Below are 71,309 nucleotides of genomic sequence, written 5' to 3'. Positions count from 1 at the left end.
TGCCAAACAGCCAATTGCTCACTCCTCCACTCTGCCCCCAGTGGGATATGGAGGAGAATCGGAAAAAAGAAAAACTTGTGGTTTGATATAACAACAGTTTAATAATTTTAAAAAATGATGACGATGATGAAGATAGCAGTGCTGAGAGATATACTACTGCTACTACTACTACTACTACTTCTGCTAGTACTACTAATACAATAATATTAATATAAATATAATACTTTAAATTATGATGATAGAAACAATAGTACTGAAAAGGAGAGAGGAATAAACCCCAAAATGCACAAGTGATGCACAATGCAATTGTTCATTGCTTGCTGACCAATGTCCAGCCCATTCCTAATCAGCTGTCAGCCCCTCCAACCCTCCCCCAGTTTATGTACTGGAAATGATGTTATGTGGAAGAAAAGTGCCTTTGGCCAGTTTGGGGTAGCTGTCCTGGCCATGGCCCCCCCACCCCTGCCAGCTTTTGGTGCACCTGCTCACTGGTGGAGCAGGAGACACTGAAAAGTCCTTGACTCGGGGTAAGTTGAGCAACAACTGAGACATCAGGGACTTATCGATGCTGTTCTCACACTGAATCAAACCACAGCATTGTACCAGCTAGTAACTAATAACTAGTGGCTAGTAACTCAATCCCAGCCAAAACCAGGACAATGGAGCAGATATTTTTTAAAAAGTGCTTAAAATTTAACTAAGGGTACATGGGTTGAGATAAGGACTGGGAGAGATAGCTCATCAAATACCATCACAGGCAAAATAGGCTCAACTTAGTGAATATATGAAGTGAATATATAACTAAAAAAAATCAGAGCAGGATAATGAGAAGTGAAATAAGCCCTTAAAAACACCTTTTCCCCGTGGTCAGTTCTGTCAGGATTGGGCTATTGTGGCACAGCAGAGATTTTTGCTCAGCTTTGTAAGGTGTGTATACATACAGCTGCTAGGAGGTGCAAATATTCTCTCCAATTAGAGGCAGAAATTCCCAGGAAGGCCCTGTTTCCCTCACAGGGCTGAAGCAGGTTATAGGGAAGAGTGAGCTGATGCGCACTGGGAAGAAGCATCAGCCTGGGAGTGCCATTCACTTGGCAACTTGGGTCACCTCCAGGGCCCCTGCATTAGGGCGGAGATGCACAGTGTGAGAAGACAAGGAACACTGAGTCACTTTTCCTATTATGAAGCTGTAAGAGAACTAAGAAATTACCTGCAAAGGATGTAAATATTGTGAGAATTAGGGAAATATTTAGGCACACTGGCAATTTTTTTGGCAACTAGAGAATTGCTCTCAATTTGAATGCTATTGTTCTAATCTAAAAATATGCAGAACTTGACAACAGAGGAAGATGGTTTGGCAGCATCTTCTCCTCCTCCCAGGCACACATGGAAGAAGATAAAACAGGAATCTTCAGCACATCCCTTCATTGTTATATATTTTTCCAATTGCCTGGCAACGAGGGAGAGAAATATGAAGAAGTAAAGCCAACACTATCTCCAGAAACATCAAAACAACTTTAGCTGCTCATAATTTGATTCACTCACACAGTGAAAATGACAGTTTCCAACTTCGAATGGATTTATATGTATTTCTAAGTTATGCATGGATTTATAACCTGTAAGGCATGAAAGAGAGAGGAAAATGATTAGGTGGGGAAGGAAAAAGATATATAAGGGTTGGGATGATGGCAATAATTTCAGGCACATGTTTCAAGGTTTAGCCAAAACTAATTGAATACTGGCAGTGTCACAGCATGATTGAAGTAGTGCCTATTATGGCCTGGACAAAGTCCCTCCCTGTTGAACAGCTGCATTTTATATTATACAAAAATTTAATTGCCAAAAAACTATTGTCTAATGTGATTTTATGTAATTCTGGAAAGAAATTCCAGATTAAAATGACTGCCAAGTTTTATGTTTTGATTATGGAACTTTGACCTTATACTCACTGGTAGACAAAGGAAGAACTTTTGAATCCTTTTGAGCAGACCTTTGCTGTCCTGAGTTCAGACTAAATGATGCCATACTTCACTGCATTTTCTTGTAAAGTTAAGGTAAGAAACCATTTGCATTTGAAGACGGCTCAGCTGTTTATTCAGTACTGAACTACTCAAAATGAACAATGAATCTGATCTGTAAGACTTCACAAAGCATTTCACCTAGTGAAAACAGCCTATTATTTTTAGTAAAGACATTGTGAAGTGAGCACTTATACAAAAATACTAGCTTGCTTAACACTGTGTTTGAGAAAAATGCCCCAATAAGCTGTCTTCAACAGAAAGTAAAACCAAGCATCAAAGAATCACAGCTCTGTTGTTAAAATGGGTAAACTGCTGATTATATTTAAGACAGTGATTTATAAAGGCATATATCCTGCTTACTAAATCAGGAAAATTTCTATCACTAATTGGGTCAGCTAACCACAAAGGTACATGCCTCACTTCCTTTTCAAGCATGTAGTTTGGTGGCTTCTCAGAAAGTTGCAGCTTTATGGCAATACTTTGAAACACTTCAGAAACGTCATCAATATTCCTTTTGCAGTTATCGCTTTCCTTCTCTTCTGCTTCTTTCCACTTTACCGTCCTCTTATTTTTATAATTGTAAAATAAAATTCCACTTTTTAATCTTTAATATGTCCAGCTATTTTTAATGAAATTTTGAATGTTTTTTTTTTTCTTATAATGATTCCTTTTGCTGTAACTTCTTTATACATTTTTTATTTCTGTCAATTCTTTCTTATTTCTCTGTGTTTTATAATGCTTCTCTGATAAAGCTATGCACACATGGTAATTTCTCCACTTATATCCTCAATTATTTACAAGTTCAAAATACTCCTTCTTCTCCTCTTCTTTTCTACCTCAGGTTTGCCTTCCCATTTTTCTCTGATTTGTTTAATCTTGATTTCATCCATATGAGAAATTAGGACCTTTGAACCTAAAAACCCACAAAATATCAGTGTTAGCTCAAGTATTAAATGTATTTGAAAAATAGGGTGAGATGATGTCAGATGTTAAATGCCAAATTGCTGCTTTTATACAAAATGGAAAGTTGCCCAATATGGTTTTCAAGAGAGTTTTGAGGTTTAGCAACCTACAGTTATGAAGATTTCAGCCTTACTGAACATGCTCCATTCTTTGTGACTCTTAGTGCTGAGAGACAGAACAAGTCTGCAGAGCAATAGGACTCTCCAGTCGAAGAAGAAAAGTGGACATCTCCTTGTATTTGCTACATGACAAGCTGAAAATTACTATGAAGAGAAGTAAACATGGTCTCTCCTCAGATGTTGGTGCTAATCCCACAGCTGGAAAGTGGGCAGCAGGAATTAATCTCCCTAAGCGCACAGGGACCTACACCTGGGCCAGAGGGAAAGGAGTGAAAGAAAGAAGTACATGGTGAATCTCAAAGAAGATGTTGAGGGGTGTGCCTGCACAGTAGGAGAACTGGGGCAGACTGAATATGGAGCCTAAGACTGAGAAGAGAACTAACTCCTGTTAAAATTGGATTAGGAGCGAGTGGTTTGTATCCTGGTGAGCAGTTTGAAGGGGGAAAAAAAGGTGGGTAGGAAAGAGAAGCTGATAAAGACGATGAATTTTTGAAACAGGTGAAGACTGTCTAGCTTGGGAGATTGGTATTTGCCACTTTTGTTGGTAGAGAGAAACAACATGGGGAGAATTTGACAGGAGACAGGTATACAGGGATTGGGAGACAAGTAAATGTGTGTAGGAACTAGAGAAGAGGAAACTGTGGACTGGTGAGAATACAGGGAGGGTGTGGTGAAGGTATTGTTTGAAGAAGGAGTTGAGTGAATATATTGGGAATGATAGTCACTGGGGAGGAAGGAGCTCATGGACAGCTGTACTGTGGGAGCATTCAGAAACAGGGAGACTGGAGACACCTGCTTTGGAGTAGGAGAGAATGAACCTGCACATGAAAGAAGACTATGATTTGGGTTAGAAATCAAAGAAAACAGAGACTATGATACGAAACTCCATCTCCCAAGACTGCGAAAGTAGGCAAAAGAAGGTCAGATAAATGTCATCTAGATAGATGTAACATAATGCATACAGATAAAAATAATCTAGCCCATATCTACACAATTCTGAGTGTAGAACTGGCACTTACAATTCAATAAAGAAATTGTGGTCTATTGTGCTGAATGCATCTTTATAGCTGCTGACAACACTGACTAAAGAAAGAAGAGCACACCATAAACCTGGCAGTAAAACTTACCTATCTCATATATCTTAACATCAAGAAACTTATTATCAACTAAACAATAAAAATTACACAAGGCCAAGCAAAGATGAGATACATGAAATTCACAGAGTACAAGTGGTTCCCATCTCTTCAGAATGGGGGAGGCTCGAGAAATATGACTTCAGGAATGAAAAGCAGCATCTGCCCATGGGTCCCAGCTGCTAGTCCACACATGGGTCACATTCATATTGCATATATGGGCCCAGAGTCAAGCATAGCTGTGAACTAACTTATATCTGTTGTAGACAACCAGGAATTTAGCATCCTGTTTGACTCAGATTGACAAATACTGCCAAATATCTGAAAATATTGAACTGAAAAAAAATGGAAAATATTAAAGCACTTCTTCAGCAAAAATCAAATTTGTAACATGTGCAAGGGCTGATGATACTTTTATTGTTTATGACCATGACAGTTCTTCCTTTATTGAGTATTACAGGGAGAGGCAGGAAGCCTGGCAAACCACAGAGGAGCAAGCACAGTGTGCTGAAACCTTTTGAGAAATGTTCCAGTTGCAGTTTAAACTGCCTTAGTGCTGCACTGCTTGCTATTGTGTCCTATATTTGATGTGACAGACATGATTGCATTTGTGTAACCCTCTGAAAGCTTCCCTAAACAGCAATTCCTTCACAGCAGCCTATCAATGCTGCCATACAACTCTGCCTTGCTTACACTATTTCTTTTCCCTTCTCTGCTGTGGCTTTCCTAATGATTAGATCTCTGAGGTTAACAGCTGGGATGGGTAGCAAAGGTCATGGGGAGGTCCAGGGAGGAATGTACCAGACATAGAATCTTCTGGAAGGCCAGGAGATCTCCTCTGACTGGGACACAGCCTGCTAATCACACTCCTTCCCTTCTCCACCGGATACAAGTGAATGTTGATAAACAACATCACCTGGTCGACACAAAAGTATGTCAGATTATAATGTTTTCAGCAAACTGAAACATGTCCTTGAAAAGCTGCTCTTGAACAGATCGAAAAAGCTTTGAGAAGCTTCTGCTAAGTAAACAAACACAGGGAAAACACAAGTTTTGTAACTTGTTGAACCTGTGCACTTAACTTTCTGAAAATGGAGATAAAGTCTGTTCTACAATAAGAGCTATGTTGGAGACAGCTTATCTAAAGTACAGATTTGGCTTCTTTCCTTTATCTCTGTTCTTTCCCTTGCAGTCCTTTCTTTCCTTTGCCTTGTTTGCTCCTCCACCCAAGTATACCATCATCCTACCACTGTTCCCTGCAATGCTTCTGAGCAATACAGCAACAACAATGCACAGATGAAGGCCGGGGACATAAAGAGAGCACTTACAGTTGAATTGTGTGAACAAAACTTACTGTTTCCAGTTTGTCAGAATGTAATGTGAAATTCCATCCTTGGTGTGTCCTTGTTTAAGAAAACAATGTGCTATGGTCGGACTCCTCTTCCTCCACTTCGGGCTGAAGCTCAGAAAACTGAAATCAGGAGGATGTGAAGTTCACTCATCACCTGCTGGCATAAGGGAGGCCATAAGGAGGCTGGGAGCATTCAAAGCTCAGAACTGCTGCTCCTGTTTGTTCCAAGGATGGAAGAGATGCTTCCTTGCACAGGTCTGGATGTGTGGATGGAACTGGTCATTGCACTAAGTCAAACCTTTTAATACATTTTAAAAAAGCCTTGAAAAAGCACAGCTGCTTTGTCCACTTGAATTAATTTCAAACTCCATGCTTAGTACTCATGAGAGGCTTATATTACCAATTTAATAGCTTACAGTACCATCACTTCAAACTACAAGTATGACTCCAGTTAAATGCTAGACCCTGGTCCAGGTTTATTGTCTCCTCTTACATCATACTCTGGTCAAGCTAACAGCCTCTCAGACAGTTTAGTACCAGTTTTAGGCAATGCCTCAAAGGAGGAATCTTTGATGTGACCATCATGTTCTCTTAAACTGATTATATTGCTCAATCTCACAGGCATCAATCTTTGTTATTTCAGTGTGCTTACTTTGAGCAGGACAAACATCAAGGCTGCTGTGAGCAGTGGTGAATGAGATGGGTCTGAATTCATTACACTGAATTCATTCAATTCAGTATTGCAAAAAACAAAATCAGCAAAAGTTGATTTAATAAAATCAGCAAAAGTGGATTTCATAAAAACAGTAAAAGACAGCAATTATGTGGCATGAAAGAAAGCAGCTAGTTGACTGGAGGTTATGAGGTTACTGTCACAAGCTTTCTTTGCAAAAGGATAGACAAGAAGCCCTACAAAAAATCCACATTAATGGTGACATCTTTTTGATTGCTTTGAATCCTGTAAATAAGGTCAGGACTCCTCAAACAGTATTTGCTCCCACTTGGTCCTCCTGATTATTTAACAACTTTTTGATACTTCATGTAGACAAATAATAAAAAATCCAGAGAGGTCAGTTGAAATGAACAAAAATGCAAAGAGTGACACATTTCTTTATCTCCAGCTACACTGGTAAAACAGTGGTTAACCTCTGAGTCAAAGCTGTGGCTGCTGTTCATGCTGCTCCACCCCCTCACCAGAGCAGCATGATGAACATTGAATGACGAATTTGAATAAGGATTCCAGTTCAAATGTTTGTCACAAACACGTTCTCTAAACTCTTGATTGCTCTTTCTCTACTTGCAAGTAAGCCTTGTCATAAGGCTTTGTAATAATATTTCACTTCACTTTTTTTAATCTTGCTTTTAGATGCAGTCTCAGAAATCTGACTCACTCTCCTTTCTTCCTACTAATGCAAACGCTCTTCTTTGCCATTCACTCAGCATGATAACACCAAATTTTTGAGAAGGCTGTCTCTGTCTGTCTGTGTAGGTCCTGTTCAATGCTCAACTTTTTCTCTTCTTTATGTAAGTCTGATTGGTCTGATAAGCTTTGAAGGTCTAAGACAAAGGCTGAGACAGTAATACTTCCTATAAAATTAAAATTATCAAAATATAAGGAGGTTTATCTCAGAACAGAGGATTTGGAACACACTGCATTGTCTCCCTTGGGAGACTATAGCAAGAGTCCTCATTTATTGTTATTACCAAGGCTGTCCTCCCATATAAATCTCTTGGTAATATCCTTTAAATTTACATGTATTCCATGCCCTTTAGGCCAAAAGTGTACATCACAGATGTTTCTGCCCTGCTTTGCACAATGGGACAAGACATAACTGGGATGCAATATTATACAAAGGACGATTATAAGTAATACATATAATGGTTAAGCTCAGTTAAAAAGGCAAGAGACACTAGAGTCAGTAAGGTGTATAATTAAGGTACTCCAGCACTTGAATTTCTGTTGCTTTCTACAGTATTAATTTAAGCTCTACACTTTGCAGCAGAAAGGTCTCAGTGCTTCAGAGGAAGCTGTTTTTTTCATAGGATGCTGGGAGGCAGGAAGATTTCAACCTTCCTATACTATTACCCTCTATTTTGCCTTGACATCTCAAGAAGGAAAGGCTTCAGCTCCTGTGGAGACAAGTCAAATTTTTAAAATTATTTTCACTTATTTTCACTATGAAATATTTGAATGCAGGCTGCATATGGGAGGTATGTTCACTTTTGTACAATATTGGAACCTGGTACTTTACTTGGGGTATGAAGTAACTTGATACACCAGGAAGAGGTGAAGAAAATAGTTGAATATAAAATATGTTGTTAAGTTTAATCTTAACTCTCTAAGTTCACCAGCATTAAAAATTACACTGGTTAGTTCTAGTTTCTTCTAGACCCAGCTCAGGCTGGTACTGTTAATTCCTGATAAGACACAGCCTAGACTCCTTAGTCTTTGAGAAGACTAAGGAGTTCTCCTAGCTTGCAGAGCAAGGCTGATTTCAGCCAGGCCCACCTGTTGGTGATGCCTGAATCACAGTACTTTTTGCCCAGTGAGAGTGGGGGATCCCTCACACTCCACATCTTGCACCTTTTGCCTTTGTGTGCTCCTCTCTCTTCTCCACTTCACTGCACAGCAGAATGGAAGTTCTGAACATTGAGGCACCTGAGTGCAGCTCCCACAAAGACAATCCAGCAAACATGCCAATAAAGAAAGGTTAGCAAGAGCTCCAAGACATCCCTGAGTTTGTCAGACCCTGACAAACTCAATCCAAACTTCCTTGATGGGGAGCAGTCAGCAGAACAAAGAATCCCTGATGGGTGCAGGACAAAGAAACTGACCATCCATGAAAACAGGAGTCAGTAACAGCTGTTGTAGGAACTGATGTCCTACACACAGATACTTATGCCATAAAGGAATAAAAAGTAACTTGCTGCCTACCCAAAATTAACTTCTCTTCAAGACTTATTCTGTAGACTGGGGATGCACATGGATGATCTTTGAAGTAAAACTTCTTCTCCATTGTCAATTAGACCCACTCTTCGGAGTGGTTTGGTGACTGTCATACTGGTAGCACCTTGCATAATATATTTACAGGCATGCACACAGGTAAAAGTTTGTGAGTATGTATTTGTTTCTCTCATTGGAATTCTGCAATAGTTTCTAATATAACTATATTTGCTTTACTCTTGTAGTATACTTGTAGTGACTTCTAGCATATATATCTATTTGTTTTTACTACTATTAGTAAAAGTTTTATTGTAATTTGTAAGAAAGAAATTCACAGAACCCCTGACCTTGAGTACTTGAGTACTGCTGAATCCTGAGAATGCCACAGTCACCATCTTTACACACCCATGAGTCAGGTAACCCCCACAGGCAGGAATTGCTGCAACACCCATCTCTATAGGTACTCACACCAAATCTAGAAAAAAGATAGAGGACAAAAAGAGCACATGGAAATCCAGAGAAGAAAACCATACAAATTCAAAGAATTTCAAAATGAACTTCAAGTATTTTGGAATGTAGCAGCTTAGTGTGCCATCTGCAGCTGTATTTACTGTGAGTGGAGACCTAACTTTGATTACCAAAATCCAGGCAAAATATCATCCATGCCAAATAACTCAATAAACAGAGCACTGGTATTTTACTGTAACTTTCATACCACAAGTCAGTTACTAACACAATTAATCAAGGATCACAGGTAAAAACGTGACTAGCTGGACAAAAGCATACACACAAGGTTCTTTACTCCCATAGCAAGATAGTCCCTGAGTGACTGCCAACAGGAAAAATGAAGAAATTTTAATGAAACTGAGCAGAAAAGCTCCTGAGGCTCTTGAAAATAACACTATTGGAGTTTGTTTGACTGTTCTTTAATTTTTTCTTTTTCTTGCCCCCCCCACCCCCTAATCTTCAAAAGCCAATTTATAGCTGTGGTCCAGTTGTGTTTTATAGCACTGAAAACACATATAGTGAATGTCTCCAAGAGAGAAAACTTAATATTAGTGAGAGCTGGGATTGCTTAACACCACTGTCAGCATTTGCCAACTCATTTTTAAAGGTTGCACTCACAGAAAACCAGCTCATGAATTGCTTCTGTATTCCACATTACTGTTTGCTTTTCTTTGGCTGAGGAGAATTGCCAGGTCTTCAGGCAATGGAAAGTTTCCTAGGAGAACAAAAAAAGCTCTCACAAGTTTTTCTGGAAGCAACAAGAAATTACTATCTCAAAACATAATGCAATACACAAGGGAAATTGTTTTTCTTCTCTTCTGTAACATGACCCAATAAAAGGAATTATCATAAAACAAATGTTTAAAATAAATCCATATAATTTATTAGAGATCCTGTAGACTGTTCAGGAAGGTCTGAGGACTGGGTTCATCTTCCCCAGCATACAGATTCAGAGTACAGATACATTTCTATGGCTGAAATAATTTTGAAGCAGACAGAGAGGAGCAGTTCAGAGAACTGCTCCCCACAATTCTTGCTGGCCACAGATGGATTGGCTGATGAGATGAACTCTAAGTGCTTAAGTCAGGCTTTGTGAAAGTCTGAGAGACCTGGGAGTTGAAAGGTCTGAAGAGCTTGCCCTGAAAGGAAGGTTATAAGGAGGAATGTGACACGTGCAGCTGGGGAATTGGAAGAAGGAAGATCTTAGGATAAGAGTGTGGCAGGGGGCACTCTTGACATAAGGAAAGCTGGAGACTGTTTTATTTCCTGCTGAGGGCTGTAGGACAAGAATAGGATCTAGGAGAAGGTGTTGTGCTGAAAGGAGTTGGTCTCCTTTGGGTAAGACAAGAGAATTGCAAATTACTCTTATAAAGTTTGAGCTAATATTAGTGTTTGAAGGACATGTAAGTAAAAGGAAAGAAGCAAAACCATCTGGTAGTGTTATGTGTTGTGAATGCTGCTGATCACTAAAAGCCTACTGAGAAACCTGTTGTTTCTGATCAGTGTCTTACAGTGAATTACAGGGATGCCACAGGTAAAGTTTTTTGGTTTAAATGCAGGGATGGAAATTAAAATCTGCCTCATAGGCCTTAAAGGTTTCCATTTTAAAGACTGATCAATCTTAATTAGGCCTAATATAGTGACACTGAGAAAAAGCTATGTCATGACACAGCCACAGCAGTTTTCTGTTTAAAGTGATTTGATTTTGCTGATCTTCTTCCACATGTACTGCTGATTAGGTAACTGCAAACCAATTTCTACTTCTTATTTCTGATCAGACTCTTTCTATTGTCCTTCCAGTTTGTCCATGGCTCCTATTTTTGCAGCCTAGGTTCATGGTAGGTTTGGTACAGAGTGGTTGCAAAGACAAATTGCTGTGCCGAGAAAAGTATTTTAGACTTTATAACATATAGTCAGAGAATCATAGAATGGTTTGAGTTGGAAGGAACCTTAAAGATTATGTACTAAAAAATGGTGAATTAATAGAGGCGTCATTAATAGAGAAATAAAAAACTAGGAAGCATAACTTATTATTGAGTGAATGAGTATGTTGTAGTTCCAGCTGTGTTCAGCACTCCAAATTACTTAGGCTTTTCCTAAGACTTCCTTGCAATTAGTTTAGCATCAGAGCCCTATTTAGCTTGTGCACACAGCTTCTGATGACTAATCAATTAAAAATGACTAACGATGACCATGCTATTTGTTTGTTACAACAGTTTAGCAAAAACAAGGCATCTGCAAGAGCACAGTGGCAATGCCAGCACAAGACTGTGAAACATGTATCCAGCAGACAAAAAAATTTACTTTCAAAAAAATATTAATCAAGCTATTATGCCCAGTCTCTGGAAACATTTGAGGCTGAACTTAGCACAGTGATTCATGTTCAGCTTTAGAAAGACAGCAGATTACTCCCCAGAGACAAAGGGTTTATGCTTCAGTCATGGAAAATCAATTGCTACAGATAATGAATTATTTTATCACAAGCATTATATCCCAAACAGCTGCTACTTTGATTTTCCTGCCTTTCAGCTGAAAGGAATGTGAAAGCTCAGGCAAAAGTAGCTTGGAATTTGGTTTCCTTTGTCTCATACAGTTCTGAGCTTTTATAGTGGTAGAAAAAATAGCAGTACGGTAATTTCTACATGCTTCTAAGGCAACTAACCCTTCCTAGAGTGAAATCACCAACACACCCTAGTGTCTGCTGAGATAAGAGTTTTATGTTTCAAAGCTCAATCCACTGCAAGCTACTGCTTTTAAAGATTCTTTCTGTTTCACCTACTATATTTCAGGGTCTGCTGTAATTGTGGATGTCCTTTTTGTGCTCTTCTAACAATTTAAGGATGAACAGTCTTGTTCAGACTTGCTCAGACCCAGGAACAGGCTTTCCTTGGGTCATATTGTTACTCCAGTCTACATGTTGCTTTTGTTCATGTAATGACAGGACAAGGGGAAATGGATTCAAACTGAAAGAAAGTAGGTTTAGATTAGATATTAGGAAAAATTCTTTACTGCTGCCCAGTGAAGCTGAGGATGTCCCATCCCTTGAAGTGTTCAAGGCCAGGCTGAATGGAGCTATGGGGAACCTGGTCTAGTGGAAAGTGTCCCTGCCCATGGCATTGATGTTGGAACTACATGATCTTTAAGATCCCTTTCAATCCAAACCATTCTATGATTCTGTGAATTTTAGTGGTATTCTGGGTAATCTGATGAGAGACATGCAGCCATTGTACAGTTTGTCCAGAGTTTATTGTGTGCTGCACCTTTCTGGCTGGGTGAGAAGGCTAAATCTTGAAGTCCTTTGCTCACAGCTTAGGGTTTCTTTTCTACACGTTGGCCCTTACTGTACAATATTTAAGAGTAATTTCTGAGCATACATTGTACAAACTAATGAGCAAATTGTGAAAGCAGAAGTTAGAAAGCTGCTCCATGATAACATCAGACAGACTTGGTTGTTAACAGTTGAGGACATTTTAAACTCACTATGTGTGTGTGTATTATGGACCTCATTGCAAATTAATTACAGCCTGTTTAGTTGCACTTCTGCTGACTCCAAGAGCTCTAACCCACAAAACAGGATAAGATCTCGAGGTGGATGTGTGTTCGGCAGAGATACAAAGTTGTGAAACTTGATTTTAATTTCAATTACTCACTTCACTGGCTAGTGAAGGCATTACTTGCTTTGGCTCTGATGAGTTTTGTTAGTGCCAACAAACTGTCTCCACCTCAAGGAAGTTTTCAGGAGAATCTTGAAGCCATTCCAGGATCTGCCTTAAGAACTGCTTTGGTTCAAACCAGAACTATTCAGGTAATGTCAGTAATACAAGGATGGCTGATTTACTGAATCAGTAGTGTGGTAAAACTTTGGGCCTATTTAGTCATAGTGGAAATGAACAAAGCTATAGAGCTTCTGTGTGCTGAAGGCAAAAAGGAAAATTTCCCCACAATTGTTCTCAGAAGTCATGGAAAAGAGTCACAGAATGGATAGAAGAGAAGCATTCTGCAAAGAAATCCACAGTGAGTTTGGGTGGCACAGGAGGAGAAAGAAGCTCCTACCATGCATTCCTGGTTAAGTGTGGCAGTGACAGTCAAGACCTCCTCTGCAACTGCTTAAGTAGCAGTTGCATTTGCAAAGATGTGAAGAAATGATTATGATGTGGAATGGGTGGAAGATTTTCTAGCTTTTTTAAAAAAGAAAAATTAAACATTGTTTTTTTTAATTTTAAACCAGACTCTAATGGCAAAAGCTGTGTCTTGAGAGAGCTGGTATGTTCATACTTTTCACTTACTTAAAATGTCAATTTGAGATCTATTGCTCTATCCAGTATGAATTTGCTGTAAGTGCAGATGGATGCACCTGATCAAATACGAACCCTCTCTCTCTTTTGTGTGGAAATGCCAAACAGCATGATTTAACAAATCTCAATACATGAAAATCTGTTTTAGGTTACTGCCATGTGTCCAAAAATAGGTCTGATGTGCCTTTGCAGGGGTAATGCTAAAAGCACTGTTATGAGTGTCTTTCCTTATGCTTCTGTTGCTACCTTGCCCTCTCTAAGAAGAGAGAGCTTTGTACAAGAGGGCATTAATGGATGGGATTTAGTGGGATATGTAACCAGTTTTGATTTGGACTTTAAACTTGGATAACAAGAAAATTAACCACCCCCAGATTTAAGATTTTCTGGAATAAGGAGCTTGGTGGCCACGACTTCTGTTGTTGTGCTAAAGTAGGTGTGTTCAGACTGTAGGAGACTCAGAACTGGTTTATGTTTCCAATGATTTGTAGCTTTTGGTGATGCAGCAAGTTGTAGCAAGATTTAACTAAGTATAAATAGTCTTTCTGACATAAATTTGTGTTTCTTGCTTGTTTTCCACATTAATTTATATTAAACTAGAAGTCAAAAGAGCCCCATGGAGAACTTTGGAGGAATTACCAAACAGTATTTGAATTAACTCCTGTGACACAGTCAATGCTTACAAGACCAGTGATTGATGTGCTGGGAGAGAAGCTGCACCTTTCAAGGCCAATTGGAACATCTTACTGTGTTGTTCTAAGTTCACCCTGGACAGTTTCTCCTGAATATTGAATGACACAAACCTCTGTCTGGCCTCTTGGTGCTGACTGATTTCTCAGCAGTGAAGTCTTGATAGAAGCACAGGCATTGGTCCAGAGGTCTGAGACCTCAGAGGCCTGCAGCTGGATGCAATGACACGTTTTTTCCCAATTATATGCGAACATGTACACATGTTCAGTACACAGTACACTCAGACAACTGATGGAGCAATTGCGGTAACAGATTGGGTTGTAAAAGTACTCAGGAAAACAGCTCTACAGTGGAAGAAGAGCAGAAATTTGCAAAATTACTGCTTTCTGACTGGAATCATAATGTTTCATGATTTATTCATTCACATCATTCTTAAAAAAGTCTAGGAAAGATCTTCTGCTCTGTGAAAAATGCATACTTTGCTCCTGAATCACAATTTGGCAGTACTGATTGTTACGTGTGTTCTTTCAGAAGTGTACTTTCAGTTCATAGTGATTAGTTTCTCTAAAATGAGTGCCAGAGAGTACTTTGGAAGTTACTTTAAAAGTGTGGTCATGACACATATCAGAATATGGATATAGTGATGTGTGTCACATTCTACAAATAACCATTTTATCTAGTATTTATCAAATATTCCAGACACCCACTATATAAGTTGTTACACTTCCTTGAGACTGATGGGTTTCTGGCATGCTCTTTATTCTCTTGCTACATGGTGGAGAGCTTTCCTGATCATTGCTGGCTACAGGGAGACTCTCTCTTACTCCCCTGGGTTGCCAACTTTCAAGCTTTGTGCAGCTTAATTTGAAGCACTGCTGTTATCCTATAGTTAGATATTGTGAAGAAACATATTGGGCAGATAAACACTTAGAAAAATCTTTGTTTTTAAATTTCTATGGCCTATGAAGTTTCCCCAATAGAGCTAGTCACCTTAACATCAAACTTGACTTAAAACCAGTCAGAGCAAAAGCAGATTAAAAACTATTCTGTGCAGCTAAAACAGAGTTTACAAAGGCTTACAAACACATAGTAATAGGAATAGAAGTTTACTCCTTTAGCTCATAAAGGGTTTTCTCCCCATTTACATTATCAGATAAGCTGGTAAACATTTCACAGCTTTCCTCCCTGAGAGCTCCATTGCTCAAGCAAGCCCTTCATCCTGATACTGAAAACATGGAAGAAGCAGTATGAGAATCCTTTCTTTCCTCAAATTAGTGTTGAAACCAAGAGGGAGGAAAACTAATCTTTCTAATACAAAAAAGTCCAAGCTTCCCACTTGGAAAAGAGTAATGGTTATGTGAGTCTGGATCACAGCTCTTATCTACCATTTAAGAAGTTAAAACATGCTTTCCCACATTTTTTTCAAACCCATAAACAAGTTAACAGTCCTTTCACACTCATTGGGAAATTGTTCAAACTTCGAGTTGAAGCATTACATTTTTATTATTCCTGTTAAAATGTATGTTTACTTCAACCAGAAGGTAAATAAAGTTAATGAATGTGGATCTTGAACAAAAGCAGGGATACAGGGATAAAGATACAGCAAGATACAGGGATAAACAATCACTGAATACCCTACAGTCATGTCTTTGAGGAGTGAATAAAAGTATGCTTATGTGAACCAAAATGAAGGAGACGAAGGCAAGCACAGGGGAAAAAGGTTCTGAAAACTATGGACAAGGATACAATTTCACGGAAACTTCACCCTGGAAAATTCAATTTCTGTTTGAATAAGTTTAGCTTTACCACCAGACTAAACAGTGAGAACTGTATAGAGTTTCTACACAAACCTGAAGGAAGAAACTATTGTTTGAACCAAAAAAGTGATATCCTGGCACAGTGGAAGGGATAGCTGAGCAAACCAGAAAAAAAGTAAACACTTAGAATCATAGAATCAAAGAATGGTTTGGCTTAGAAGGAATCTTAAAGATCATCTATTTCCAAGTCCAGCTTACATGGTGAAGATCAAATAGAGCTCTGCTCTAAAAAGAGAGGGTGAGCAACTTCAGGTGATGGAACACAGGAATGGTGGCAGCAGACACTCATATTGCCTGCTCTGGTGAGTACCAGACAGAAGTGACAGTGCCTGGACTCATTTTATGAGTGGGGTGATGAATTGCCAGGGACTAGTTTCTCTCGTGTGATAGTTTCCCAGAGCAGGCATAATTAAGCCTGGCATGCTCTGGTGCACTGGGGTGCACGGGTACAATCTGTTTCTTTGAATACATGAAATATCTCTGCTTCCACCGGGCTGCCGAATGGGCATCAGTTCTGCTCTGCAGCAAAGCCGGGCGCTGAGCTGGCCACAGGGCTCTCACGCTTTCTTTCCAAGGTCAGCCCAGCCAAGGCTTGCCACGAGCCCCGAGAGCAGCCTGAACGAAAACTGCGCTGAAGTCAGCTCGCCAGCCCAGCGGATCACAGCCTGAAGGGGAGCTAAACCCCGGAGTGCCGGCCAAAGGAAGTGGGCCGATGCCTGAGAAAACGGGCTTAGCCAAGCTGCGGGGAGATGCCTCGCAGGAGGTCACACAGGAGACCACCGTGAGGACCACCGTGAGGACCAGCCCGCCCTGTGCCAGGTGCTGCATGGCCTCGGTACTCGGCAGGGCTCCGCAGGGCTGGCCAGCTCCCAGCTGCCATTCACGGTCCCTGACCCTTTCCGCCGAGCCTGGCCGCGCTGGTCAGGGGCGGTGCGGGACCCGTCTGGGGCGGGCCGGGGCCGGTCCGGGGGCGGTGCGGGACCCGTCTGGGGCGGGCCGGGGCCGGTCCGGGGGCAGTGGCCGTGGCTCCTGGGCGAGGCGGTGAGTCCTGTCTGCCCCGCCCCCCCCGCTAGTGGAGTGACAGGGGCGGCCGGCGGAGAGCACGGGGAGGTGAGGAAGGGCAGTGGGTTCTGTGGGGACCGTGCCTCGCTCATTCTCTGGGCTGGGCTGGGCTGGGCTGGGCTGGGCTGGGCTCGGCTCGGCTCGGCTCGGCTTGGCTCAGCTCAGCTCAGCTTGGCTTCCAGTGCTGCCTGCGTGGCGGGGAGGAGAGGGGAGGGACGGTGGGCTGAGGAGTGTAGGTTGGGGCCGGCTGGGCTTTTCCTTCCCCGCGTGTCTCCTGCCGCGCCGGGGCCCGTTTGCCTTCCTTGGTTGCGTGGGGAGCGGGGCTGGCGGAGGTTCCCTGGGCCGGCGCCCCCAGGGCGGTCGGGCTGCCCTGGCCAGGTGAGGTGCAGTGCTGACGGCTTCCAGAAAACCAACCCCGAGCCCCTGGGTTTGCTGCTTCCAGCTGTGTTTTGAGGCCGTGTGTGTCTCTGCGGGGTGTGTTGGCGCAGTCTCCCAGTCTTTGTGGCTGCTGGTTTCTCAGCTTTTATGGCCCCGGATAGCTTTCGTGGAAGTAAGTTTTGATTTTGCTTTTGTGTCTGCTTCCTCGTTGTGTATCGCATTGTACAAGCTCAGGTAGGAAGCAGATGGACAAATGAAGTTTGTAGGAGTGCTAACGCTGCCACATTTTTTAAAGTACTTGTAACAGGAAGCGGCATAATGCTTGCCGTAAATCTTCTTGACCTGGTAAAACACTATAAAACTATTTCTGTATTTATTTATTGCATAACGATTATTAAACAGGGGCTCTTTATTAACTGCTTGTGTGACAAGAGCAAGATTTTGGGTGAAAGAGATGCCTGTGTCAAACCCAGGAGGGAGCTGCTGCTCTGACAGTCCCAGACCTGTGCTGGTCACAGCCTTGATGGTGCTTGGCAGCAGCCTGGGGAGCCACAGCTTGGTAGGAGAGATCCATTAAAAGTTACCGAGTTGAATCAAGGCTCTGCTGTGCTTCTAGCAGCAGCTCTTAGATTTATAGCATTTTCTTCAGGGACTCAGCAAGCTGCTATATATGTTTTGTTTTTCTTCTTCAGAAATTCAGCACCGTGCAATTATATGACTTGGGCCATTTGTACGTGTTTAGATCCTGAAAAAACAGGCTAAAAGGTCTTGCACAAAAGTATTTTAGAATGCAGAATCCTTAATTCACATTTAATTCACATTTTTAATGAGAAATGAGACACCTATTACTTATTTTTTTGTATTACTGGTTTCTTCTCTCCTCCTGAGATTAAGACATTGTTTTTTTAATACTTTACATCACTGTTTTTGATAAATATAATTTCGTCTGCATGAGCTATTCCAGTTCTTTTAAATGTCTCCTAACAGTACATTGAGAATGATACTGGAAACTTAATAACTTAATTTGGATTTAAATAAGAAATGTATCACATTAAAATTCTTATTACTTCATATTGACAGGTATCCGGAGTTAAAATTACATAGAAAAGTATTCAAAATATGGACGGTGAAATTAACTCCTTCCACTTGATACTGAAAGAAGGTACTGTTTTCAATTTATTTGAATATTGATAAGGCTCCCCTTTTCTCTGTGGTTTGGGTACACTCATTGTCTCCAGTTTGATATGGAACAGAATGAATAGGTAGCACTTCACTGTTGCAGAGTCAGCCAGATGTGACCAGTTATGTACAGCTACAGATATTGTTCTTGTTTCCTTCCTGCTGTTCTTTGGTAAAAGTTGGGGCAGTTATCTGAACTTGAAGAAAAGAACCTGAAGAAAACTTTCTTCAGGTTCAGATTTAGAACAGTTAATACTGTCTCAAAGTTGAACTGGAATTTAGCTTGCAAATACCTAACTATTGCAGGCTTTTTTGACTGCATTTTGATGTAGCTTCACCAGAATGCCCTGGATAATGGGTTTGTCTTAAAGATACAACTTTTCTGTAGTTCTGCAGTTTGCAAGATTGTCTGGAAAGGAGACACAAGGACTAAAGTTTGTGGTCATTGTGTCAATGTCAGCACACCCTTATATACCCCTATAATGCTAATTATTATCTTGCTCTAAATTTAAGTATTTGTTTCCTTTTAGTCGTTGAACCTGTCTTACAAGGTTGCTTTACAGATGTGTAACATTTTGTTGTTTTTGACAGAAACTTCTTTTCCCGAACATACTTGCTAGAATTCTTGGTCAGTCTCTACTGCAAATTTTGTTGCTCTTTTAAGTCATCACTCTAATGTACAGGGGGATGCTCTTGCTTTTACATTTAGGATGTCTGTAGAAAATTTAGTTTTGTATGTGTATGCTGCTGTCCAAATAATATGTTTTGTAAAATGTTTTTTTTCCCTTTTTATGCTTTTTACAGGTAAACTGAAACCCCAAAAATGATGACCTGCTCATTGGCAAGTTACAGGAAAAGCACATACAAGGCAACTAAATAAGCACTGTGGTATGAGGGTTTTGTCAGATAAACTGTCCAAAAGAGCTATTTACCTGGAGGCTGTTATATTAAATTATTGAGCTCTGCACTGTGTGACCCTCACTAATACCCCAGCACTTCTGCATATGAAATGCTTCAAAAGAAGAAACTGCTGTGGCTTGTTACTGAAGTGAATTACATTGGATATAAAAGTAAGTCACAGCTTACTTTTTCATGGAATAACTTATCTGCTTCCTGCCATTTGCAGCTGGGTAGAAGGCAAATATTAACTAGGACCCGTGCAATAAATGTTTTGCAATAGACTGCTAAATGTGAAACCAGCTTGCTTTAGAGTGAGAGGCAGCAGCATGCAAAACAATTAAAAGCTGAGGAAAGACAAGGCCACTGAATGCAGATCTTAGCTTACAATGACTGCCAGAAGGGGAAGGATTTAATTGTTTGCCACCTGGTTGACACTAGAAAGCTTGGGGAGATCTCTGACACCTTACCAAAAAAATGCCGGTGCATCTGAGAGGGAAGCAGGACTTGGGTAAGGTTTAGAGTTTAATAGAAGCCACTTGTGGGCTATGAGGGCAGTGAGTGTGTGTTCAGTCATGTCTTTGTTGGAGGAAACTGAAAAAAAGACCTGAGGTGTGAATTGAAATGACAATTCTTGGACACTTTTTTTTTGTGTCTGACCACAGAAATTCATATTAGCTGTGGTTTCCACAGACATTTCACTTTAGATGCCAATTTTAAGTGGCAGATGACAATGGAGTTACAGTATACTTGTCCTTCTGCAAAGAACAACAGATTACTGCTCTTAAAAGCTACCTCAGCTGTGTAAGAACAGTTCAAAGAAGGAAACCTTGTACATCTCTTGATTGTGACTCTTGTAAGCATTTGGAAAGAAGAGTAGCTTAATCAAACTTGGTTTTTAAATTATGCAGTATAGCTTAAATCACTATGCTAGCATAATTTGTCTTTGCTTGAGTGCTTCGCGTTTTTTTTTTTTTTATTTAACTATGCTGGTAAAAGAATATTACACTTATGCAAGAGTTATTCCATTGGGATAGTTCTGGTTCCAGGAAAAGTTCTGGTAGAAAGCTGAAAACTGAGCAGCTGTTTGTGAAGGCCAAGAGTTGCTGTAGTTGAAATTTTCAATGACTGTGGCTAAATTACCAAATCCATGTTTTCCCTCCCCAAGATGACTAATGCTTCTTCTGATTTTTTTTTTTTTTCCTTAAGGAGTAATGCAGGGTGCAGAGGGCAGTGCAGCTTGAACAGTCTTACCACACCAATGGAAAAATCTTCTGATTTGCAGCAAAATATGACATCAATATTTTTGTTCATTGGTCATTTCATTGTACTGATACCTCTCCTCAGTGCTGGTAGGTTAAATACTTTGTTGGAATTACCATTTTAAAAAAGAAAATCTGTATGAGATGAATTGTGTGTATTTAGTAGGAAAGAGTTACTGAGAACTAGTAGTGAGTTGGGGTTTGTTTTTGCTTTAGCATATTGACAATAGCTGACTGCCCCTGCTGGGTTCAAATTGCACTGAGGATGTCATGGACAAATGGAGATAATTTTTTAAAAATCTGGGCACATAAATTTAGGGCTCTGAGGCTTTGATTGGCCTCTCCATGTTTCTTATGAAGAAATCCCAAAGTGATTGGCTTCCTTGACTTAAGGTTAGCTATAGAGTGCCTTCTTCATTAGACATTATGTATGTTTAGTCCTGAAAGCAGTAAGGCTGAGTTTTCTTTACAATTAAATTAGTAATATTTTTAATGGTAGGTCTAGTATTTCAGTAAAGTTTAGAATTACATAAGTTAATGATGCTTGTCTTGTTACTCTTGACATAAGTAGTCTAATACTAATGTGTCTGAATTAGATTGAACTATATGGAGACCTACTTGGAAGTCTTTTAATGGGAAAGGAGTGATATTAGAAAGATTAGTGAAGATTTTATTATTTTGAAATTGTATTTGTACAGCCATTCAGCAAGGTTTGTAAAATCAGTTCAACCAGATCTTTTGCAGTTTTGTAAAAATTCAGTGTTAGACATAGAACCACAGAATGCTTTGGATTAGAAGGGTCCTTAAAGATGATCAGTCACCGGTCCAACCTCCCTGCCATGAGCAGGGACACCTTTCACTAGACTAGGTTGCTCAAAGTTCCATTCAGCCTGGCCTTGAACATTTCCAGGGATGGGGCATCCACAGCTTCTCTGGACAAATGTATGCAAAAGCTTGAAAGTTTTACAATCTGCTTTATAGCCAAATGGTCAGCTCTGTCTGTGCTACAGTGGTATTGTCTAGTAAGTTTTTGTTTACATATTTGAGCTCTTGATAACTTTTTGCAATATCTGTCATTTTTTCTCTGATTTTTTTTGGCTGATGTTGAAAGAAATGCTTCCTAAGCTGCATGATTGTGTCCTGTCAACTTGTTACACAGGCATAGTTTTAAAAACTATGTTTACATTGGCCTTTTCTGTGATATTCTGAATAATGGACCTTCTGGTTAAAGGTGAAAATGTTGAAAGGAAATAATACATTATAGTCAAGACTTCTTAATCTAAATACTTTTTCTCTCCAAATTTTTTTCCGTGATTTGTTTTTGGGCCCTCAGTCCTAGTGGCAGAATACTGTCAGGATCTCTGCACTGCTGCTGTTTGCACAGTGCTTTACATAGATAGTATTTACTTTAAGAATCTGGCAATTCTGCAAAAGTACTAGCTTGGTTAAATAACAAGGACATGGTAGATAAGTTGGGAAGCTTGGAGTTGCCTGATGAATCCCATGGATCTTCTTCCACCCTGGTTTGCAATGAGGATGTTTGACTTGCATGTGCTTGTTGCTGGCTACCTTAGCGGAGGGAAGTTGCCCCTTAAGCTTGTAAAATATGTGGTCATGTTCTCAACCAGAAGGTGGTAACAAACAAAAAATAATAGCCTTGTGATGTTTTAATGGTAAATTGTTACAGAAATTTTTTCTGATTCTGTATAACTTGGAATGGGTATTAATACTTCTTAAACATAAAAGTATAAAAATTAAAAACATTGGTATTTTTTCTTTTAATTTTTTTTCATTTTTTTAACAGAAGGGTGTGTTATTTGTGATTACTTTGTACTTGTTGGAGAGCCTATAGCTATTACTTGCCCAATAATTACATTGCCAGTGCTTCACTTTGATTACAATTTGACATGGTATAAAAATGGCAGTGCTGCAGCAGTGACCACAGAGAGAGATGCCAGGATCCACCAGCGAGAGGGCTTGCTTTGGTTTATTCCTGCTATGCTGGAAGATTCTGGACTTTATGAATGCAGCGTAAGGTAAGGAAGGAAACAAGTGGATTGCTAGTGCTTGCAAGTGTGATAATTAATTTGTGAAACTTGAGTGCACAAAACTTCTTGTTTTAGGTAAAATGCTTAGACCGGTTGAAAGCGCTGTTTTCACCATGCCTTTTGTTTCTGCATGATGCCTGTGTTTCTCTGCTGTTCCATGCATTTAGTACTGCAAAAGTGGTTCATACAGAAGACTCTCTTTATCTTAAACCATGACAATACTAAAAATGGTCTGTGGGGGTGGTTGGTTGCTTTGTTTGTTTTGGATGAAGTGTAAGGTCACAGGAAAATGCCTTAACCTCTTTGGCTTTTCCTGTGTTCAAATTGCCGTTTGATGCTGACAGATCAGAAGAACACTGGTTTCTTTGTAGGACAAGGCTAAATTTAAGAAAGTTCTAAGAGGAGCAAAGAGCGCATTTTATCACCACACAGACTTTCTGGAGAGCTTAGCAACTTCTTGGAAGTCTTACTAGAAATCCACAGGTTAAAAGACTGAAAACAGTTTTTATGGTTTATTTTAAAATATTGCCATTACTGGTCAAAAATTAGAATACATTAAAAGAGCAAAGCAGTGTGCTAGACAGCTTTAGAGACTGAAAATAATGTGTCTCTACTACTACTCAAATGATCTGCATGCACAGAGAACTAAAAAGGAATAGATTCTTTGAAAAGTATCTATGTCTAGCTTTTTTAGTACTTTAAAGCTTTGGCTAGATCAATCTAGCCAAGCACTGGACTTCACTACTTAGGTTGTCAAATCTTTTTTATAGTGGTTGCAATTCACTGTGTGCTGAACAGGAAATTAAGTTTGGGAAGACATACATAAAATGTTTCGTTCCTCATGGTGTTGCCACAACATACTGAGAATAGCCAATACAGACTTTTCAGGTGGCTCTAAATTTGATTTAGTAGTGTGTAGTTACGTGTACTGGTGTGCATAAAGTTGTGCTGGAGGGGTTTGGGTCGTGAATGTAGTAACAATGGTCAGCAAAAACTTTCAATGTCGCAGGCACATTCCTTCACTGGAGTTTACCATGAAACCAAAACTGGAAGTCAGAAGACATGTAATCCTTTCAAAGCTACGCAGCTGCATAATTTTAATTTAGCCTTTCCTGCTATGGTTTTAGTTACTTGAGGTATGAGATGTGTTCCTGTGGGCACCTCACATCCTTGGCTTACATAGTATCACCAGAACAAAAGACTTGCTAAGGTTCAGTTGTGTTAACTGTAAGCAACATTAGGTACTTAAGACACTTAAGCCTTAACTGCAGCTCTGAGAAGTCCTGACATCCCCTCTCATGTGTCCAGAGCAAATTCCATTTCTGCTCACAACACAAACTCAGAGCTTATTCCCATCTCTTCACCTGGAACAGGGGCTGAGAGGCTGAGGTTGGTGTTTACAAACTAAGGGAATATAGCAGGGATGTTATTGAAGCAAGGCTGGTGGAGATGCTGAAGTCTTTCTCCCTGACTTGCTGGAAATAATGCACTGTTAATTACCTGACTTGTCTGCTGTTCTAATTACAGGAGCCTTAACCACTCTAACAAAAAAACTATAAACTTAACAGTTTTTAAGAACGATAATGGTTTGTGTTTTAATGGAAAAATGAAGTTTGAACAAAAAGTGATGAGCACGAATACTGGAAAAATTATATGCCCTGATCTAGAACAATTTAAAAATGAAGACAATAATCAGCCTGAAGTACATTGGTATAAGGTACTGAGCATGTGTATTTCATATATACAAGATACAAAACATATTATTTAAAATGTCTTATGAAGTAACTGTGAAAAGCAGCTTTTGGAAGGGAAGGTTTTTTTCTCTACAGTTTGAGTACGGCATGAGTGTGAATAAGATTTGTGAAATTCTGGTTTATCCTTTGATTTTTTTATGTAGATAATAAGTTTTAAAACTTGTATGTTTCTGTAAATAGAAGGCTTTGCATAAATAGTTTCAGAATATTGTTGACCATGCTGTGGTATTTTTATGCTGCTTGCTTTTGGTTCTATGAAAATGCTCTGTAGACTGTGCAAGCTTGAAAACATGTATTTTATCTGTTTTAAGGTAAAAATCTAAACAGTTCAACTCCTAATTCTGATGCTGGTATTAAAGCAGCTACATGGGCCTGTACATGTTAAATAACCTTAGTGCAGCACCTATACATCTTTTGAGGTGAAGAGATTCTCCACTGCTTTTAGGTCAAGGAAGAGAAGGGAGCTTTTTTCCCAGAATTTGCATTGTCACAGAAATGGGAATACACCGAAACAGCACAAGGCACTGCTACAGCAGTTCTTTCATCACAGAGAAGTAGGGATGGAGGCATGTGTTCTCATAAACTCTGCTGCATGTGTAATAATTTCTACTACACCTGAGATAGAAAACTGTGAAGCTTTTAATGTAGGTTGTGAACTAAAGCATAGCATTTGAAAACTTAAAGGGTTGGCTGCAGTTATTTTTTTTAAAGTGCAAATAGAGCAAGATGTTATCAGACTTTGTTAGACTGTAGTAATGCTTGGAAAAGAATCCACATCATGGCTTTCAAAGAAGTCAGTGTTTGCCAAATATTTTAATCATTAGAGTACAGTAACTGATTTGTCAGATTTTTTTTAGTTCCCTTAAAGTCACAGGTACCTTTGATGTGTTTAGGAATGTAAACCTGGATTTCTTGAAGACAAACGACTTCTTTTGGCAGAAGGTGAAAATGCTGTCTTGATTCGTAATGTAACTGTGCAAGACAGAGGAAACTACACATGCCGTATGGTATACACATATATGGGAAAACAATTTAATATTTCAAGAACCATAAGTCTAGAGGTTAAAGGTGAGTGCATGAGGTTATTCTCTTTTTGGCTCTGCTGTAAACATTTGTATGCAGGCATAAGATACTTGGCATGTTTCTTTTCAGGTCTGTGAAATTAGAGTTGTAGGTCTTCTTTAATTTATTCCTAAACATAAAATTGAAAGGCAATGTGGCATGTTGCTACCCTTGAGCATTGCTTTTGAGGAAGAATTGTCATGGGGAAATGAGTAATGCAGGGTTAGGAATGAGAATCAGAAGAAAGCAGTGTTCCTGGGGTGAAGGTATTGCTTTTGCCAGAACAAATAGTGCACCATTAAAGTAAATAAACTTAAAAATAGAAGATTTTTTTCTGAGACTATCACAGCAGATGACCTGTTTCTAGTGACCTTGCTTCTTTGTTGATGGGAAAGGAGTTGTGATAAGCTGTATAAATAATAAAAAGTTAATAAATCTTCCACTGGAAAGGATTGGCTTACTGTTGGCACTTGGTTGTGCTTTTTGCTGTTTTACTCTGCCAGTAGTATAATTTATTGCACTTACCATTGTGATTATGTCTTTGTGGGCTATGTTGCTGGTGACCTGACTAGTAACATGATAATAGTCCTATCAGAATAGTTGTCTGGAGACAGCAGGTCCATCTTTTTTAGGTTAAACCAAAATTCTGACTTTATATAGATGATAGAAGAACAGTGGGTTGTTGGCAACCAATCCATACATCGTGCAGAATGATACAATTCCAACCCAGTTTAAGTATGTGTTTGTTTAAACTTTTAGTTAAAAAAAATATTCACCTTATCTAGGAAGTCATTGATACAACCCTTTTTCTCTTCCTTATCTGTCTCTGAAGAAGTTAGCTGTGTTTTTTGGTTTTGTCTTTGTTGGTTTTGTGCTACTTTCACGTCTTCTGCCCATAAATATGATATTTTTTTAAAAGCATTTTAAAGGTTTTTGTTTTTTTTTTAACTTGGAATCTAAAATAGAATAACTTGGAGAGAGTAGAGCAAATATCTTATGAGACATTTCTGTTGCAGTAGTATGGCACTACAGTAATACCAAACAATAAACCCAAACCCACTGTAAAACCAAAACTCTTGTCAGTTGAACTAAGTTGTGGATCTTTTTCCTGCCTGAAGGTTTTATTTTTCTTTGTTTTGGTTAGAAAAACCACTGCAGATGCAACCAGAGTTCATTTATCCAAGGAACAATACAATTGAAGTAGAACTTGGTAAGTAGTGACTATTTAAGAGATTATTAACTTTAATGAAACAAATAAGCTTCTGGTCTTTTTGAAAAGATATGTGAACAGTTCCACAGACTTAAGCAAGACTGGGAGATAAGTATGTGGATTGAGAATATCTGGAAAACAGATAATAGAAAGTGATTCCCACAAATAATTTGTGGGGGGAAGTAACTGTGCCTAAGATTGGAGTCTCTTGACGAGGTTGTGACCTGAGTGTTGTGCAGGATGCATTTATTTATTTATTTATTTTCTGTTATTTCCATCTATCCTTTTCACTATTTCCACGAGTTTGTGTCTTGATGTATCTGTGGAAATATTGTTTATGTACATGTAGCATGTTAGGATAGTTAGCAGTTGACCCGTTCAGTAGCTCTTTCTCTTCCTATATGTTTCCTGTCTCCCTTCCCTCTCCACAACCTGGATTGTAATACAGATTTTGGATACTGATCTTTTGTGAAACAGTGAGCTGCTAGTTGATGCATATCCCAGGTACTGTTTATCTTGGAAGTTTCTTAAATAAGAGATTCTGGGTATAAATAATAACTTCTTCACACAGAGGACAGCTGGGCAGTGCAGCAGGCTGCCCAGAAAAGTTGTGATGTCTGTCTTTAGATGTTTTAGAACCTGACTGAATAAGTCTCTGAACAGCCTGATCTGACCTCAGAATCAGGACATACTTTGAGTAGGAAATTGGATTGAAGACCTCTCTTTCAACCTCAATTGTTCTGTAATTCTCTGGACCAAGTATATGGTATTGTAGTTTTTTCCCAAGCAAAGTTATATGTGTTTAAACTGCACCACATATCAGACAGTTGGGTTCTACTGAGAAAGTCCAGAAGAATGAGGTTGGAGCTGCTTAAACTGCATTTTAAAAAATCATTTTGTACCAAAGGGGGCGGTTTGAAACAAAATATTTGATTTAAAAGGACATTAACTGATTTTGGAGAAGTGTGATTGGCTATTTACTAGAATTTCTTAGTACAGGAAACAGTTTTGTAATCTTTTGAGGAATTAGATTGTTAGAGAAGCTCTGAGCAAAGATTTCATTTGGACTGTGACACATAGGAGGTCAGGCCAGAGCATTGTAGATTATTTTTATGTGCATCACCTCATGGAATCTCACATAACACGTCTACTTTTGCTGTTGCTATTTCTGACATTAAGCTTGTAAATTGTGTACAGCAGGTGTTGTTTTCTCCTGTTAAAGCTTCATGTGTCTTTTTGTATCATGTGAAACATTTTTGTCTGTCCCAAATTCTAACTTTCAGTATATATGGTATTAAATTGGACAGCACTGAAACACTAGTGGGTTTTGTGTGTGTGTTTAGGGGTGTTTTGGGTTTTTAGTGGTCCTCCTCCTTCTTCTCCTCCTCCTCCTCCTCCCCCTCCCTCTCCTCTCTCACAATAGCTTGTGAAAGATAACTTACTCTGAAGTTGCCACATTCTGGTGAGGATCAGTAGATTTTGACCAGAATTGTGAATGTGCTTTAACAGAAATTATGTTCTTCCAAAGTCCAGAAGGCTTTGTTTTAAACGGTGAGAATATTCAGGATTTGGTACAAAAAGTATTATTTTAAAAGCTTACAGTCCTGTGGTCTTCAGATTGTTATTTAATTATGTTGAAATAACCTAGAATTGCTCAGTAGCTCCTGCTTGTCTGGTAATTACATCTTCTCTGTCTTCATTACAAACAATACATGCCTGAAAAACTTTTGGCTCTTTCACTATTAAGGAAATTTGTTCACCAGATTTTGGATAAAACAGGGAGACTTTATCACATAACCCCACTTTTTGTGTGAAAACTTGACTTTTTCTTTGTACTGTAACTGTGGAACAAATGAAGTAATGTTACAGTTGGACTTCCTTGTACTGTATCTCCCACCCATGAAAGTATCGCGTAAGTCTCATCCCCAGTTTTGATTGGTAGTTATCTCATTTAATTCAGAAAAGCTCTTACTGATGCAGCCTCTACTCAGCAGGAGTCTGAGCTACAGGCTCTTAAATTTACTGAAGGCAGTCTTAGGGTTTTTTTTCAATCCTTGATAGTATTTTCTGAGCAATTTATTAGTTCAGGGGCTGGCTGTGATTCTCAGCCTAAGTCATTAAGACTGTTTTATAGGACAACTTGTTTAGACTCCTTATTGTAGAATTTGGTCCATATTTGTTACGGCTTGGACACAGCATTAATTAAGAGTTGTGCTGATGTATTGTTAGATGCTTTGGACCACCCAGGATGAGCAAACCTTGATTGCCTTACAGACGTTATGGTAATAGCCACAGGTGAGACTAAAAGGACTCCAGCCACAAAGTGGGTTTATTGTGACTACTGAGATCTACAAATGATTCCCTATTACAGGGACACATGGGAGGTAAATTCTTCAAGGAATTTGATGAGATTTGTTTTTGTTTGTTTTAAAATGACATTGCCATTCAAATATTCAATATTCTCTGTCCAGTACCTTCAATGGGGTACTGGGGGAAAAAAATAAAACCTTATACTTCATGTCTGGGGCAGAATCTCTAAGCAGCTGCATAAACACTTGGATGGAAACAGCTATATGACTTTTGAATTGGCAGATGACTTGAGAAGTGGCAGAAGATGGTGTAGAAACTTAACAGTACATTCATGAATGTGTGGGCATGGAATGCTTGAGGGTTTTTTGAGTTTTTTTTTTTTTTTTGGATAATTGTGCAATGCACTAAACCACATCTTTAAAAAAATTAATTGTTGTGGTGGAAGGACGTGAGGGAAGAGATCGGGGAACATCTCTGATTTCTGTGCGAACTCTTGTTCAAGTAACTGCTTTCCATGTGAGCTAAAGGTTTATTCCATGCTTTTGTTAGAGACCATCCCTTGGTGGAAGCATCTAGATCTGATGCGGTTCTAGGAAATGAAAGACTAAGATCTTTACATAGGCCAGCTGAGAGAGCCCACCTTCTCCTATCAAATCGTAACTTCCATGGGTAAAATACAGAAGGAAAGGAATTCAAGAAAGCTGCTTACCTTCCTGTACATGGAGCTCACTGAGGTACATTGGCAATAAATACATTTTGCAAATTGGCTTGCTTAATGTTGAGGTGTTCTGTAATGTCTGTACTCTTGGTGGCAAAGGAGCTGAGCGACAGGTGAGCTTGCTCTGGAAGTAAAGTGTGATAATATTCAAAAACCATTGAATATCCCAGTGGATAGTGTTGGCCAAAAGACCCTGATTTGGAGTAAAGATCTGCATGGTCATTAAGAATGGGATTCAGCTCCCAGATGTAGGTTGTCCGCATATAAGTATGTGCGTATGATCTGAGGTCCTAACTCAGGCCAGTATCAACAGGAGCTCAATTCAGTTGCCTACACAAAGAGTGCTGTTTTAGGTGGTCTGACTACTCTAGCAGTGCAGTTTTCTTGAAGATCTGGAGTCCTATCTGACATCTCCATATGGATACCTTGGATGCTGGAGAGCATCTCAGATGTCACCATAGGTGTACATGCAACTGATTTGAGCCCTGGAGATCTTTCAGTGAAGTTTGGAGAGTCATTCAGTTAAGGTATCTAATGTGTGTGGACTTCAGCAGAGATGAACTCTTGTTACTAGCTTAGATGCCTAGCTTGTATGTAGATCTGAACATTTAGACACCTACATTTAGAATGGAATTTATATCGAGATTGTAGACACCCAAATTTGAATTACAAATGGATGAGTTTTAAGGTCTTTGCTTTTCATAAGGTAAGTAGGTTTCTTTTGTATCTCTCCTTTTCCCAGCTGTTCCCTCATCACTTGATTCTGCTCCTATTACAAGACCTTCACTTGCTGTTTACATTTGTTTTTTTTGTAGGCTCTCATGTAGTTATGGAATGTAACATATCAAGTGGCATAAATGGTTTGATTCCATTCTGGCAAGTTAATGATGAGGATGTTGACATCTTTGATAAAACCTACAGGGAACAGTTTTATGAGTAAGTATCCTTATACATTGAATTTGTAGTGCATATGTAGGTGAATCTGCAGTAATATGCAGTTAATTCATTATAAAGTAGACTACTAGTCAAATGCTACTAGTGATTGAAAGACTGATTAGAAGTCTGTATCAAACACAAGTATATTTTTATTGCTTGGTTTTAAAAGAACACCATTTTATTATAAATACTGTGTCTGATACAGATGGAATGAAGCAATCATGTAGATTTTTATAATGCTATTGTGAAATACAGTTTTTTAATGCTTAGCTATGCATTTGTTCTTACGGGATTTTTTAAAAATAGTATATTAAAGCCTGTCCTCTATCATTAATATGGGAAGGATAGATTTTTCCAAAATAAAAATTGATCCAATTTATTTTTGTTAGTGAAAGTAGCACTTTTTAAAGTACAGACACAGCTGCTAATCCTCAAGAACACAAGGCAGAAACTCTTGTTGCAGGACATATAGGTTCCAACGTTTGACTACTCTGAAGTAAAAAAGTGCTCAGGCGGAATTTCAGATGGGAAAGTCATTCAATTTGTTTTCATAGCCTCTTGTCCAGTCAGTGGCACTACTGAAAGAAGCCTGGCTCCCTCTTCTCCACTTCTTCCTCCCATCAGGTATTAACACATGTTGATGAGATCCATCCCCTACCCCTGAGCCTTCTTTTCTCCAGGCTGAGCAGTCCCTGCTCTCTTGTATGATGGATGCTCCAATTCCTTATCTGTCACGTCATTGCACATGGTTTGCTCCAGCAAATCCATCCATCTCTTGTACCAGGCAGCCCAAAACTGTCCCCACTACTCCAGGTGCGATCTCACCAGTGGTGAGCATCACTGAAGGATCATTCCCTTAACCTGCTGGCAGAGTATTTCCTAATGCAGTCCAGGTCGCCTGGGATCTGGTCATTCCTCCTCATATGCAGGATTTGCATTTTGCTTTGAACTTCATGAGGTTTTTGTTTTTTTTTTTTTTTTTTCTTTAATTTGTCCATCCTATCAAGGTTCCTCTGGATGCTGGCTGTTGTATCAGACATCCCTCTGAGTTTTGTGTCACCTGCAAAACTGCTAATGGTGCACTCTGTCCAACTTGGAGGAAAAACCCAACAAACCCAACCCAAAAAAACCTGAAACAACTAAGCCCAGTATGTTTTTAGTTCATAAAATTGTTAGTTACAGAGGTGTATTTACTGTGCTTCTCTAGCTTCTTAGGTTTATAGAGATAAAAAAATTAATGTCTTTGTATTTGTGCATAGATGAATCTGTCTCATATTCAGCATAGATACTCAGTTATGTACAGATGTTTTCCTTTTACCTTTTTTTATGACAGAGAGGGATTGCCTCATGGACTTGCTGTATCTGGAACAAAATTTAACATATCAAAAGTGAAAGTAAAGGACTATGCTCATAAGTTCTTCTGCCACTTCATATATGGTTCTCAACAATTTACAGCCTACATCAAATTGGAATCTCCAGGTAAGAGATCTCTTCTTGATAAAATGGTGATAACTGACTTGTCAGTTAGTTTGACAATACCCTACTTAGAACTAAAGCTGTGTGATGTACTTTTATGCAAAATGGACAGTGCATCTCAATACCTTTCTGTGTGATTTTTTTTTTTTTTTTTGTCACATTCTTAGCAAAATGAAAGAATATAGTGCTTTTGATTTGCTTTGTCTTCTCTCATTCAGTATTTTGGGACTGAAAGTGAATATGAGCTCTAACTTGTTACATTACTATAATTTCTTCATAAAGATTATCAGGGTAGGATTTAACTTCAGAAATTCTTTAATGCATTGACTAAAACATGCCATTTGTGGAGGGTGTTTGTTTTAAGGACAGTAAATGAATAGGTTCACTGACAGGTCATTGAAGGGGCAGAGCCAATGGAAGGCTAGTTGGTTTGGGGAGGTTAGCAGGTCAGGAAATCACCTCCCCACCTTGGACTTCCTTGCTTTCCGACTGATAGAATTTTGTACAAGAATTCTTGTTCTACTGCTGTGCTGGGTTATATGTCAATATTTTATTTTGGTGTTTCAGCTGAAGAGTAGCCTCATTTATCATACTGTTGAGGTATTTTTTCTCTGAAAGATAAAAGTAGGGTTATCAGATAACAGTAATGTCAGAAAATATACATTAAACAGTTTGTCCTGTTCTTTCACTTCTTTTAAAACAAAAGTATTGTAATGATTAAACAATTTTGAACAGTCCTTGTCTTTCCCTGGTTCTAGTTTTTGGTTGTACTTAATTTGTTTTCTTTTTATTCCATGCTACTGCAGCTCGAAACATTCAGGGGTACTTAACTGGAGGAGGAGTTTCCTTGGTATTTTTAGTATTTTTTACTCTCTTTATCTACAAGATCTTCAAAATTGATATTGTGCTTTGGTATCGGGACTCCTGCCATCCTTTCCTGGGGAAGAAAGGTATGTTTATGTAACAGTGCTGAGTGTTGTTTTGAGCTCCTGCCTTTACTTGTAAAGCAGTGAGTTACTCTCATGGATCATGATTGGTCTTCCTTGGGGTTTTTGAAAAGATAATATTGTTTTTGGGATGTTTAGAATTAGTTCTGATGACAAAAGCATCTACAGGAGAAAAAATTAGCAACTTTCCAGGAATCCAGAACTATCATTGCTTTTCCTGAAGACCCACCCTAGTGGTTTGAATACTGCTCTGACAGCAGTTTTTCAGATTACTTTTAATTACTGTTGTTACAGAAAGCAGTAATACATTAGAAGTGTTAAATGTTTTTTATTTTCTATAGATGAAACAGGGAAAATATAACTTTGTTTTGTTTTCTTTTTAAAGGCACTTCTGATTATTTTACTTTTGGAAATTTTGCTTTCCTGGCATTCAAAAAAATGTTGATAGGGGTGTTGTCTATGAGAGTATGCTGATGTATGGGTAATTTCCAACCATCTGACTTTCTGTTTCTCTAGCTATGTATCGTCTAGAAGTATTGATATTCTCTTAGATTTTCTTAGAAGTCTTTTTAATTAGGTCTTTTGGAAAAGTTTGATCCAAAATATCTAAAACAATTCAGATCTTGAAATGTGACACTTACTTTTTTGTCATGTCTAAGTGGTTGCTGTGGTTTGAAACTCCAAGTTGCAACATCACCTATGAGTTTGATGGCAAATGGAATTCTAAGTATCAGTTGTATCACTGGGTCCACTGTTTTTCAAATAATTCAGTGATGACATTTTTTTATTTAGTGTTCAAAAGAGAAAGTTTCAACTTAATTTTTCAGGTCTCTTTTGCCTATTTGGATTCAGCATCCTGAATTCTAGAAGGCCTGATCCTACAAATACTTCAGGCTTTGTATAATAATACATGCTTATCTAATATAGCAGAATTAGGACCTGAAACAGTGATTCAAGTAAGGGAACCCCCCCCCCCCCCCCCAGAGTTTAGAGATTTTGCTTGTTTGCTTGCTTGCTCTTGTATCTTTAGAATTTATTTTTATGGAAGTTCTATTGCTCATTCCTTAGTTTCAGATGAGAAGATCTATGATGCTTATGTTCTGTATCCAAAGAACAGAGAAAGCTGCTTGTATTCCTCAGATATTTTTGCTCTGAAGATACTGCCAGAGGTCTTAGAAAGACAGTGTGGATATAACCTCTTCATACTTGGGAGAGATGATTTACCAGGAGAAGGTAAGTTAGTAAATTAGTAAGTTAGTAAGTTAGTAAATTTGACTTGAGTTTTCTTATTGACCTGGAAGTAGAACTGAGAAACAAGCAGTCAGTCAGATAGGAATCTAAATATCTCTCATCATCAAATGAATTTTTTTTTTTTTATATAGTTGAAGGATTTGGTAGTGGTTTGAGAAGGAAGGGTTCCCTGAGAGGTAGAATCTAAAGTGCTGTTTAAATTTTCCAGCTTGAAAAAATTCAATAGTGTGTTCTTGGGGTTTAGCCATGGGGTTTTTGTGTGGTATTTACCATATTTCACTGTTTGTGACTTAACTGACTGGAATGCCATTGATGGAGGAAATCTTTTTTTTCTCTTCCACTTACATGTAACAAAACCAGTTGAGCAAATCAGAAACAGACTGTTTAAGGTAAAAATCTCCCATGGTTCTGGAACTTGAGTTTTTTTTTTCATTTGTACCTGTGATGGTAATAAAATGGCAATTAGCAAGATAAGTAGTAGATAGTTTGTAGTTCTTCTCTGTTTCTGCAAAACAAGGATATAAACATGGACTCTGATGGGGTCAGATTGTGTTGCATTGGCCAGATTTCTATGGTAGGCTAACCCAAGGTAACTGTTTGCATGCTCATATCCTCTCCCTATTTTGATGTAAAGTGTGTCGGCTTAAATATCAAACAGTTTATGGACCAGCTGCAGAATACTGGTAACAGAAAATAGAAATGTACAACCTTAATTTTGCACAACCTTTTTCTCTACAGCTGTGATCAGCGTTGCTGATGAAAAAATCCGTCAAAGTAGGAGAGTGATAATTGTTTTAGTACCAGAGCCCTCCTGTTACAGCATTCTGGAAGATGAGTCTGAAAAGCAGTTAGCAATGCATAGTGCACTTATCCAAGATGGCATTAAAGTAATTCTCATTGAACTTGTAAAAATACAAGATTATGCAACCATGCCAGAATCCATCAGATATATTAAGCAAAAGCACGGGGTTATCCGATGGAAAGGGGACTTCTCAGAAAGGTCCCACTCAGCAAGAACCAGCTTCTGGAAGAAAGTGCGCTATGAGATGCCATCCAGAAAAAGTGTCTCTTTATCACAATTGCGCTTGTTACCAAAAGACTTGAATTTGCCTTAAATAACAAATGAGAAATGACACTTAATGACTGATTCAGTTCACACAGTTGGTGATGGATTGACTGAAGGTCCCATGTATCTGTTTTGTGGAATCTCATCCAGATTTACTGGAGTGAAGGTATTACAGTTTCATCTACAGATGTGAATCTTTTTTACTTCTGGCTGGATCAACAGAGCACCATGAAATATCATCAGTAGCACATGTAGGAAGTACACAAGTACTTTTCCAAGAATGATTCTGTGAAATTCCCTTGTATTAAAAATGAAAGGACAAAAAATTGTCAAAAACTTGAAGCCAATGAAGAAATTTTTTTTTTTTTTCTGCAATTAAAGTTTCAATATGAAGGGAATTACACTAATTATTGTTGTGGTATTATGTAATGTACATGGCTGGTGCCAGTAAATGTTTATTTCTTTTTTTTTAATGAAATTACACAAACCTTTTCTTTGTTACAAGTTTGTTATTTGCCTTGTTCAGTTTGCGGAAAGATAAATCCCCCTGTTACTGCATCAGTGTATTATCATCCAGGAGAATTCACAGAATTCACATCCAGGAGAAAAGGTAAGATCTTTTTTACATTTGAAAGATCTTTTTTGCCATTTTTAGTCACTTGTCACATGCAAATGTTGTAAAAATACCTTTGTAATCTTTACCAAGTCAAAAAATTATTCTCCAGAGAACTTTTTCTCTTCAGTTAAATGGCTTATTATATTTATTTACCCAAGTGGAACAATTGGTTAATTGACACAGAGTCTGTCATGGGAGGTAGAGGATGACTGACACTTCATCCACCTTACCTTAAGGACCATGTCAAGGGGCAGAGAGAGATGCCCCTGTGTTACTCCCTGCAGCTGCTTGCTTTTCTCGATTCCCTCTGCTCTGATATGTAAGGAATCTGAGATGACTTTGTGCTGGAGGCTGCAGTCATGGCTTTCTAAACAAAAGGGAAAGGAAGTTGTGTAAAATGTTGAATCCTTTCTCTTTAAAATATTTTAATAGTATTTTGTATACCCCACATGTTAACTCTAAAGTTATGTTTGACTTGTAGGCAACGATGTACTTTGCAATGACCAATTCTTTTTTGGGTCAGAGAATTTATGTGAATGATTAGAAAAACTCATCAGATCTCTTTAATGCTATGTTTATAGCTATTAATTTTATAGAGACAGGAGATGAGAGCCTAATTTTCCATATAATTTCAGTCTGTCCTTGAATGTTATGCTTTTAGGTTGTGAGATCTTGTTGTATAGGGAAGCCTCAGGAATTGACTGTTACTGCTGCTTGCAACTCTGAATTTCTGTGTCCTATCAGCTTCTTTCTTGCAAGCACCATTTGCTCTCCTCCCTTTCAAACTCCAACCTATATTTTTTCTTGCAGCTCCTTTATCTTGAAACAAGCAACTTGCCTTTGTGTCAAATTCCATCATTCTCCAAGCTCTGATTGAAGGCTCTTGCTAATACAGTATTAGGCAGAAATTTTCCCTCTGGTATCTTGACTTGTTTGTCTGAAAAAAAATATGTTCTGTAACCTTCAGAATTCATCTATTAATTTACACACTGCAGTGTTGGCTTTTCTTCTTTCATGGTTCAAATGATTTTCTTATGCCTGTATACTCAACCAAACAAAACTGTTCTGCCTGATAAGTGATAAAAACAGTGGAAGTAAGTTCTTTTCCCAACTAAATGAAGTGTGTGCTAGAAACTAGAAACAGTGTTTCTGAGAGACAGTGCCTTCTGAGTTTTGTGAGTTGTGTGTGTTTGGCCAGGATGGAGTAAGAATATGTTCATTTCAAGAGAAAGGGGGGAAAGTGCATTTGAAATGTCAGACTAATTCAAACTGTTATGGTACTGAAGTCTTTTATTGATGAATGTCATGTATGTACAGACCTATGCAGATGCTCATAGTCATTTCTCATTGTGTTTTAGTCACAAGAGAAGTGTCAAGGGATGATCAGTCTAGTCATGAAGTGCCACATTTACTCAGCTGTTCATGCAGTCTGCCTTTAAATATGCTGTGTGTTCAGTGGCAGCCTGTTGTAGGATAAAAGAGCCTTGAGATCCATCTGAAGTTACAGAAAACCATCGGAACAAGGCTAATTGTTACAGTTCACGCTGATAGAAGAATCAAATAGGACAGAAGCTGTATGGTTTGGTCACAAAACTCTTCTTAAAGAAGATCCCTGTATCAAATGTGAGGACCAGACACTGGCATTATGGTATTTGTATTCTGAGAACTAGGGTGTAATGCTGACTTTGTGCTTTCATCTTGACAGCTCACAGTCATGCAGGCCAGCCAGCAGAGTTCCAGCGACCTCAATCCTTCTAAATACTTCTACTGACTGAAACAGATTGAAAGGAGAACTGCTACTTTAGGAATGGAAGGTTATTTTGGAACTTCCTAACTTTAGGAATGGAAGGTTATTTTACTGAGCCAAAATAGTGTTTTAAAAAAAATATTTGTTCCTTTTGATATATTTATATAAATAATGCTAAAGTTTTCATGTGTGTTATGTAAAGGCACTTTGAGAAAAAGTCAATTTTAAAATTTAATAAAGGCACTACATATTTTTTTCATACACACTGCTGTTTCTTTTGCCCTCATTTCTCCACTTTAGTATACTAAAGCATAATGAGAATGGACAATGGCAAGCAGCAGTTGTGATTCAGTGGCTTAACAAGACTGCTATAATAGATCTTCATTCAGGCTGCTGCCAGTCAATCTGGCTGTGGTACAACACTAGCACAAACCACCTCACCCTGCATGGGCAAACAGAGGCTGTGAGCTTGGCTCTGCTCTCTCTGGTTCTCTCCTTGCAGCCAGGTGAAGCTAGAGCAGCCCCAAGGCTGCTGCATTGCTCTCTGGGACCAGCATGGTCCTCAACAGTGCCATACTGAGCAGCCTTTTGCTGCAGCTCCTCAGGAGCTGGGGAAATGCAGGAGACCTCAGATGGGGGAAATGTCAATTGCTTCTCAGCAGCAGTGGAGAGGCAGCCTCTCTGCTCAGCCCCTGGGGCAAATGCTTTCTCACCTCAAGGAAAGCCAGACCCTGTAGGGGTTGGTGTAGCCCAGAAACCAGCTGTATCCTGGGCTGCATCAAAAGCAGCATGGCCAGCAGGGTGAGGGAGGTGATTCTGCCCCTCTGCTCTGGTGAGGCCTGACTTGGAGTGCTGTATCCAGCTCTGGGGTCTCCAACTTTGGCTTGGAGTGAGTCCAGAGGAGGCCACCAAGTTGGTCAGAGAGATGGAGCACTTATCCTGTAAGGAAAGGTTGAGAGAGTTGGGATTGTTCAGCCTGGAAAAGAAAAACCTTTGAGGTGGACAAATAGTGGCCTTCCAGGGCCTGAAAGGAACTTATACAAAAGATGGGGCAAGACTTTACAAGAGCATGTAGTGACAGGACAAGGGGGAATGGCTTCAAAGTGAAAGAGTGTAGGTTTAGATCAGGTATCAGGAAATTTTTTACTCTTGAGGGTGGTGAGGGACTGGAATAGATTTCCTGGTGAAGCTGTGGATGCTCCATTCCTGGAGGTGTTCAAGGCCAGGTTAGATGGATCTTCCAGCAACCTGGTGTAATTGATAGTATTCCTGTCTGTGGCAGGGACTTTGGAACTAGACAATCATCAAGATCCTCTTGCAATCCAAACCATCTCTATGATTCTATGAGTCTGAGTAACCTGGCTGACTTGTCCTTGCCTCCCAACTTGAGTCTCACACAGGCTCATGCTGATTGCAGTAGCTCCAGTGCATAGACATGGAGCAGTGAAGAGGGGAGTGCTGTGCTTCTTCTGCACCTGCCTCTTCTGCAGAGTGGTTTCACTGCAGGATTCAGGTTTTCTGCAAGTATGAGTGATTTGTTCCAAGTTATACCTCATATTTTTTTTTTTCATTTTGACTGAAGTTCCTTACATTATAGAAAAAAATAACGTAGTGAAACCAGAAAAATGAAGATGTGAGGGGGAGGGGAGGATGGAGGCAATGGTAATTATTCCTTTTTAGAAGATTGTTTGTTTTGTGTTAGTATGTCAGACAGCAGGGAATTTGATTTTTAAATGCAATGCACTTCCCTAACCTTGTGCACTGATTTCACTAGAAGTTAATGATGAAATAGTATTTAGGAAATAAAGATGAAATAATATAAACGTGACACACCAAAATGCTTACTCAGTGGTTTTGTCTTCATTGCGTGACAAGCTGTAACGAGATATGTTTAAATGCCTTAGCACTTAAAAATACTGGTGGCTTTTATTATCATATTGTTTTTTATTATGACCGACAAACCTGAATATTGTGTGTCCTTATCAGTGGTGTTTCAGAGATGAGAAAGAATGCATTTCTCATTCACTGATACAGGGTATAAGATATTAATCTGACTGACTCTACCTAATTTTTAATTATGGGATTTATTTTATTATGTTTAGACAAAAGGGGAAATAAATAGTCATATGATCTTTTTTATAAACAGTGTAATTAAAATATTTTTAATCATCTAAATACATTGTGATTAAATTGAAATGATATTGTGGCAGCACATATATCCATTTTCTTTTCAGCTTCTACTTAAATAGTAAATGCATCCTGCTGTAAAAAAGCAAAGGTGTTGTTTAGGTAAGAGCAGCTTTTTATATCAAGCTTTTGTATTTCTTGGTTGTTTAAATATGCTGTTATTTTCTCTGCCCTTCTTCAATTTCTAAATTGAATTTAAAAAGGACACCTTAATTTTTTGTCCATATAAACACACAAATGTAGGTGATGAAGTGATAGTTCTCTTGGCTAGAATGGCTCTAGAAGCAAAAGTGGCTTAGTGCATCTGAAAAGCATCACTGAGCCCCAGTAACTTTCCCACTCACCTTGTCTTGATGGACTGCTCCAGCTGTGCAGGGCTTGTAGCAGTCTTCTCAGCACCTCGTGGGCAAAACCAGCAGTTAGCTGTGATACGCAAAGTATCATAAAAGGCTAATGTGAAAATTGCTATTGTTACCAGCAAAATTACTTTCTGCATTCCTGAAGGAGTGTCATAGATTCTGAATTGTTATTTCTGTTGTCTATGTTTTAATAATTAATTGTTGTTGCATTTAGAAATTTAATCTGCCTAAAGACAAGGGGTTTCTTAGTTTCTAAGGGGATCCTGTTCTGACTGATTGTGGGTCCCTAGAGGGCAGTCCTGGGCCACCTACTCTGAGGTAGCTGATGCTTGGGATACCTTTGTGCTAAATTGTGGTGAAAGAAAGGCGATCAATTAGCCTTCAGGCTAATGTACAGGTAACAACGATTTAAACTTTATGGTAGGCTGGACGGTCTGTAGCAGCAACTTCAATGTTTTTGAATAGCATGTAGCAGCAGTGGTTTTTCAACAGCTTGTGGATTTAGCTTTTCTGGATAACATGTGGCAACAACAAATTAAACTTTTAGGAAGAGGAAGAAAGGAAGAAGGGATGATAGGGAAATAGAGAAGAAAATATCTGGATCACCACCCAGAGTTCCAGCACTGTCTCTGGTCCAGTTCCTGTGGATGGTGAGTGCATGGGTTCACAACCTGCCCCTCTCTGTTTTGCTACTTACAAACCAGTCCTTGCCCATGTGATTTTGTTATTCTTGAACTTTTTGGAAGGAGACTGAGGGGTCTTGTGGTTTCAAATCCCTTCCCCTGACAGATACAAGTGCACTTCTGTCTCAAACTTGTTTTTAGAAATAGTTCCCCAAGATAAGCGAGTTGACCCCAGAAAAGCACTCTCCTGCCTCTGCAAGACCCTCTTTTTTTACTGCACCTTATCTAGATGGCATGGTAACATTCCTTTTATCTTCTACCAAATGTTAGAGACATCTCTTTCAGGTTTCCAGTTTCTTACACTGATATGACTGAAAAAGGAGTGGAAGGAATTTCTCAATGAAAATCACATATGGTTACTTGGAAAAACATTATTTACATAAAAATTACTAGTCAGTCTTCAGTCTTGTGTAAAAAAGTGATGCAATTCCATGGATTTTTCTGTAATTTCTTTATCTAAATGCAGAAGTTTGATGTGATGATTCTCTGTATTCAGGTGGAATATTGAATTGAAACACCCAAGAAAAAGGTTTTCTTCAATTATAGTAATCCTTTCTAAAATATCATATGGTAATGGAATTACTAATGTTTTTTAAATAGCTTTGTGTTTAGAAGCACATTCATTTTCAAATTCAGAGCCCAGGAACCCAGACATTACTCAGCTGCTCTTTAGCTGCTGCTTGTTGCAAACGTGTAACTATGGACCTGATGCTGAGTTTGCAAATAGTCTATGAACTATAGGTCTGGTCATATCCAGAAGAGACAGCTGAATTAATGAATAACAGGATTTATTGGCTGCAACATCTATGGTTCTTTTGGATTGGCAGTGATAAAGGTATTAACTGCAGAATAACTGTATATAGCACTAACAATATGATTGCAATCACAAGCTGAATATCCCGGGTCAACACTCAGCATAGCTGAGGGCACAAGACATGGTAAAAGGTATCCCTTCTAGGGAGGGCAAGGAGGACAAACCCATCATCTGTCTCTGCAATTTTATGTCAAATTCTCATCCCCCCACTTAGATATGAAATTGGGGTACATTTTATACCTTACTAACCACTATTTTGCAAAGTGCTCTGAGTGGGCCTGCAGTCAAACCTTGCATTCTTTGTTATTGCATTGTACAGAATATTTCTCCATACGAGATGTACTTAGTTTGTACAAAATATTTTCAGGGTATCAGGTAGAAGGATAAGATCCTGTGGCTTCCACCTCACTCCATGTTCGTCGTCCATGACATATCACAAGACCTCCATTTGGTTTCCATGATTACATTGTGGGTCCTCTGACATACTGAGCTTTGCATTATCCAACAGTGCTTTTGCCACCAGTTACTCTTTTCTAGTCAAATTATGTTGGTTATGAGTGGAAATCACCATCTTATGGAACACTTATCAGTTCTTGGTGGCAAGTGTGGTGAGTAACAAGCAGGTTGCAGTATGTGGTGGTTCATAAGGCTGTGAACATGGGCAGTTTGGGTGCCCTAGTACTACATCACACCTTCATTACCTCAGGGGTGGAAGGGAAAGCAAGTTCAGGCAGGTAAGTCTTCTGGGGATGAGCAGAACCATAAATAAAACCTTTGGGAGCTGTCTGTGTCGCCAGTGTTACAGGATGTTTTAGTTCTTCAGTGCTCTTGAGCCTAGCTGCCCAGCACAGCTGTATCCTGACTCCACACTGGGATATCATGTGGACTCAAACCACCTCTTTGGCTTTCCATGGAAGAAAACCCAGTCTGCAGCCAGAAGGGGGTCATGAGCATGCTCTGTAGCTGAGCTCCAGCATGCAAATGGTCAGTGCTTTGAGAGGCTGAACTATTATGAGAAGTTCCAGTGTGCAAACCCTTGATTAACACTGAGTTAAGGTTGACAGCCTTCATTTCCCATTTCACAAAGACCCAATCTGTCAGAGGCTGCTACTTCATTTTTCAGTCCCTCTTGCAATCAACTCTTGTTTGATTCACCCAGGAACCCTCAATGCTGTTCCTTTCCTGAGCAATCTGTTCTGCCTAGACTACCAGTGTAAATAAAAATATTGTTACAGTTTCAGTGTTACAGATTTTTTCCAACCAACCACTGCTATGACTACAAACTGAACAATTAATAACAAAAACCAGCTGTTTGTAAAAACCTTCCGTAATATTACAGAAATGTTTTCAATTGGATTTTTCTCATGCAACTGAAAAAGGCGCTAGGGAGTTACAGAAATCTTGATACCATATGAGTACCATGTTGGTCCTAAGAATAGATAATTATTCAAACTGTGAAAGATGATAGTGTTGGAGCTTGCTTGTTTCTGGCTTAAAAAGAAAATAATGGAAGCTTGGTAGCTGGATTAAGATGATAAACTAATCAGCAGATGAGGTACTAACCAGTCAAAAGACTACTTTTCTTTTTTCCTTTTTTAATAATAACTTCAATTCTTGTCTACTGCATAGGTAAGGTATTTCACAAGAAAGGTGTATCTTAATATAAAATAATATTGTTCAGGTATTTCTAGTCACAACAATAGTTCCTCCTTTTCTTCCCTTGTCCATAATAATTTTGTTAGATCTCCTAGGGATTTTTTTGTTCAATGCTATATTCAAACATAACAGCCCAAACAAATGGAATGATATTTTAAAAATAGTTACAACAGACACAAATAATAATTCATCTGCAGACCTTTTTTTTTTAGGTTTTTTTGCTGTTCATTAGCAAAACAGGATGTCACTCTATTATCTGCTAGTGAAATTTCTAGGCTAGTGCTGTCCCACTTGTTTTGGTACATTTTTTTAGGCTAGTGATTTTTTCTCAGATAACATTTTGTATTTGCATCTTCAGGAGGAAAATGAGCTTATTTTTCCAAGAAATCATATTGAAATTAACTACAGTGGAGCTTAAGGGGAAAATGCCAGAGAAGAGACATGTCTGATGGGGAGCATGCATAAAGATTTCTGTTAGAGGAAATTTAGTACATGCTGGCATCTGGTAGAAACTTGTTTTAATGACCTACAATGAAGTTCTTATAAAGATGCTGGAGTAATTTCTTGACTAGTTTTAAATAATAAAAAAACCCACTATAAGTGGGAGATTGACTGTCTCTGAATTGCCCAAAGAAACCCTTTTAGGAAGTTAGAGACCTACATTTTGTTCTGCATTTTCTTGAAAGTTGCAGTGATTGATGCAATACTTTCATCATGTATTTCTTTCCTGTTTCTCATTTAGCTCAAAGTTCTTGTTGTTAGTTGTTTGTAGGACTCCTTGCACCAGCGTTTTTAACTGTTACAAGATGGCATTGGACCCTGTCCTCTGCCTGCAGAAAGGAGTTACGCTTGTGTAATTGCACAGATAAAGTGCAGTATGCAATCCTAGGTCTGCTGACAACATTTTAGCTAAGCAATTGTGCAGACTTACAGGAGGCAACTTCAGGGAGAATTTTGTTTGGTAATTTCCATGTAATCTTTTTACCATTTAAACTGTAAGGCCAAATGCTGCCTTCCAGTTTTTAGAGGATTAATCTCAAACCTCCTAGGTACAATTTTATGACAGTGAGTGTTACATGTATTTGATATAAATGCATTTTGTTTCCTTGTCTGTGACCAAAAAATTGGCTGTATATACCTGTGCAATGTGTATATATAGCACCTAGAAGGCCTGAGCTTGGGAAACACAAGATAGGAAGGGGCTGCCTGTGCCCTTTGGCTAGCTCATTCCTATCTCAGGTATCCAGTTATGTTGTTCTCTGTGATTTACTATGCTTTGTCCTAACAAAGGAGTTGTTCATTGGTATATTCTGGATGTATTGTTTATAGGCAGAAGTTGTAGTCCATCTTCAATTTAACCTAGACAAGCCAAATTATCTTAAAACTTTCCTGAGATGTAAGCTTCTTATTTCCCCTAGTGTACCTGTAGTTCAGTGAAGTCTCTTGGAATTTGTGAACATATTAACAGGACAGAGCACAGCATTTTGTCTGAAGGTGGGCCAGTACCCTGAAGAGTGTTGTCAGGGATGTGTGAGCATGCAGAAGTTAATGATCCATGAGAGCTGATGCAAGTGGGCACAGGTTTGAGCTGTGCTGGATGTACCCCGTGCTGCAGGTACAGGTGGAGCCAGCTCATCTGTGTGAGGGGCCTTTAGGCAGCTCACATTTGGCACCTGGTGATGGCTCCAGCCATTGTCTCGGCTTAACTTGAAGTGAAACAATCTTTTCATACACTGTCCCTTTTCATGTCACTAAAGGTGATGAATAGAGTTTTCTATTTCTGAGGACACCTTGTAAAACCCTAAAGCCTTCAGTGCTGCCAAATGTCCCCACAGATGGGATTTGCATGATGTGGCATGCGCTGATAAGAAGTCTGGCTGAGGCTGCACAGTCCTGGGTTCCCGGCATTGGAAGAGACGTAAGATTATCTGTGCTATCATCTCCTTTTACCTTCTCAGATTATCTCCAATAACCCCAATTTTAACCAGTATCCCATGGATTCTGAGCACTTTTCTCAGTGGACTCCATAATGAAGACTTGCATCAGTGCATTGCAGGTGCCTTTGGTACTTCTCTGACTCTACTGGAAACAGTTCACCTGATTCAAGGCAGAATTTCCTATATTTTTTAAAAATTTTATTTAAAAGATATAATATACTGGTGAATCATAGGAATCTTGACCACAGTTCTCCTTAGTCTGTGATTCCAGATGGCAAATGATTATTTTTGTGTTTAAAATTTAAAAAAATAAAATAGTGGTGTAATTTCTGAGTGCGGGAGGAGTAAATAGGTAAAAATCAGTATGAGCCAAGCTGCAGGGTCACATACTTCTTTTCTAACTACTGTGCCATTAGTAAATTACATAGGAAAATTTCTATTTTTTTGTACTGCCAGGACTAATGAAAACATTGATATGAAGGCCATGGCTAATCCCCTGGCAAGTTCCTCCCATGGCAGTAACTACTGCCACACCTTGGCTTCTCCCTTTTCAAGCAGCTGCTGCCATCTTTTGCTAGGTGGCTTCCCAGTCAGCCCTGCAACTCTGGCTGTGCAATGGAGCTCTACTTTCTCTGCTCACCATGACAACTAGTTACCACAATGAGGGCAATAAGGATATTGAAACAAAACAACAGAATAATGTGATACGACCAAACATTGCAACATAACTTTTATATTTTTAATTTCTGATTTTCCTGTCCTAGCTTAACGTCTCTAAATCAAAATTTTTGCATACCCTGCAGATTATAGTGTTCTTGATTATTTCTTCCTCAATAGAAGATTTTCTATTCTCAAATCGTGTATTACATATGTTTTATACAGCTTTAACTTATGTAAATAATTGCCTGCAATTACATTTCTTGGTATTTTGCAATCCATTTTCAAAGATGGCACTGGTGAATGGATAGACCCCTCCTTGTGCTAATTATGACTGCTTATTCTATCTTAGAGCTTTATGAGGTACAATACATCAGAATGTTTGCATAGATTAAAAAAAAAAGGAAAAAGTAATGTAAATTCCTTTGCATAGATCTGGTCTGGAGGATGTTTGGGTAACAGTTTGCTTAGCATCAACCTTCATTGGTGGATCTGCTGATTCTTGGTCTACTTTGAAGTGTCCCTAGTGACCATACCAAATGTGCATTGCAGACTAATGTCAATGTCCGCCTTCCTCAGACAACCCACACCTCTGCTTTTCCCTGCAATTCTTGTCGTATGCTGCCATGGTCTGTTTTACACCAGAAACCTTTTTACTGGAAACATTTTTACACTATTAGTAGTATTACAATGAATACAGGAGAAAAAGCCCCATCACAAAAAGCCCCATCACAACAGCAGAACCTCTAGCATGTGTACCTCAAAAAGAATTCTTAGGAAGTTACTATTTTTTTAAACCAGTGCTTCTAGAGAAATAGAGACCTCACTTAATCACATTCCAGTCACAGATGTTTTTCAGTCGTGCAAAATAATACAGAAGCTAAAAATCTTGCATAATCTTGTACTGCTGAGAGTTAATGAGAAACATTTCCAAAATTAAATATGGATAGAAGTGGTGGCCAAAGAGAGACAAGCTGACTGTATAAATCCTGCTGTGTTTGCCAAGTCAGGAATGAATTAATTTTCTGTGTACCTCCCAACAGCTTTGGGTCTGGAAGTGTTGCAGTGTGCCTCCAGCTAGCACTACATACCTTGGATTGATGAAAGACAGTTTGTGCAGGCACAGCAGAACATAATCTTTCATCTTCACTTATCTGCAGCTAGTGGGCAGGATGTTTGAACATGTTTCCATTTGGTAAATACAATAGTACCAGAACATGAAATGAAAGAAGTACCAGAAGCAGGATGAAAAGGGATGGAAGGGACATGTCTGGATTATTCTTCACAGTTTTTGCAAAATACTTGTAATTTGCTTAGCAAATATTATGATATATTTTTAACAATAATGAGAACATCTATCTTGATAGTTCTATAGTCCATGTTTGCTGCCTGCTTTGTGAAGAACATAAGAAAGAGCTTTCCTCTACCTTAATATCTAGTTTAGTAGTTAGTCAACGAGTAAGTGGCAGTGCAATGTTAAAATTGTCCACATCTGATTCCATGTTTAACAAAATAGTTTGAGGAACTTCTACTTTGAAAAACTCTGGCTCTAGCTGTGGTGTGAAACAGAGAACTAAGAATCACCAGAACCTAGAGAACATACTGTTCCCAGAACAGCCTCAAGTTAAGTAATCTAAAGTATTAGTAGCTGTTAAGTTTGTAGATAAAAACCTAGGGACTATATGAGACTAACCTGTATGTTCAAGCTTCCAAATATCTCAGTGACAGTCTGGGCAAGTCAGATCAAGCAGCCAAAACAGCCTCCCAAATAAGCAAATAAATGAGCCCAAGTCCCCGAGATGCTCCTGTCAACAGCCTCTACGGAGTCTTGAAGGGCTCTTCCAGTGACATGGTCTCTTCAACTAGGGAGGTTTGCAGCTGTTCGTACTTTGAAAACAAACAAACAAACAAATGTCACCTCACATCTCTCAATCTTTACTTGGAGGATTTCCTGCGGCGGAGGCTGAGCCCAGCCCGCAGCAGCGAGGGGCTGGGGCGGCTGCTCAAACGCTTTGGTTTTCGGAGCTTGCGTTTAACCAGCACCGCTTACCTGCGCCGGGGCAGGGAGGGGACGGGGGCTGGTCCTGCCCTGCCCCAGGGCCACCCCCCGTCCTGGGGAAACTCAGGTTTGCAGGCGGGGAAGGTGAGGCGTCGCTGGGAGGAGCCGCCCTTGCAACAGCGACAGCGGCGCCGTGGTCCCTCCGCTGCCAGGGCTCTCTGGGAGGCGGCCGCGGGGCTCCCCCGCTCCCGAGGAGCAGGTAGGGGACTCCCCGGGCCCTGGCCTGGCCCCAGCGAGCCCTCGGTGTAACGGGGGCTCAGGGTCTCGCCCGGCCCCGAGAGCCGGCGGCGGCCGGGGCGGCAGCGGGTACGGGCAGGTGCGGCCGGGAGCGCTGCTCTCCGGGGCTCCTGTGGCAGGGCGGGCGGCTCGGCCAGGCCGGGATGATCCGAGCAGCGCGTCCGTGGAGCTGCTGCGCCCGTGGGCACGCTTTGCTCCGACGCCTCGCTTTTGGGGCTGGGAGGTGGCTCGGAGCGAGGTAGTGCCTGCTGCGGAAACTAGGGGCTGGGGACACTTTTAGGAGTAGGGGTGAGACCTTTTGTAAAGGGTCAGCCCTGACTGTGGCTCGGTTCCTGACCGAAAGCGAGCGAGCGCCTGTTCTTCGCAGCTGCCCCTCGGCACTGAGCCCGGCGGGTCACCCTGCCGGGCCCGGCGGTCCCTGCACCGCCCGGGAGCCACAGAGAATGTTTCCAGAAGTAGGTCGCAATTTAAATGAAGAGTATTGGAAAATGATTTTCTGCCCCGCTGAGGGATGCCAGCGTTTCACAGAAACACGGCTATCGCCATAGTGGCAGTGGTGTCACTACATCCTGACGGGGCTAACACAACTCTTCCACTCTGACTAGGTATGTCCAGTGAAGGAATTTATGTATTTGCTGTCACCTTTTTTTTTAGTGATAAAAAGTGAGACACTTGATTAATCTCTCTAGAAGAGACATGGTGTACCTTGCAGTTAATAGGAACATTTAAGGCAATATGAAAAAAAAAAAATATATACACATACATATTCATTTTTTTATGATTTAAAATGTTCCTAGGCTATATACCAGAAATAGTGTGATACACTGACTTGCTGTTGGTTCTCTCAGTTCTGAGGACTGTTGCAGGTTTGAATCAGTTTGTGCTTTTGAATGAGATTCAAATAAACCTGCCACAAGTTTGCCAAAATCAGTGAAACGTGTGATCCTTCAAAGTTTTGAGGAGACTTCTTTTTTTAATTGAGTAGATCAACTTTGAAAGGACTAAAAAGCAGATGAAAAGGTGGTTATGAAAAGGTACATTATGATTTAATGAGAAATTTTAATGAAAATTATGCCTACATGCCATCGTCGATGCTGTGATTGTAATTCAGGTGCACGTATCATTGAAGACCTCTTTCAGACAACTGATGGGGTTTTTTTAGGGGGGATTGGTTGTAGTAATTTTTTTTAAACTGCAATTGATAGAAATATTTCCTTTCAGGGTGAAACTTCATGGACGTGGCTTCGCGTACCTGAATTTTTTTTCCCCTTCGGAAAATCTGGGCAAAGATAATTAGAGCTGAAGTCTGTTGTGAATGATAAAGCTCCACAGGTCGATTGAGTGCTCAAGATGTGGACAGAATGGCTGGGGAAAGGGAGAATTTTAGCTGTTTATCATGGCAGAATGTGGTAGGAAAAATATTTGCAATTGGTTCTGCAGTTGTGTGTATTTTATTTTCATCCTTATTTATGTGAATGCATGCACAGAGAAGAGCCTGATTTTGCTCTTGTGTCTACCTTCCATAGAAATAGAAATGTTCCATTGTGAAAAGTGAGAGACAAGGGAGTCTCCTCAAAGTTGTGTGTATGGTTTTACACAAGGCTGTATACATGTTTGCAAGTCTTCTATGTTGACAAATTTAAATAGATAGAAAGAACATTAAAATTATAGAAAAGCAGGATCCTGGAAGACTTTCTCTCAGGATGTGGTAAAATACTACTTCTGCATCTGCTAAATCTACTGGTGGGGCAAAAAACTTCTCGAGAGAGCTCTTGTGAGACAGAACACAAATGATGTAAGAGAACAGAATTTCTGAAAAAGCAGTGATTCAGAGAAGTCATAAAAAAAATACCTGCTCAGAAGTGGAGTATATTCAGTCCTGTTTTATCTTTAAGTTATATCTGTTACAATATTTTCCTCTTCTTTAAAATTAAAAATTATAGATTTTTAAGAGTTACTGTTCATCATGAATAATGGAAAACATAGCTTTTGTACAAACACATATAACCTGCCTCCTGAGATTTTAATGTTTTGTGTATTTCTATGGTCAGGATTCTTTCAAGGACTTATCCCATCTTAGAGCTAGGCAAGAAAAGACCTGCCTGATAATTTGAGTGAAGATTTGCAAGGAGGGAGGAGGAAAGAGAAAGAGAAGAAGGGAAGCAGGCACTGCAAGAAGCAGTGTGGATGACTCAATACATGGCACACTTCTGAGTCAGTCCAGTGAAGTAAGACACAGCAGGCGGAAGTGTCATCTTAGACTCTTGTGGAAAATGCTGATCAGCTAAATGTTCTTCAGTAGTACTCAGTAGTACTCAAAGAACAAAGATATGGTTAGAAATCATTAGGAAAAAAATCCAGAAAAACCCAATAATTGTTTATAAATCCATAGTGCACTTATGTTTTGAAGACTATATGCAAGTTCTGTCCTGTCCTCCCCATCTCAGACAAGTTGTAGCATAACTGGATGCAGTACAGAAGTGTGTGGCAAAAAAAGTCAGAATTATGAAATCAGATTCCATCTAAGGGAGAGTTAGAGAATGTACTACTGTAGCTTGGGAAAGCAAGGAGTGGGAAGGTGTGTGCTAGAGGTGTAAAAAAACTGAACTGCTTAACAAGCTGAAATAGGAGATGTTCACTCAATTTTTTCTTCTGGCGTAATAATTAGGAGCTGTCAGGTAAAACAAACAGGTAACAGGCTCAAAACAAGTCAGAGACAACTCCTGTATTTCATTTGTTCTCTTTAAACTGTGTAATTCCTATATTAATTGTGTAATGCAAATGTTTACTTTAAATTATGGAAGTTCATATTGGAAACCACTAATTGAAAGTTTTTTTCCATTTTGGCAGGGAAACATGACATCAAAAACGCTGTTTTCATGTAACATTGCAACAGCATTTCTGTCTTTAATTATTGCAAGTAAGTCTGTTGGTGGCTATGGAAAGTCTTGTTCTGAACTTTTTTATGGAACTTTTTTTTTCACACAAGTAATACTAACTTTCTGTGGAAATGGTAATAGTGAAATTTACATGCATGCCAATGCATTCTTTTAAATAGTCCCAAGAGCAGGAACCTATAAAACATAATATGTGGTATTTCATGTTCTAACTTAAAACAGAATCATTTAGGTTGGAAAGGAGCTCTTGACATCTAACCTTACAGGGTCGAGATTTTGTAAATCTCTGCAAATGGAAACTCCACAACTTCTTCTCATGGTTTTTCATGCAGAACATAAGAGGAAAGAAAGGGACTGAAATCAGAGTAGTATTGTATTTGTTGTGTCCTCCTCTGTTCTGCACATTTGCCACTGATAGTTATCAGAGACAGGATTTTGGTCTAAACAGACACTTGCATGAGTCTCTGTGGCAATTCTTATAAATAACAAAGCAAGAAAGTTTTAATAAATATATTACTGTCTTGGGAACATGACCATGGTGTCCAGAGTTAGTGCCTTTTTTGTCATATTGTAAAAAATAAAAAAAGCCCAAACCAAACTCTTGGTGTTGCTCTTTTCCTGCATGAGTCTGTGTCAGAAGTAAAGAAAATTATCTCATTGGTGATTGTAATGATTCCTCTCTAAATGTTCATTAAATTAAGGGTCAGTTGAAATTCCTATAGCAAACTTAATATTTGTACAACACGATCTTTAACTTCTGTGTCCTCTTAGGATATTTAAATGTCAAAAGCATAGTCTGTCTTTAAGGATTACTTTAACTCCAGTTAAGTGAAGTTAAAAAATAAAGGCATTGAATGTGAAAGTTCTGTGCATGTGTGTGTTTGTGTACATGCCCCTGAAACAGACTGGAGAAACACAAGTACTTTAGTGATTTGCATCTGAAATAAAACATGCAAATGACAACTCTGCTACAAAGACATTCTACTGAGTGTAAAGATTGCATTCAAAAAACAACATTTCATTTTAGTGGCATAACTGTATCTATAAACTACTGAGTAGTACTCTCAGCTGTAATGATAAGGGATTAAAATTGTATTTTCAGTAGTTGACTTGAGAATGGAGGTGAAATCTCCAATGAACTTTATAATTAGAAAATGAGTTCAGTATATTTTTGTAGTGTCTTTGAGTTTTTCTTTAATGTTTATCTCTTTCCTTTAGAGAAATGTGAAGCCTATGATGTGATGTTCAAGCAAAGTCTTGTGCCTGATGGGCAGCCTCTTGCTATTAAATGTTCACTGGAAAAGAGCTTGAAAAGTGGAGGCTACAACTTAACATGGTATAAAGTTGGTAACCAAAGAGCTGTGCCTAGAGACAAACTGTCTAGAGTTCATCAGCAGAAGAATCTAATTTGGTTTCTTCCTGCAATGTTAGAAGATTCTGGAGATTATGAATGTGTCATAAGGTGAAAGTTAAGAAAAAATTATATTTTTACAGAAAAGAGTTGCAAAGAGAGTAACTTTTAAAAAGGCAGTAAAATTTTGAGGGTAAGAGAAATATTAATGAAGAAGAGGGAATGCAAAAACTAACTTTAGTTTGGGAAAATTAAGTCTAGTTTTGGGTTTTTTTTTTCCTTGTAGGCAAAAGTAAATTTATTAAAGAAACTGTAAACATTTTTTCTTCTCTTTCTTCTTCAAAATGAATGCCATACATTTTTTGACCAGCCAAATATGCTAAATAGATTAATTTAATTGTGTCTTATTAATTGCAGGAATTTGACAAGCTGCAAGAAAATGTGTACAAAAGTAACAGTTTTTGAGAGGATTGATGGTTTATGCTTAAATGAAAAATTTGCTGTGGAGGAGGTGATATTCACGTCATCTTCTGCAAAGGTCGTGTGTCCCCACTTGGATTATTTCAGGAAGGAGAAGAATATTCAGCCTGTTCGTTGGTATAAGGTGAGAATATAGTGTTTTGTCCTGTCTTATAGCTGTCCATTATTTATAATAAAAATCAGTGATCTTTGATAATTAGAGCAGAAGAACTAAAGATTTACTGTAAATTGGAGAAAAATGCTTTTAAAACAAATTGGAAGAGGATTAAGACTTTCTGTCTTCTAAAGGTGTTCTTGGTTATCAGGGCAGAATTTCAGCTGAGGTGTAGGAGTGATGCTGACCCATGTACCCACCAGGTAGCATCTGTTCACCTGCCAGGGAAACATGGCCTTGTGTGGAAACAGATTGACTGTGGCATATCCATTAGGTGCTCAATACTACTCTATTCCATTATTCTATTTCTTGTTGTTCATGCTCTCTTAAAGGCTCTTTCTGTTACAAGAATGTAATCTACCTTCTGCCAGATTCCTGTTTCAGGTTCATGGAGTCCATATGGTACCAGTAGCATTGAGGCTCCTTAAAAAATAAAATCTAAGTATCGGGTGGTGCTTCATTGTTGAATACTTTTGCAAATACTTACAACCCACATTTTAATTTCTCATTTCTCTAATACCGAAAGTTGTTTCCCAAAGGAAGTGAACTGGGGTCTTCAGATTAAAATCTCACCTGAAGTGAATTGTGCATTTCTTTATATTCCGCTGCCCTCACTCTTCCTCAGCCTCTGCAGGGTGTCCATCCTTGTGCCGTGCTCCATTGAAATTTCAGATTGTATCAAAGAGAGACAAACCATGGAAATATACAGAGATGTGAATTAACAGAATTCTCTACGCAATTTTAGGACTGCCAGCTGCTGAAAGGAAAAAGGTTTGCCATTTCAAACAGTGACCTTATAATTTTCAATGTGACTGTACATGATGGAGGAAACTATACGTGTGAAACAACATATACCTATGATGGGAAACAATATAATGTTTCACGAGACATCAGTCTGGTTGTAGAAGGTAAGTAAATAATTTCACTGTGTTTGTGCTCATAACTAAAGTGGAAAGACCTAATTTGTCGATGGACATGCTTAGGACTACTGTTTTTCACCTAAATATGCAGTAATGACTACCTGAGATATGGTACTTATGGTACTTTTTGAGTGATATTTTGTTATAAAATGGCTGACAACCTTGTCTTTAGTACAAGGGGTGTTTTTAGGTTGTACTTGCATTATAGAGCATAAAACAGACTGCAACTGCCCCTGGTTTTCTGAAAAGCACTTTCTTTTGCTTAGTGACCCCACCAAAAAAGCCTCCAGAAATAACTTACCCTAGAAACAACTCCATTGAAGTAGAACTTGGTAAGTAGATTTCTCTAGAGAAAATATGAATTTGTATCCTAGTTAAAATGTATTCTCAAGGAGTATCCTATTCTGTGCTTTCTTGTTTTTATTTTATGGAAAAAACTACCTCAGTGGTCAGTTTCTCTCTGTTGATTTCACAAAGGAGGAATGAGGGATGAGAGGGAAAGAAACGAGGCACGTTGCTTGCAAAGTCCTAAAGAAATTTCTCAGATGCAAGGAAAATTGTAGGAACCCAAGTGATTATCAGTCACATCTATTGCTTTCCATTACTCTGGAAGTGATTCTAAGAACAGGTCCATCTCCAATCTGCAGGCAAAGTGATGCCCCAAGGGGAGCATCTTCTTCCTGGATTCAGCTTCTTCTGTCCTACCATTCTCTTTCTGGACCTGCAGATCACTGAGAATATAGACCCTCTGTTAGAGTAACTTTTTTGGAAGTGTTTAGTACCATCCTTAGCTGGTGTGCATGTATGAATCTTTGAACAGGATGGTATAGAATTTAATTAGGTTATGGAAATTAATTCTTTACTTTGTAACACAATTTTATAGGCTCACAGGTTACTGTGGATTGCAACACCACAGGTGCTGATGGGTATGATGTGTACTGGACAGGCAACGGTATTGATGTATTTTATATGAGCAGAATTTTTGCAAGTCCCTATGAGTAAGTATATTTTCAGATTAGAAGATACTGTGTTGGCAACCAAAGTGGAACTTTCTCCCTTTGATATTAAAATATTTAGCAACATTTTCCCCTTGCTTTAAATAGCATTCTTCTTAAAAACTCTGATGCTTACCTTCTCCAACTGACTTTCTGCTTTGAAATAGAAACTTTAAACATAGTAGAAACATGAGCTTCACATGTGATTGTGTGTTTCTTACTCATTGTGAAAAATCATTCTGAATTTCCAATGTTGGGAAAAGGTGTTTTGTTACAGTCCCATAATTGTAATACTGTTTCTTTTGAGCAAGCTCTTGCCTGGCAGAGACCTCTTTTGGTCGAATCAGGCATGTTCAGGTGCCTGATTTATGATCTTCAGACTTAATCTTTCTTCTGTGTTCCACATCTGCCTCCCCGAAAGATTGCAAGAGGACAAATCTGTGCTATCCAGGAAAAATTGAGATTTCTAGATTTAAGGGCATTAAGTTAGAGAAATTTAACTGAGATCAACTGAAGAGCTAATGGAAGACTTTATTGAGGGCATTTGTACTGAAGCCTAGGGGTTAGAGGAGAAGAGACAGATTTCCAGGGATGAGCTGGGTCTTGGGAGGACTTGGACTGAGTAAAGCATGTGAAGTGCAAGTGGGAGATAAGGTGATGGTGAAAAGCAGGTCAAATGGAATTAGAAGAAGAGAAATTATACTTGACTGGAAAAACCAACTCAAATTGGAGCAAGAGGCAATCTAAAATTGTCTTAGACATGATACCTTTAGAACTAAAAATTTCAGGGTTTTTTTTGTCAGCCCTTATGGTGGCACTGGAAATAAAAAAATGTGATAATTTTGGTAAATTCTGGAGCACTAGCTAGGACCAAAAAACCAGTGAAGAAAAGAGAATGATGTCTACAAAGTAAGAAAATAGTTGCAAGAAATAAGTTTCTGTCATAAACAAAGGGAGAAATAAAATGCTGGCTTATTTGGGTGCTCACCAAGAGAAAAAACACTATGCAAAAGTAATATATTAGACTGTCATAAAGAATTGTAGTGCCATAAACAATTGGGCCATTCTGCAGAGATACACGGTCACTGAATTGATATTGCAAAAGCAATGCTATTTTTTGTACTTCATAGCACCTACATGGTCACCTTTGGTCACTTGCGTTACTGATGTTGGTTCATTCATTCCCTGAATGTCATATCCTATTGTGAAATATCTATGTCCATCTATTCTTACAGGGATTGGGAAGCCCATAACAAGAGTTTATTTAGGTTCATAAGAAATATTTTTGAACTTCCAACTATAGAAACCTTATGTTCCTTTGGGGAGACACAGCTGCAGATAAGATAACGTCTTGATGTCTTGATGCTTTCCAGTGCATATGCTAAATGTCAGTACGAGGAGAGGTCTAGCTGTTTGGGCTTCTTTCATATTATGTAATTGTTCATCTGTTGTGAAGTGTGGTTGACATTTGCAGAAGGAAATAACCACTGTTGTGCTGCAGATGTTAGAGATGAAGCCACTCCTGAATGGGCTGTGGTTTTATGGTTATATTTGTCACCTTTTGGACAGGGGAGAAACTTCTTACGACGGGCGCCCTATGCATTCTGTGAAGCTAATCATTTCAGAAGTAAGCAGTGAAGATTATGAACAGCCTTTTGTCTGTCAAGCTTCAAATGCCTTTGGCCAAGTTGCATCCTATATTATATTAAAACACAGAGGTAAAAAATACTATTATTTTCAGGCCTGTGATTATCTATACTTCCCTGAAGGTGTTTTGATAACAAATTCTCGTGTATCATGTTGAAAGAAAACAGATGTATTACAGTTTGTGGGATTTGTGAGCCTGTGCATAGGGAAGAAATCACTATAGCATTGTATTTATCATTATTTAAAAAACAAAGTAAGTAGGAATGAAATATGTAATATTCAAATTTGTATTGAATTTATGTGAAAGATCAGATTTGGACCAATTAGACAATTTAAAACAAATTTCTTATGCTTTGTGCAGTTCCTGACATACAAAGATGGCTGACTGGAGGGCTTGTCTCTTTGTTAATTTTAACATTTATTACTTTAATAATCTACAAGATTTTCAAGATTGATTTGGTGCTTTGGTACCGTAATTCTGCCTGTGCCCTTACAAGTGAGGAAGGTATGTGAGTGTGACCAGGTATGTAAGTGTAATTACCCTATTGATTTTTTTTCTCTTGTCTTTACTTCTGCAAAATAATGGGATTATTTAGTACAATGTATGTAGAACTTCCGTAAGGAATTTTCAGATACGCACAGACATTTTGTGCAGGATTTTTTCAGCCATATGGGTAAAATATATTCTTGAAGTAATAAAACCTGTGTAATATTGAAGGCAGTCATAGTGAGATAGGTCAAAAGAACTATAGGTTATTCCAAAATGAGCATGTTCCAAAATGAGCATGTTTATTGCTTTTCTGTAGTTTCTTTACATGTAGATTTAGGGTCACTCTGATGATGAACAATAGGTGTCAGCAGAGCTACATCCTGTAAACTGTATGTTTAAAGACGTGCCTTAAATATTTATTTTGAAAATCAGACTCATTTGTCAGAAAATAATTTTGTTGGATTTTTCTTTCATTTTTCAATTTCTCTCTGTTACCCTTGCTTTCCTTCTAAATCCTGTCAGTTATGATGTTGACATATCAAAGAGAAAATTTTCTGCTAGTTCTGTTTTCTGGTATCCTTCTAATGTGTTTTAGTTTAATGCACTGTAGGCAAATATATTGTGTGTGAAAACACACAATAAGCTTGAAATAAGCACATCATATGTATATTTCATGTCAGTTCTCAGAATTAGACTGTCTGAAGTTCCCCATGGCTTAAAAGTGAATGCATTACATACATTAAGATAGTTAATATTTACTTACAGCTGTGCTAAATGTTTTCACAGGAAAATCATTTCAACTCCTGGTCAAAAATTCAGTTTTACGATAATACTGTAATAGACTTCTAATTAAAAGAAAAAAATAATCAAAGTTTTTAACTTGTTGAGTTAGATCTGATTTTGGCTTGGTTCTTTCAGTCCAGCTTGCTATGCAGCCTTACATCTCAAAGCCTCAGAAGCCTTCTGGCCTTTTCTTCTACCTGAGTAAAGCCCTCCCAGGATTATTACAAGAAAGAATTGACATTTTTCCACCTTCTCTTGTGGTTAGTTAGAGGTGGAGATAACTGCTGTTAAGTTTCTTTCAGGAGAGGTGCTGAAGAAAGTCCTGTGAGAGGGTACTTCCTCAATGCACCTCTGTGATTGGGAACTCCTTCCTGCAGGTCCCAGGTCCTGCATCCAGCTCATTTGGTGACTCCTTCATCCCCAGGATGGGAAAGGAAGTCAGATTCTGTGGCTGGTCATCTTTATTTTGATTCATAGAGCATTTTGTTTCTGTGAGGTGATACTGTCAGATGGGTGAAATCAGCTCCAAATTACTATTTCTAAACAGTCCAAAAATGAAACTTTGCAATAAAGGCATTTTCCTAAGTTTTAGTTTTTTAATAGAAATGTTTGTGTTTGTTTTAGATGGAAAAATCTATGATGCATATGTCCTGTACACAAAAAGCAGTGAAGGCAGAAGTATATGTTGTCTGGAAACCTTTGTTCGTAGGATACTTCCAGATGTTTTAGAAAAACAATGTGGATATAACCTTTTCATATTAGGAAGGGATGATTTACCAGGAGAAGGTATGCTTTAATTAACAGAGTTAACAGGTTGCCTTTTGAAACATTGTTTTCAGGTTTTACTTTATCTATGTATTTTAAACCCACATTTTTGGAAAAGAAAGCTATATTTATTTAGTTTTAATGAATAATTTGCCCAATGAAAATATTTTCTTTTTCTTTTTTTTTTCCTTACTGAAAATTTTCTTCTGATGTTATGAGGGTCTGCGCTTTCTTAGTGATGAACAAATGAGGGCTCAATAATTAATATTAATTATATTAGCATTAATATCAGCATTAATAATACTGAGTTTTTTTGAATGATAAATTCTCCTGAGGGCTGAAGAAAACAATCTTTTTAGAAGTTATGTCATGCAATGTATCATGAATCATGATTGGCAGTGTGAAGATCTTAAAGCAACCACTGCTCTGAGCTAGCCACAACTTCACATGTTTGCAATTTTAAAATAAAGAACTATTTTACACCAGTTGTAAAGTTTCTATGCAGACTTTGATTGTTCCTTCATCACTTACAGCTGTGGTCAGTGTTGCTGATGAAACCCTTAAGCAAAGCAGAAGACTGATGATGATTTTGGGATCAGAAACACCTAGGTGCTGCCTGTTGGAAGACACCTCTGAGCAACAACTAGCTATGTATAATGCTCTCATCCGTGATGGGATTAAAGTGATTCTTATAGAAATAGGTGAAATACAAGACTACATGAGCATGCCAGAATCAATCAGATACATTAAGCAAAAACATGGAGCTATTCAATGGAAAGGGGACTTCTCAGAGAAATCTTGTTCAGCAAACACAAGATTCTGGAAAAATGTGCGCTATCAAATGCCATCCAGGAAAAAGGGATCTTATTCTGAAATGCATTTGTTGCCCCTAACGTCGAACAGTTCTGCAGCAAAGGAAAGTTAAGAAGCACTTATTTAAATAATACTAAGAAGGTAATTCTGAGTTGGGATGTTTCTTGCATATTCTTTTTACTACAAAGTAGATGTTTTCTTTGAGGAGTAGAAACTGCTCATCCCTTCCATAAACTGCACCCTAAAAGAAAAAAATTCTGTGCAACTTTATTTCTGTACTGATTTTGGATAGTGACACAATTTCTTGTGTTAGTCTCCATCAAATATTATATATAAACATGGTGGTGATGATACGCAATTAAGTAGCCGTGGTTCACATAAATGTTGTATGAAGAAACAGCTGTGAAGTCCATTTTTTAAAAATCAAAACTGCAGTTGATAAATTAAAAGTCTGTTTCTATCATCAACATTTTCCTAGTCATTCTGTTCCAATTCTTGTTGCCTCTCCATGTTTATCTGTTTTCCTTATTGCTGCAAGAATCTGCTCTGTGCAAGCTTTGTCTGCTGGGCAACAGACCTTATCCTTGCTTCTTGAAAGGGTTGGGGAAATACATGACATAGCAGGTATATTTAAAACTCATCACAACACTAAATGTGTTTCTGCTGAACAGTTGGTACTAAATGTGTTCAGCGAATGGAAGGGAATGAAATCTGTGGATTTTTAGAGTGTTAAACAATTCTGTGATATCTGGTGTATGTTTACTTTTTAAACTTAGTCTCTAATGCTTAGGAAACTGAAAATAGTTTGTGTTTCTTGAGAACAGGAAGCTTTTTAGACTGTGCTGCTACTCTGGAAACCAGATGTTCTCATGCTATGTCTCAGCTGTGCTAACTGCATGCACAGAAATTCACTGAGAATCTATCAAAGAACTGTGCTTGGGCTGGGTATCCTGCAGAGTGGAAAGTGGCCAGTTCTGAAACATGACCAAATTGTAATGTCAAGAAATGGTATCTCATCTACTTGTGAAAGAAAAAGTTAGAGGCATGTGGCTATATCAAACTGCTTGAGAGTAGCTTGGTATTTCTGGATCCCAATCCACTTTTGGTGTGCATCACTGTGAGAAAACGGAATGCTGCTTCCTTTTCAAGGTGGTCTGAAGCAGCAGGAGTTTTCAGGCTCCAGCCTTGAAGAACATAATCTAAATGCAGATATGAATTTTGCTTGCTTTTTAAAAATTATTTTCTGAAGTTATGTAGGTTCCAACATCATGTTTATTGCCAGGGTAGCATCTGTCATGGACTTTCTTTCAGTTGGTTCTCAGAGGTATGTCTGTCTAGAATATATTCTTCATGGGCTGTATTGATGGGAGAGAAAGCAAAATCTAGGAGTGGAAATATATAATCAAAGGGAAAGATTTCCAATAGCATTTCATGGTACTTTTTTTCTTTGTAAAGGTGTAGTAAATACTCCTTAGGAGCAGTGTCTCATTCTCCTGGCTGTGGGGTTCACAGCTGTGTAATTTTCCACAGCCTTCACTGACTAGAGACTTGCTCTGAGGTATCACCAGGAAAACTGGGAACAGGATAGAGCCATCAGATGAGGCACTATTGTCCTAGTAGATGTTAAATCCATGTTCTTTGGAAATGCATAATATTTAGGCTGGAATCTTTAGAAAAATAAATGGAGACTTGAAGAATTCAGATAACCATAATTGTCAATTTTTTACATTGTGTTTAGACTTAGCTTGCTCAAAAAAGTATTTAAAATTAGTTTATTTCATTCCTTTTTAAAATTTGGGTTTAAAAACAGAACCATCTTATTTTCTGTGCAGAAAGAGAAAATTAATATGGAAAAGGTGTTGAAACTGTGGTAGATTTTTTCAGCTTATTTCATATGCTTTGAAATTAAAAGAACCAAACAAACTAATGACTAGGACTTGCAGTACTACATAAAAGTAAATTGATTTGCAATTTGTGCTGATATTTTTTTTTATTCTGTGAATGTGCTGTTATGACTTCTGGCTGCTTTTTTTCATCATTCTTTTCAGAGGTTTGTCACATTATTCAAGATAATAATTTTCCCATTTCTCCACTAAGTGAGACTTCTAATGACTCTTAAGTGAAGACAGATTATTGTGAGTCAGTGTAGGAGGAGGGGTTGGGTTCCACCAGACCCCTCTTCGATGTCCCCCTTTTATGCCTGAGTCCTTCAGAGGTATGCTTATCTCGCTTTTTCTTACACCTGACCAGGCTTCACCTCCCTTTTTTGTTTTTTTGGTTTTTTTTTCCTTTTCGAAGAGGGTGATTTAGCTGTGAGACCTGATATAATGGGCAACCGCCTGTCTCCAGCTCAACGGGAGTTTTATATCCAAGTTAAGTCCCACTTTGTTTTAGGGAACATTTATTTTAATAAGAGAGATTTAAAGCCTTTTGTTAAATTTATTTTCGAACATTTTCCTGCTACTACACGGGAAGATGTTTTGGTGCCTGATTTCTGGGGAAGAGTTGGGAGAAAGATTTACGATTTACAAGTTCAGGGGAGGGTTTCAGTCGGTCGTTTTTTTCCGCTGTTTCATTCCATTCTTAATTTGTTAAAAAAGAAGGGGGAGAGTTGGGTCCCCAGTTCACCTACCTCGTGTTCCTCCCCGCCCAATCCTAGTCCCTCTTCCCCTAAGGGCGGATCGGGAGACATCCTGCCATACATCGGCACAGAGCTGCTGCCGTCTCTCTGCTGCTTCCCGATCCTCCCTGTCCCATTCGTGTGTTGGGACAGGCCACCCCAACACACGTCATTCCTGTTCCCTCCACACCAGAGACCCTAATCCTAGTTTGAAACCCTGTTGCTCTTTAGAGGACTTAACTGAACAAATGGGACAAAATGGCGCCTGCCTCATGGCGAAAAAAGACCAGCCCCAAGATGGCACCCCTCCTTGTCCTTCACCCCAGAAAATTCCCGCTGTCTCGCCCCCGTCTCCTCCTCCCCCTCCGTCGAGTGCCGCCCCTGTGTCGGGACCCATCCCCTCCTTCCCTCTGACCACACCCCTGGGTGGGCCCCCTATGGCTGGGACCAGCCCCCAAGTGGGCCCAGCCCCTGTGGGTGGGAACCCCCCACCAGAAAGTCATGCCCTGGTGGGTGGGTCGGGACACGCCTCCCCCTCTCCTGCCACTGCTGGTTCCCACACTACCGGAACTGGGAGGAGGCCTGGCCGGAAGCAGGCCATCCTGGCCTGCCGGGCCCACTGTCTCCGGGACCCACTGGCCAGGGAGAGGCACCGTGCCCTAACCCAGCCTGCTTCATCCTCGGAAGAGGATGAGGAGAGTGGCAGCCCCCGGCCTACCAACAAGTCGGGGGGGTGGGTTGGGCAAAGATCAGAGAGGAGGCAATTAAAGATGGGGATTTGGAATTGGCACGGGACTTGGGCAGCTTTGTGGCACCAGTCATCCTCCGGTGGGGGAGGGAGCCAAAGTGGGAGCAAATTCCATACGCTGAGGTGAAGGAGTTAAGGAAGGCTGCCAAAGATTACGGCAGAAACTTGCCTTTCTTTAAAAATGTGCTGGACTTAACATTTGCTGGACGTTTGCTAGTCCCCCATGATTTAAGGTATATTGCTAAGGCACTGTTTTCTCCCACCGAATGCGACCTCTGGGAGATTCATTGGAAAAAACTGTTGAAACCACTCCTGCGCAAGTATGATCTCGCAGAGGTCGTGGGAGAGGGGGACGAGGCAATGGAGGCCCTTGCTGGAGAAGGGGAGTTCAGCAGTCCGGAGAACCAAATTCTACTAGCACAGGAGCTGCTTCAGGACATAGCAGCAGTGGGAAAGGAGGCACTCCTGAAGATACTGGACGGTAAGACCCCCCTCCAAAACTTTTCTTCCATCATGCAAGGGCCTAAGGAGACTTTTATTACTTTTGTCGATAGACTGAAGGAGGCCATTGAGAGACAAATAGACAACGTAGAAGCTCGTGCAGAGCTTCTACGAAAGATGGCCATTTCTAATTCTAATTTGTAAACAAAAAAGATTCTCCGTGCACTACCTCAGGACCCTGAGCCCACCATCTCTCAGATGGTGGAGGCTTGCACAAAGGCAATGTCAATGGAGCACACGGTGGCCCTGGCTGTCAGCAAAGGGGTGGGAGAGGCCATGATAAACTTACAAAATACGCGCTGTTTCAACTGTGGTCAGCTGGGTCACATCCAGGTGAACTGTCCCCACTGGCCACAGATTCAACAACCTATCTTGCCCCCCCAAGACCATATCCTAGGAACCCATTTTATCAAGATCACCAGTTTCATCTACAGCGACAAGGGTACCAGCCAGCGGGAAACTGGAGGCGAAGCGCGAGGAGGGGCCGCGCGACGACACCAAGTGGCCCTTCTCAGCATCCCAGCCTCCCAACCATCAGGGAGGACGAGTGGCCGCGCGGCCAAGTCCAGCAGTTCAGCGCAGCCACGAGGACGGACTCCGCCTCTTCCGCCGGACAGGCACCCTAAATCAGGGCAATCGTCGGGTCCTCCGCAGCAGCGTCACCATCTCACTCCAGGATGAGGACCTGACAAGAGTTCCTGCTGGGTTCCTGGGCCCCCTCCACGACTGTCGGGACACCACTGTGCTCATCTTAGAAGACTCCTTCAACACGCCGAATGAAATCACCATCTTACCTGAGGTAGTGTGTTTTCCACCAGGAGAGGAGATCACCGTCTCCGTCATTTGTAACCACCCGCCATTTACTTTAAGGAAAGGAGATCCTTTTGTTTTGCTTTACGTACTGGACACCCACGATGACCTGGACACAGAGAGACATGTTTTCTTCACCCAAAATGTATGTAAAGAAAGACCATTAATTGATGCCAAACTTTCTTTCCAGGGAAAGTCGGTGCAGATGCGGCTCATGGCAGACACAGGAGCTGACGTGACCATCATCCCCCAGGTGAGGTGGCCCAGCGACTGGGAGCTTGTGCCCCCTTGCGGCAGGATCTCCGGTGTGGGCGGAGCGGTCCACTCTCTGAGGAGTAGGCATCTTGTGTGCGTGGAAGGTCTGGAAGGACAATTGGCAACGGTGAGACCTTTTGTTGTCTCTTCAAACATACTATTATTAGGAAGGGATGTTTTATCCCAATGGGGAGCCTGCCTCGACATCCCTAGCCCTTCGTGGGATTTTTAGTGTGGGCCACTGCAAAGTGCACTTCCCCACCCCTGACCTGGAAAACCAACACACCGGTCTGGGTGGATCAGTGGCCCCTTCCATCAGAAAAATTGAGTGCGCTTCATAAATTAGTAGAGGAGCAGGTGAAACTTGGGCATTTAACACCTTCTACCAGCCCTTGGAATACCCCTGTCTTTGTAATTAGAAAACCTGGCACAGACAGGTGGCGCCTGCTCCAAGACCTGCGAAGGATTAATGATGTGATAGAAGATATGGGCCCCATTCAACCAGGCCTTCCGTCACCTTCTATGCTCCCCAGAGACTGGCAGCTAGCAGTGATAGACATCAAAGACTGCTTTTTTAACATTCCGCTCTACCCCGGGGATGCTCCCAGGTTCGCCTTTTCTGTACCATCATTGAATAGGGCTGAACCTTTTAAAAGATATCATTGGACATCCCTGCCTCAGGGGATGAAAAATTCCCCTGTGCTCCGTCAGACTTTTGTAGCGCAGATTTTATCACCTGTGCGCCGGCTTTTCCCTGAGGCCATCATCCTGCATTACATGGATGATGTGCTAGTTTGTGCTTCCGACTCGACTTACCTAAAGGCAACACTGGACAAGACTATTAAGGCTATCAAAGCTGCAGGGCTTCAGATAGCGGAAGAGAAGATCCAACTCTCAGCACCATGGAGGTACCTTGGATTCCTCATCACGGGAAGGACAGTGATGCCACAGACATTGACCATCAATGAGGATCTGAGGACTCTGCGAGACCTTCAGCAGCTGTGTGGAACGATCACCTGGATCCGCCCCTTCCTGGGACTGATGACGGACGAGCTGTCACCCCTCTTCTGTCTGCTTCGAGGCGATGGAGACCTCGCCTCACGGCGCGAGCTGACACCTGCCGCGCGGGAAGCCCTGGGACGGGTTGCTGTTGCTCTGAAGTCTCACCAGGCACACCGCGTGGTTCGGACCCTTCCCGTGAATTTTGCGGTGTTGGGTAAGTGCCCCCACCTCCATGGACTTCTCTTCCAGTAGGATAACAGAGCATCTGATCCCCTGGTCATCTTAGAGTGGCTCTTCCTACCACACCAGCCCTCTAGGACGATCACGACCCCTGCAGAATTGCTAGCCACTTTAATAATGAAGGCACGACACCGCCTCCGAACTCTCGCGGGGTGTGACCCTGCGTGCATTTACTTATATTAGATCAATTGGACTTGTTGTTGCAAACTAATGAAAATTTGCTCATTGCTCTGGACAGCTTCCCCGGACAAATTTCGATTCACTATCCTAAGCATAAATTGTTTAAGGATACATTGCATTTGGCCCCAAGAATGTTTAAAAGTAAAACACCAATTCCAGGTGCTCTCACGGTGTTCACCGATGGGTCAGGCAGATCCCACAAATCGGTGATCACTTGGAAGGACCCGGACAGTCAGAAGTGGGAGTCTGATGTCCAACTGGTTGAGGGTTCCCCCCAGATCGTGGAACTTGCCACAGTCGTGAGAGCATTCAAAAAATTTCAACAGCCTCTGAATGTGGTCACTGATTCGGCCTATGTCGCTGGGGTAGCAGAAAGGGCCGAAGGTGCCCTCCTCAAAGAAGTTTCAAACAAAAATTTATACAGTTTACTCTCTGATCTCATTTGGCTACTTTCCCATAGAGAGCAACCTTATCATATCATGCATGTAAGGGCACACACCGATTTACCCAGAGAGATCACTGAGGGTAATCGGAGAGCGGACCTCCTAGCCATGTCAACACAAATATCTGCAACCACTTCAACCACGTTACCAGACATACTCCGGCAAGTGCGGCTCAGCCATGCATTTTACCATCAGAATGCCCTGGCTCTTGTGCGACAATTTAAGATCTTGATAGCACAGGCAAGAGCCATTGTTTCTACCTGCCCGAGCTGCCAATCTTTTGCTCTCCCTTCCCTCATTACGGGGACAAATCCCCGAAGGTTGGGAGCACTAGAGATATGGCAGACAGATGTAACACACTTTGAGCCGTTTGGCTGGATGAAATACATACATGTCTCTATTGACACGTTTTCCGGCGCAGTGTTTGCCTCCGTCCATGCAGGCGAAAAAACCAGGGATGCCATTAAACATCTTTTCATGGCATTCTCTACTTTGGGAGTCCCATCTCACATAAAAACTGATAATGGCCCATGCTATGCATCAAAGCGCTTCGGCGAGTTTGCGCAACAGTGGGGAATTTCCCATACCACCAGAATTCCCCACAATCCTACAGGACAGGTGATAATAGAGAGGGCCCATAGAAATCTAAAAAGGCTCCTTGAACAACAACATAACCCGGACATTACAGTGAGCCCAGCCGAAATGTTATGTAAGGTCCTGTATGTCCTGAATTTTTTAAACTGCTCAGAAAGGGAGCCTGACCCTCCTATTATCTGCCATTTTCACAACAACACCAGAGCGCAACTCGCCGAGAGGCCACCAGTCTTGATAAAGGACCCGGAATCCAAAGCTATCCAGGGCCCTTTCCTTCTAATAAGCTGGGGGAGAGGGTATGCCTGTGTTTCTACAGATAAAGGACCAATATGGATTCCGGGGAAACATGTCAAGCCCTTCGTAGAGGTGCCAGCTCAGCAAGACAACGTGTCCCTGGTGCAAACCACCGAGAACACCTCATCGCTGGACGGAGTTTCCACTGCCTGGAAGAGGAGGAGAAGAAAGACCGTTCCTCCCAATATCGTCACACGTGTCATGATTACCCGAAGATACTTTCCCCCGCTGAACTCTACGTACCCAATTACCCCATCGCCCCCTGTGCCCTTTCCTTTCCCCTAACCTCCCCTTTCCCTCAATCCTTATCCCTTTTCTCTAATTTTATTTAGTGCTTATTTAATAAATAAAAACGGGGGAGATGTAGGAGGAGGGGTTGGGGAAGGCAGTCTAGGGTTGCCATGGGAAACAGCAGTTGTATGAGTTCTCCATCCCCTTTTGTAAGAGAATTGTACCCTTTGTCAGTTATTGTTCAAGTCTGCCCCTTAGCCTAGAATCTTCTCTGTTCCACGTTTTCCCTTTGGTTCTTCCACCAAGAACACTCCTTTCCCTTTTCCCCACTGGTTAATGTTATATCTCCCCTCCCTTTAGCCTTTTCCTGGTTGTTCCCTCGTATGCTAAACCCTCCTACCCTTACGCAGTTAAAAGAATCCTCACCCCGCCCTTAGGGGCTCTTGGAATCTGCCTCCTTTCTGCTTCGTGGTCTCCCTGTCTGCCCCTTCTGCGACCCTTCAATAAACGAGCAGGATTTCAGCAGCCCGAGTGTCCCTCCTGTTCTTCTGGTGGACCCTCAAATGTACCAGCTATCCGAGCTTTGTGCTGAGTGGCTACAAGCCCCCACGGCTCGGCAAGTCAGCATTGATTTACCTAATACTTTCTTTAAACAACCACATTTAGTATGATTATTTTGTATCCTTCTATAAAAATGAGTGTGGAAGGTGGGTTTTGGTTATCATGCTACTTCAATGTAGCATGACATAAGATTGCTTATTCTTAAGGGGGTTTAATTTTGAAGCTGAATTTTGTCTCTGTTTTCTCTCCTTGAAAACTGTTTTTTGCAAGTCACTTTGGAAATTTTTTTTTGTCGTACAATAAAAGAAGTCCCATAGACACAGATGTGTTGGTTGCTCTTTAATAAAAAAAAAATAAAATCCCAGCAACTCCACAAATGATTAGCTGGCAAAAGGTTTGCCCCTGAAAACTTGGCAGATTCAGAAGGAAAAGGCAAATGCAGTGTAATCAATGGAAGAGTATTTGTTTATCACTTATTTGTTTATCACTTATCAATATATTTATTGTTTATGCTGACAGAGAGCAAAGTCTAAATGCTATGTGGTGTAAGATACATTGAAAGCATTCTCTGCACCATTTTTTGCTTTTTAACCAAAACTACATACTTATTCTGTTGGCTTGCTCCTGTCTATTTGTTTGGTACTCCAGATTGCACTGTTCTTTCCTTGCCTTGTGATTAACTTGTCTGTATTTGCTAATTCCATTACATCTTTCAATCCATATTGTGATGCTGGTCTTTCTGTGAGACTTCTTTCATGATTTTTTCATGATCATATCCTACTTTCTTACCTCTATGGTAAATAACACTGAGATGTGGCCTGTTTCACATTCTAATGTACCCATCTGTCATGGTTTAACCCCAGCCAGCAAGCAAAGCCCCACACAGCCACTCACTTCCCCACCAGTAGGATTAGGGAGAGACTCAGAAGGGCAAAATCCAGAGAACCTGTGGGTTGAAATGAAGACAGTTTAATAAGGAAAAGCCACACACAGGAGCAAAGAAAAAACAAGGAATTAATTAATTGCTTCCCATGGGCAGGCAGGTGTTCAACCATTTCCAGGACAGCAGGACCCCATCATGTGCAATAGTTACTTGGGAAGACAAACACCATCAATCCAAACATCCCCTTATTCTTCCTTCTTCCCCCCACTTTATATACTGAGCACAATGTCATCCGACCTGGAATATCCCTTTGGTTGGTTTAGGTTTACACTTAGATGTGGTTCATTTCTGCTGTCAGCCTCTCATTTGTCTTTGCCCTAGTTTGATTTTTTTTCTTGAGCATAGCAGTGGCTGTAGTCAGGGGAATTTTGAACACTGTCTCATTTAGTTTTTTTCTTTCTTTTTCATTCAACTTTCCCTGATGGGCTTTATTTCTGTTGGCAGTTTTTAAAATCCATGTTCTCTCTTTCCCTTATCTCACTGCCTATATGCATAAGTGGAGTACTTCCTTTTCCTGCACTGTCTATGGTAACACACCCCAGTGCTGCTTCATCTCTCCTCGAGAGTTGATCTTTTGCACTTTCTTTCTCTATCTAATGTCCCCTGAAGATGTGAAGTGAACAAGTCCTTAAGAAGGCATTTTTTTCTCTTTGAACACATTGTTTCTAATATCCACACTGTTTGTTTATTTGTTTATTTTCTATTTTGTTTTCTTTCCAAATATGAATGACATTACTGTTTCTTTTGTGCCATGGAACTGGGGGACTCGGACAAGCATTGGATTTGGAAAGAAATTCAACCTATCTACTCTTTTCTGACCTCCCACTCCTAGAGACGCACACTCAGACTGTATCAACTAGATCTGTACTTTTTAGGTAAGGTGTGAAACAACTACATAATTTCAGGTGGAACATAGCAGAAATGGCAGGACAAATGCATCTTTAGGACCCTGAGATCAGCTCAGTTGGTGAGAGTATGGCACTAATAAAGCCAAGGTTGCATGTTTTATCCCCATATGGGCCATTCACTTTAGACTTGGACTTGATGATGCTTGTGGGTCTCTTGCAACTCAGAATATTCCATTATTCTGTTTAAAGACCCTACTGAGAGGTAGTTTGTAAATTCTGAAATGGTGAATAAGCAGAGTGTTTGGGAGTTACAAAAAATAGCATTCATCTGTCCCTTTAAAACAGAAAAAAGCCTTGGCAGTTAACTCCCCTACATATTGCCTTCAGGAACAAACGGGAAAAGCTAAAGAGCTGTCTGGACAGGGACACTCACATTGGGAAAAAACTTGTGAGCCATATGTCCCCCTTCCATCTGTGTATGCTCTTCTGGGTCGTGACATCTGGTTCTGCTTGATATCTGGCTTTGATTCCTGTATTTTTAAAGTAAACGGGACTTAATTCTCCTTAGAGACTGAAGAGAATAGACCACATGCTGACTTTTAAAAGAAAAGCCAAGTTTTTCATAAAAATATGTTTCCTCATCCTACATCTGAATAGCTTGATACACATATGCATTTAAATGAGCCAAAGATGTGCCAGCACCGTCTGCTGTCACTTTTAAAAAGCTGCTAACTTTGGCGTGTTTGACATTTTTGGAGGGTTGGACCATAAAGTTAGTTGGATACCTAAATTAGAAGATGAATTGGCTTATCATTAAGGAAAGGATCAAGTCCAAGAGAGCAGACAGCTGAGGATGGGAAAAGATTGGGTGGGTGTTCCAGGGTGAGGGTTGGTGAGCCATAGAAGCTGGCTGTGGGGATCCTGAAACCCCTGGAGCCGTGAGCCACACCAGCCTTGTGCTGTGCAGTGCCTCCACCTAGTGATGCCTGAGACTGAACCTCTCCCCTTCCAATAAAAGCCACACTCTTTACATGAGATCATAATGAAATTCTGCTGCTAATAATGCCAAGCCACAGCATTAAAGAAAAAAAAGCACACCAAGAGGGAGCAAAAAAAAAAGAAGATACTTTGACAACTGCTGTTCTGAATTATACTGTAATTATTATTTTTAGTGCTTTTTCTGTCCTTTGTAAGAACTAGCAGGGAATTTAGTGGAAATTGAGAGTTTTGGCCTTTGAGTCTGTGCAACTGTTAATCCAGAGCCTCATAGCTGATTGGGATGTGGGGAGTAGTAGAGCTCTGTAGAGCTGTGTTTCTTAATCAGCCTCCAGCATATGTCAATTAGATCCAATCAAGCAACTCTTGCCTTGGTTATTCCAAGAAGACTATGATTGGAGACCAC

At 39.9% G+C, this 71,309-nt stretch overlaps 2 protein-coding genes across 13 annotated transcripts; both read left to right on the top strand.

The window, feature by feature from the left end:
* Positions 1-16,927: 16,927 nt before the first annotated feature.
* IL1R1 (interleukin 1 receptor type 1) lies at positions 16,928-38,016 on the top strand. Of its 9 annotated transcripts, XR_008429355.1 has the most exons (15): positions 17,130-17,446; positions 18,355-18,436; positions 19,258-19,523; positions 20,560-20,702; positions 22,417-22,648; positions 24,188-24,377; positions 25,308-25,482; positions 26,621-26,686; positions 30,530-30,650; positions 31,984-32,129; positions 32,933-33,076; positions 34,142-34,306; positions 35,917-36,000; positions 37,365-37,629; positions 37,712-38,016. XR_008429355.1 is itself a non-coding variant. In XM_053935364.1 (14 exons), exons 4-14 carry the CDS (start codon positions 20,612-20,614, stop codon positions 37,762-37,764), a joined length of 1,467 nt encoding a protein of 488 aa, XP_053791339.1. In that variant the 5' UTR covers positions 17,130-17,446; positions 18,355-18,436; positions 19,258-19,523; positions 20,560-20,611; the 3' UTR covers positions 37,765-38,016. The 9 variants fall into 9 exon arrangements, 7 of the variants coding, with proteins under 7 accessions (XP_053791336.1, XP_053791339.1, XP_053791335.1 ...); XM_053935364.1 differs by lacking the exon at positions 37,365-37,629; XR_008429354.1 differs by lacking the exons at positions 37,365-37,629; positions 37,712-38,016 and adding an exon at positions 35,063-35,556 and having other exon boundaries at positions 17,135-17,446; positions 35,917-35,995.
* A 10,249-nt stretch (positions 38,017-48,265) lies between these two features.
* Positions 48,266-59,999, top strand: LOC128784382 (interleukin-1 receptor-like 2). Of its 4 annotated transcripts, none has more exons than XM_053935945.1 (12): positions 48,266-48,304; positions 49,564-49,751; positions 51,193-51,262; positions 52,458-52,701; positions 53,008-53,194; positions 53,970-54,132; positions 54,411-54,476; positions 55,028-55,142; positions 56,709-56,857; positions 57,148-57,291; positions 58,684-58,845; positions 59,358-59,999. In XM_053935945.1, the coding sequence occupies exons 2-12, from the start codon at positions 49,704-49,706 to the stop codon at positions 59,747-59,749; spliced, it is 1,740 nt and encodes a 579-aa protein (XP_053791920.1). In that variant the 5' UTR covers positions 48,266-48,304; positions 49,564-49,703; the 3' UTR covers positions 59,750-59,999. The 4 variants fall into 4 exon arrangements, with proteins under 4 accessions (XP_053791920.1, XP_053791919.1, XP_053791921.1 ...); XM_053935944.1 differs by lacking the exon at positions 48,266-48,304 and adding an exon at positions 48,739-48,947; XM_053935946.1 differs by lacking the exons at positions 48,266-48,304; positions 49,564-49,751 and having other exon boundaries at positions 50,420-51,262; positions 52,458-52,575.
* The last annotated feature ends 11,310 nt before the right edge of the window (positions 60,000-71,309 follow it).

The sequence above is a fragment of the Vidua chalybeata genome, chromosome 2 (assembly GCF_026979565.1).
Source record: "Vidua chalybeata isolate OUT-0048 chromosome 2, bVidCha1 merged haplotype, whole genome shotgun sequence".
Classification (NCBI taxonomy): domain Eukaryota; kingdom Metazoa; phylum Chordata; class Aves; order Passeriformes; family Viduidae; genus Vidua; species Vidua chalybeata.
Note: the sequence above shows the minus strand (reverse complement) of the source record. Positions and strands in the feature narration are given on the sequence as shown.

Bases quoted from the DNA above. Each gene is read 5' to 3' on its own strand.
- IL1R1 (XM_053935361.1), top strand. From the start codon at position 20,612: ATGGAAAAATCTTCTGATTTGCAGCAAAATATGACATCAATATTTTTG. The intron at 22,649-24,187 runs GTAAGGAAGGAA...TTCTAATTACAG, and splicing joins CTTTATGAATGCAGCGTAAG to GAGCCTTAACCACTCTAACA. The intron at 26,687-30,529 runs GTAAGTAGTGAC...TTTTTTTTGTAG, and splicing joins TACAATTGAAGTAGAACTTG to GCTCTCATGTAGTTATGGAA.
- LOC128784382 (XM_053935943.1), top strand. From the start codon at position 51,118: ATGCAAATGTTTACTTTAAATTATGGAAGTTCATATTGGAAACCACTA. The intron at 52,702-53,007 runs GTGAAAGTTAAG...TATTAATTGCAG, and splicing joins GATTATGAATGTGTCATAAG to GAATTTGACAAGCTGCAAGA. The intron at 54,133-54,410 runs GTAAGTAAATAA...TCTTTTGCTTAG, and splicing joins CATCAGTCTGGTTGTAGAAG to TGACCCCACCAAAAAAGCCT.